At 46.3% G+C, this 72,089-nt stretch overlaps 1 protein-coding gene across 1 annotated transcript; it reads right to left on the reverse strand.

The window, feature by feature from the left end:
- Positions 1–9,536: 9,536 nt before the first annotated feature.
- LOC109872880 (fibroblast growth factor receptor 4) lies at positions 9,537–27,671 on the reverse strand. The gene is made up of 16 exons (XM_020464295.2): positions 26,928–27,671; positions 24,644–24,843; positions 21,559–21,894; positions 21,295–21,348; positions 20,505–20,768; positions 20,079–20,335; positions 19,608–19,731; positions 17,987–18,316; positions 17,437–17,776; positions 17,163–17,284; positions 16,944–17,054; positions 16,564–16,754; positions 15,512–15,634; positions 14,850–15,058; positions 12,403–12,508; positions 9,537–12,069 (listed from the first exon to the last, which is right to left on the reverse strand). Exons 2-16 carry the CDS (start codon positions 24,735–24,737, stop codon positions 11,893–11,895), a joined length of 2,838 nt encoding a protein of 945 aa, XP_020319884.1. The 5' UTR covers positions 24,738–24,843; positions 26,928–27,671; the 3' UTR covers positions 9,537–11,892.
- Positions 27,672–72,089: the final 44,418 nt, after the last annotated feature.

Consider the following 72,089-nt stretch of genomic DNA (forward strand, 5'->3'; position numbering starts at 1 on the left):
ACAAAAGTTTCATTAAGAAAATGCCTGACTTCTTAAAGAAATGTTTAGCTTTCATAAAAACTTTTTTTCCCACCCTAAAGAGATCTGGCTTGATTGTGGGAAGTCTATTCTTTCTTTCTTTCTCTCTCTCTCTCGCTCAATTAAATTAAATTTTAATTCAGTAGACTTTGAATGACTTACATTGTCAAAGTATACATATAACAACAATAAGGCATCAATAATAATAGTAGTAGTGGAAATAGGATTAACATTAACAGCAACAGCAACAACAATATTAATGAGAATAACAATACATTAAAGCAATAGTATTAGACCAGTCTCAACATGACTGAGAAGCCTCATTATGTGGTATGAAAGCCAATGATCACCTGATCCCCATCTTTCTCTGTCTCTGTTTCTCTCTCTCTCTCTCGCCCTCTCTTTCTCTCTCTGGGATCTGTTCCAGAACTGTTTCCCCTAAACGGAGGCAGCCATTTCCTTGAGGTTTGGGTTGAATTGCATTATTGGCACTTTTTAAAATCTTTTGGCCCCTGATTCACACACAGAACACGACACGTTCTGAGCACAAGGCCAATGGTATCATGGCGTCTTGGCGTTTGACAGTTTTACAAATGTTTACGTGACCTCCATTGTACCCTGACGGTGGAGCGACAGGAGTCGCTCTCACGGGTTGTCAGTGTTTCAGTTTGGCTCTCTGGTGCCATCACACTGCCTGATAGAGCGAGGCCGCAGAGCCAGGATTACCGCAGGCTGTGTGTGAATAGGTGGCAGCCGGGCCAGATCCCCGCTCAGATTGCAGCAGGCCCTCCCGAAACATTTCTCTCTCACACACACACACACACACACACACACACACACACACACACACACACACACACACACACACACACACACACACACACACACACACACACACACACACACACACACACACACACACACACATTCATTCTCAAATAGTTTCAACCACACACACACTTAGACGCACACACACACACACACACACACTTCACTTCCCCTCTCCATATCTCCCCCCAGGACCATGCGTGAAATCCAAGCCAAATCAATTACTATCTCCCCTGGCACCTTCTCGAAATTACAAAGCAATAAATAAGTCTGGTTCTGGAGAAACTGTGAAGGAGATATGGGGCCTCCTGTCTATGGTCAACTGAAGATGGTGACCTCCACCCCAACCCCTCCCTATCTCCTCCCCCAACCCCTCTCTACCTCCACCCCAACCCCTCTCTCTCCCATTCCTTCCCCTCTCCTCTCTCTCACTGCCTCTCTCTCACTCCCCTCTTCATGCCCTCTCCTTCTCTGTTACATCTCCCTCTATCATTCTCTCCTTCCCTCTTTCTCATGGTAACCATAGCTGAGGGTCCCCTGATCCCCCAGTCGTGCGTTGGAGCTCCTGTTTCTGTGGGCTGTGTTGTCTGTGACCTTCGGCCCCGCTTCAGGTTATGTGATCCAGTGTGTAGCAGGCTCCCTTCCTCTCCCATGGCACACTCAGGGAACCAGGCCTTTATCCATCTTCCCACAGTGACATCACTCACGACACCCTCTTCGTGCTATCATTGTCTGGGCTGGTCTACCTGCCTGTTTGGGAGAACAGTGGTGGTAGAATTATTAGTATCTTTTTCCTTCGTCATTGGGAGCCTTATTCGTCTCTCTGTCCCTCTCTTCCCCTCAAATGTTTTCCATAATTCATATGATCAATTATGTAGCTCCCAGACTTCAATAATGGAATTTGGGTTTGCATTTGTCTTAATTGGTGGTTTTGGCATCTGCTAATGTGTTGAAACTCAGCTAAAATTATTATGCCTTTTGGTCAACTTTTTCCCTAGCTTATGTATTTAACCACTCATCCAGCTGTGCCACAGCCAACCCATGAAATTTACCACACTTTCAAACACTGTCACATTTTCTCCATTCTCCCAGGCCATAAAGTCTTAAAAACCAAGCTCTCTACTTTGAGAGCAATATGATGTCATCTTCAATTACCTGATGCCTCCAAGGAGTGTGTGTGTGAGCAAAGTGAGGGAATGTAAGTGTGAGGTAGAATCTCCAGTTGATTTGAATATGCGTGGCCATCCACTACTTAACAGATAGTGCTGTGTTATTTTAGTGTTGACCCCACTTCCTGTGTCCACACACACTCAGGCCTTATCAGTCCGGCCTCTGTGTGTAGACAAGTATAAACACATACTGTCCCAGTATTTCCTGATAGCTTCCCGGGGATACAGAGATTGTGGGACAGGAGATAATGGGACACTAACCTCATTTCCAGACACTAGTGGACCAACGTGGCAAACTTGGTCTGCGTTAGCCAATACAGATATCACGGCTCAGGCTAAGACCCAGATGCAGACACAGGAGGCGGATAGTAAGAGTCTCAGATTTTATTAAGGTACAAGGGGCCGGCAATCGGCAGGTCAAGGCAAGCAAAGAGTCGTAATCCAAATCAGTGTCAGGCAGGATCAGTTGTCAGGAAAGGCAGAAAGGTTAGAACTGGGAAGACTGAAAACAGGAGACAAAGGGCTGTGAGACAGGGTTTTAATTCTAGATACATGGAAAGTGTGATATATATGGCGGGTGCGGGGCAACAGAAGGAGAACAGCAGAGGGGCTAAGGACCTTAGAGATGGGAAAAGGGCCGATACAACGGGGGGAAAGTTTGCGGGACTCCACCCGGAGGGGCAGATCCCGAGTGGAAAGCCACACCGTCTGCTCAAGACGGTAGTGGGAGCAGGGGTCTGGTGGCGGTCCGTCTGTCGTCGATACCTGGAGGTGGTCCGGACTCTCTTCCAGGTACGGCGACAGCAACTGACAAACATCTGGGCAGAAGATATTCTGACCTCTTCCTCTTGCTTCGGGAAGAGCGGGGGCTGATATCCCAGGGAACACTCAAAAGGCGAGAGACCAGTAGTAGAACAGGGAAGGGTGTTGCAGGCATATTCCACCCACATGAGTTGCTGGTTCCAGGTGGTGAGACTGGTGGAGACGAGGCAATGAAGAGTCGTCTCCAGGCCCTGATTGGCTCGCTCCAACTGGCCGTTAGACTGGCAATGAAAAGCAGAGGACAGGCTGGCTGACGACCCAATGAGGGTGCAGAACGCCTTCCAGAACCAGGATGAGAGCTGGGGACCTTGTCGACCGGAAGTCCATGGATCCGGAAGACGTGCTGCAACATGAGCTGGGCCATCTCCTTAGCTGAGGACAACTTAGGAACGGGGATAAAATGGGTGGCTTTGGAAAACCTATCCACCACCGTAAGGATGGTGGTGTTGCCATCTGATGGAGGGAGACCCGTCCAAGGATATATAGGACAGGGGCGGTGAGGAACAGGGAGTGGTTGAAGGAGGCCAGCCGGAGTATGCCAAGGAGTCTTGTTCTGCGCACACACAGTGCAGGTGGCAACGAACGCGGAGACGTCAGGAACCATGGTGGGCCACCAAAAACATTTTTGGACAAAAGCCAAGGTCCGATAGGAGCCAGGATGACAGGTGAGTCTCGAGAAATTTGCCCATTCCAGGACCGGAGTACGTGCAGAGTCCGGGACAAACATCTGGTTAGCTGGGCCCTCCCTGGGGAGAGTGCATAAGGCTTCACATTCTTGGACTCCGGACAGTAGGAGATAGTGAAATGGAAAGAGTGAATAACAGGGCCCATCTCACCTGCCTGGAGTTGAGGCGTTTGGCGGTGCGGTGATTTTCCAGGTTCTTAGGGTCTGTCCACACCAAGAATGGATGTTCAGCCCCTAACCAGTTACTCCACTCATCCAACGCCATCTTAACTGCAAGTAATTCTCAATTTCTCATAGTTCCTTTCAGCGGGGTTAAGACGATGGGAAAGGAAGGTGCAGGGATGCAGCTTCTGGTCCTTGGCAGAATGCCACTCTGACGTCCGAGGCGTCGACCTCCATCACGAACTGACAGGACGGGTCCGGATAGATTAAGATGGGAGCTGTAGTGAATTGCTGCTTGAGGTCTGAGAACGCCCGGTCAGCTGCTGGAGACCATATGAATGGAACCTTGGGAGAGGTGAGTGCAGAGAGGGGGGAAGCAAGGGTGCTGTAACCTCAGATGAAACGACAGTAGAAATGAGCAATCCCCAGGAATCTTTGTAGCTGCACTCTGGATGTGGGTTGAGGCCAATCCACCACCACTCTCACCAGGGTCCATCTGAATATTCCCTGCAGCGATGACGTATCCTAGGAAGGAGATGGTGGAGCGGTGGAACTCACATTTCTCTGACTTCACGAAAAGCTGGTTCTCCAGGAGATGCTGGAGGACCTGTCGGACATGGAGGATGTGCTCTTGAGCTGACTGGGAATAAATGAGGATGTTGTTGAGGTTGACAAACACAAATCGGTTCAACATGTCATGGAGCACATCATTGACCAGGGCCTGGAACACTGCAGGAGCGTTGGTCAGTCCGAACGGCATCACCAGGTACTCATAGTGCCCGCTGGCCGTGTAAAACGCTGTCTTCCACTTGTTTCTTTCCCGTATCCAAACCAGATGGTAGGCGTTCTAAAGGTCCAACTTGGAGAAGATGACAGTCTCCTGGAGAGGCTCGAAAGCCGAGGAAATGAGTGGTAGCGGGTAATGTTTAACCGTAAAGTCAGTAAGACCCCTGTAGTCGATACATGGACACAGCGGGGGAGGCAGATGGATGCATAATCCCTGCAGCGAGAAAGTCCTCAATGTACACTTTCATTGCTTTGGTCTGGATTTGAACTGGTCTCCCCACAACAAGGTAACATAGAGGGGGTAACGAGTAGTGAGAGATTGGAAACTCCCCGTACAGCTCCCCAGTGTATTCGTACCAACTGATGAGCCTGGTCTTTTAATGGGCAGGTAGATAAGAAATGTCCCGTAGCTCCACAATACAGACAGCCATTAGTGTTCAGTCTGCGTAAGCGCTCAGCAGGAGACAATCTAGCCCTGCCCAGATGCATGGGCTCTGGAGGAGACGAGGCGACAGCTCTTGTGATTTCTGAGGGAACTCGGGTGACACTGGATTCTCTGGGAAATGTAGACCAGGGATTTCTGGGATTCCTCGGAGGTGAGGGGGAATTTGAGGACGAGCGAGGGTGACAGGGAAAATTCCCCCTCTCCCTCCTACATTCCCGTAGCTGCCCATTGATCTGGATGGTCAAGTCTATGATGGAGTTGAGGTCCTTGAGCAGCTCCAGGGCTGCGAGCTCGTCTTTAATCACGTCCGATATTCAGTGAAGGAACATGTCGAACAGAGCTTCCAGGTTTCAGGCACTCTCAGCTGCCAATATGCAGAAATCCACATTACGGAAGTCTTGACGTAGTTGGAGCAGCTTACGAGCAGCCTCTCTCCCAGACAACGGAGAACCAAACCCTTTTCATTCCTCTGCCACAAACACTTCCAGACTGAGGCAAATGGTGGACTGTTGCTCCCGCACCGCCGGAGCCCCGGCGAGGGCCCTCCCGGACATCAGCGTTATCAAGTACGCTATCTTCGAGCGGTCCAAGGGGAACGAAGAAGGCTGCAGCTCGAAGATGAGGGAGCACTGGGAGAGAAACGCCCAGCCGGTTCCAGAATCTCCAGCGTCGCTTGTGGCACGGTTGCTAAGAGTCTGGGGGATTACTGCTGGGGCTTGCTGCCTAGTTGGGAATCAGTGGAATTGCTCTAGCAGTGTATTGAACGCATGGTCATGGCGTTCTGCCAGCCTCCATAAGGCTGCAGTAACTCCTTGTGTCTTCCAATGGTGGCTTTTTGGGAGGAGACAGCGTTGCGGAGCTGGTCCGAGTCTGCTGGGTCAGTCATGGCCAGTTCGTACTATCACGACTCAGGTTAAGACCTAGATGCAGACACAGGAGGCAGATAGTACAAGTCTGATAGTTTATTACCGTACAAGAGGCTGGCAATCGTTAGGTCAAGGCAGGCAAGAGTCGTGATTCCAAATCAGAGTCAGGCAGGTACAGGACAGCAGGCAGGATCAAGGTCAGGAAAGGCAGAAAGGTCAGAACTGGGAAGACTAGAAAAAGTACAAATTAGAGGACAGGAAACACGGGAACACACTGGTAGGACTTGAGGGGACAAGACGAACTGGCAACAGATGAACAGAAAACGCAAGTATAAATACAGATGAGGTAATGGGAGACACCTGGTGTGGTTGGAGACAATCACAAGACAGGTGAAACATGTGCCGGGAGAAACTCCCATTGGCTTAATCGAACTAATCTACCAACCAATCATCTCCCACAACACCTTCCCTTTAACCCACCCCGTACTCTACCACACCACAAGCACAGAGCTACACCTCGCAGTAGTGTGACTCCATAAAACGTTCCACAGAGTGGGTTAGATAAAATGGGTCTTGATGTCCACTATCACATTCTACACTAGTTCCTCTTCTGCAGCCTAATGGTGTTAGATTGGCGGCAGCCAGTGTCTGGCAGGATTCAGAGGTGCATAGGATTGATTAACAACACTGTTATTCTTTCTACTAAAACTGTGGCGCATCACCTATGCACAAAACCCCATAGTATAGGTCTATGACAGCACATAAGTCTGTGGGTCACTGATGTCATCAAATATTCAAAGTGCCTTATATTGCCAATAAGTTTTACTATCCCTTTAGTTCTGAAGTATCCTAAAGACATCATTAAGGGCCCAGATTTGTTGCACTTGAAGTTGAAGCTGATTCTTATCCTCCCTATGTGTTTCACTACGGGATGTTTGTTTTCTGCCTCCTACGGAATTCCTCTGAAAATGTATCGTTTGGAGTAACGTGAAACTCAGGGCTGCTGACACAGCCAGAGCTACACCTTCCCACAGCAGAAAGCCATACAGCCAGGGAGCCAGCCAGCCATGAAGTAGCCAACCAGCCAGCCAGCCACGGAGCAGCCAGCCACGGAACAGCCAGCGAGCTACAGAGCAGCCGACCAGCCAGCCACAGAGCAGGCTACCAGTCAGCCGGCCACAGAGTAGCCGACCAGCCAGCCATGGAGCAGCCATCCAGCCCCAGAGTATCAGACCAGCCAGTCAGCCACGGAGCAGCCAGTCAACCAGTCAGCCACAGAGCAGCCGACCAGCCAGCTACGGAGCAGCCAGCCACAGAGCAGTCTAGCCCAGTGTTGCCCTCTGCTCCGACCGACACGTCTCCCCACCTCCCCCGTGATTGACATATCTCATTAACGTAGTTATTTAACAGCCAAACACTAAGAGCTGGACACATGATCCAGCCCATCCTGCCCACCTTAAGCTGTGACTCAGGCCACTAAGTTCATAAACAATGGGGCTAGGACCCACACTGACACACACACACACACACACACACACACACACACATACACAAATCACACTCACCTCTGTTTCCTCTTAGAGTCAGATGACAGGTAGCCTAGCTACCCTGAAGGGTTTTAGAGCTGAACTGACGTGTAGCCTATTTTGAGATATTGGATGGTATATAAAACATTTGGTGTAATGAACCCTAGATAATTTAGGCCAGGAGGACCCATTATCATTGCCAGCATTGCTAAACTAATCTAGATGGAGGCAGACATTTTTAACACTACTCTTTATTTTAGAGAGTAAAGCATTTAGCATCACCAATAACATTAAATATTTTGCAATATTCTGCTAGGACAGCAGAGTCCCTGCCTATCTTCCGAAAACATCTGAAACCCTACCTCTTCAAACAGTATCTTAAATAATCGTCCTCCTCACCTCGACCCAAAAAATAAATAAAAATAAATAACCTGAACCAGAACTTGTACTTCACCCTGTAAACGTGAACAACAACACTGCCCACTCATCTGAAACTCTCTATGCCCTGTCCTCTTCCATGTCCATATCTTTCCAGGGCTCTGTGTAAGCTGTTCATTATAGCTATTAGCCATACAGCCACAACCTGAACAACAACACTGCCCACTCATCTGAAACTCTCTATGCCCTGTCCTCTTCCATGTCCATATCTTTCCAGGGCTCTGTGTAAGCTGTTCATTATAGCTATTAGCCATACAGCCACAACCTGAACAACAACACTGCCCACTCATCTGAAACTCTCTATGCCCTGTCCTCTTCCATGTCCATATCTTTCCAGGGCTCTGTGTAAGCTGTTCATTATAGCTATTAGCCATACAGCCACAACCTGAACAACAACACTGCCCACTCATCTGAAACTCTCTATGCCCTGTCCTCTTCCATGTCCATATCTTTCCAGGGCTCTGTGTAAGCTGTTCATTATAGCTATTAGCCATACAGCCACAACCTGAACAACAACACTCCCCACTCATCTGTCTCTGTGTGATGATTCAGGTGGGGAGATTGTGTGAGATGTAGCCCCACAAGGATGGCTGCTTTCCCCACAATGATGGCTGAGTAATCATGGCCTCAGCAGCCACACGGGAACCAGGAACACAGTCAGCCGATATAAACCACTGAGTCAACACCTGGCTTGGCGCTCAACACTCCCCCCTACCCCCAGCCCCTGCTCTGTCCATCCGGTCCTCTCTCAGCATGTCCCTGTCCGGCCATTGTCCCTCTTCTCCCACTGCCCCCTGCTCTGTCCAGTCTGTTCTGACCAAAGCCACAGTGGTGAGCTCCATGGAGCCCACATACAATAGGAAAATATGAATGGCCTCAAAACCACTACCAGACCGGGGAAAACACATATACGTGTGACAAGGGAGTGTCCTCAAACGCTCACCAAACTGACTCAAACTCATACATACAAGCACGCGCACACACACACACTCTCTTATCTGAACAGTACAGTCTGTCCAATGAGCTGTGGTTGCTCAACATCTCCAGATAAGATGTGTATGTGAATGAATGGGAATTCACTGGGGGGTTTTAGCACTCTTTTTACTCAGTCCTGCTTTATAAGCGAAGTTTCAAGTGCACTCTCTGGGAGACACACAAAACTCTTAACAAACCCACTAAGCTGTAGAATTTCAAAGGGATAGGTACTGTGTCTTGAGAATGTCAGGTATCACGTCCAGAGTTAAGCGTCTTGGGTTTTATGAATTTATGTTCCCATATCACACACCGCCCCTCATCCAGGCATCCTGAGCATGTAGAGATGTGAGGAGGTGAGATAGATCAGCTCCAGACTGATATCTGGCCTTCTGGCCTTATCTCCCTGTCCCCAGCTGGATCAGATGGCCTCTAACCCCAGACACAGGCTGCTATCAGGCCCAGCAGAGAGAACCGTGCCCTGGGTAGGACAAAGCCGGATGGCTCCCTGCCTGGTCCTCCTCTGACTGACTGGTCATGATTTGTTACACATGAGAGATAAGCCAGCCGTGTGCTGGGGTTAAGCGTGCCACTTAAAAGGCACTGGTTCTCTGTGATCACGAGTGGACTCTCCCGCTACCCCTTAACCCCTAACCCTCATCTCTCTTTCTCTTGTCTGTCTCACACTCTCATTTTCTTTCTTTTCCTTTCCCTGTATTCAGCTGCTGTCGTTCTTTCTCTTTCTGTGCCTCCTGTCTCTTCCTCTCTCCTTCTTTCTAAAAGAATGACACATGGCCACAGAAAGAGACAAAGTTGATATTTTAAATTATACTTTATTTCATATAAAAACAAAACAATAAAACAAATAAATTAGATATTTCAAAAAATAATATTCTTGAGGATTTTTTTTAAAGAACATTGTGATTGTTACAATTGTATTGGGCGTACATAAATGGAATGTCATGCAGTTGATCCTGACGTTGTGTAGTACGGGAATCAAAACAACAACACTGAGGATCTTTGTGATAAACCTCTCGATGTCGAAGGGCAAAGTTCAATTCAAAGAGGCTGTTCTGAAGCTCATGGTTTGGTTTTCAGTTGGAGGTCATGCATTGGTATAGCTGCCTTACAGGAGAAAAAAATACATTTTTGAGCTAATTTGCTGAATGTTTTGTTTTATAAAAATGATGACACACCAAATAAATCTCACAACTCAACAGTAAGGATATCAATATACACAAGAAGGTAGCCATCCCCACTGCCCTGCTACCTGAATAGCTTTTGATATTTCTTCATTTTTACTGTATGAGCATTATGCTTTGCTTTCAACTGACAACATCACCATTTTTATTCTAAAAATGCTTTTGAGTCATCTGTATGAAAAACAACCCAGGGCAGTTAGATTGTGACGCGTTGTTGAAACAGCAACATGCAAGGCTTATCTATATGATTTGAGGTGAACCCTTTGCATTCCCTGGGGGACATTTCTAGAGTTCTTCCCAATGGTAACAGAGCATCAGAATTAGCATTTGTATATTGAAGATGGTAGCAGGATAAAGATGGCTATCAGTGGGAGCCATGCATTAACATAATAAGGGACTCTTCATTTGCACACAGGCCCAGGCTGAGGGGCTGAGGCTACCCCTGGATCACCCTACCCTCCCTGTCCCCACAGTGTCCCCACAGTCACACCCATCAGGATTGCCAAAGAGCCTATTGTCCAGGTCCGGCCTCAGCCTGTACCCCTGCAAACACACTGGGCCTGGTTAAAGGGTTATAGGGGAAACAAAAGAGGAGGATTCTCCCATTAGAAATCAATCACACTGGGCCTTTCACATTCAGACATGCAGGTCCAGTCCTTTTCTTTTCATACAGCACTGACAGTAGAAGCTGGGCTGCTCCCCCTGTATTCCCACAGTGTCCTGTGTTGAATTGTATTCTTCTCTTTCAGGGCCCAGACCATACTGTTCTTACAGTTAGTTTATGTATGCAACAATTGAAAGCATAAGGGATTGGGGGTCCTGAGGGCTTTGACTGACTGGCCACAATGCCATGTAAAGCCAGAGCAGAGTACAAACGGGGCTGAGGTTGTTTTGATGAAATGGAATGAGAATCGCGAGGACTTTTTGTCCGTTAAAACACTTGAATACATTATTTCTTTCTTCACCTCAGTTGAACACCTTCATTTTCGTATCATTTGGAATAATTTATAAAAGGTAATTGTCTTTTTTGTGATATGTACATAAAATATTTGTCTATTTTAATATGTTCACAGGAAATCAAAAATTCAGGCACTTTGCTGCCCCTACAGCAACTTTTTAATACAAGAGATCCTGAGATTTAAGACAATTTTAAATAGCAAAATGTAAAATAATCTTATATACAGAGAGATTTATATTTAACAATCAACTTCTCTGTTTTTTTTATATCAAAATAAATATTTTTGGTAACACCTTATTTTAAGGTTCTGCAATAAATAATTTATAAGGCATTTATAAACCATTTACTAATTATTAGTAAAGTATTTTTGCAGTCCGTAATCTAAAGTGTGCACTATTTATACTTTATAAACACTTTCTGAAGGTTTTGAGTGACCCGTGTCATTTCTCACAAAAAGATGGTAGACATTCCAGCAGTACCTGGGAAAAGAACAAGCATTCATCACAGGATGTTTAAGGAAATATATATACATGTGTGAATAACTTGCTTACTAACATTTACAAATGTAGGAATAATTAGTAATAAAATGTGAGAAAACTATTTGTAAATGCCTCATAATGCCTTATGAATGGTTTATTATGGACACTTAAAATGAAGTGTTAACATATTTTTTGTTAAAACATATTTTTCTGGTTTAAAAGCCCAGTTTGGATACCGTTCAGAGACAAGCTCGGATGAGTTTTGAGTACAAGAAGCCCATTGTCGATCCTCTCTGTAGAGACCCAAACAAAAGAGAGTCCTTTTACTATAACACCCCAAACCTGATAAGAAGAAGAAGAGGCAGCCATTTTAGATGACCAGGGTCCTGTAGTGCCAAGGTTTGAGATACTGTTCTTAGGCACAGTCCCAGAGCAGACAGTCCAAGTTACACTTTTCATGCAACATGGTTGTTTTCTAACGCAAACTTCTCCAGGTAATGCCCTTTGAGCCAGAGGACTCCCGTTGGAGCCACAGTCTACCGCAGTGCCGTTTTCATGTCTACCCGAGAATGCACGTCGTGGTAACCCAGCAGACAGGGGTCGGTGGACAGGGCATCGTGGGTAAAGACAGAGTCATTGTCCGAGGAGCAAGAACTGGAGGTGTCCTCGCACGACGGGGAGTACTGTTCAAAAGGTGTCGACAGGTCCAAGTACTAAGAAAAAGAAGTAGGAGAGAAACAGTTAAGTTTGGTAACACTTTGCATTTGTGTTGTTGTGTATTTTATTGTATTTTTAAGCTTGACGTTTGTGTTGTGTGATGTATAGTAGGTTTGACATTTTATCTGACACTGTGCTGTGTACAAACCCAGAGAGATTTGGTTTCTAATCTTGAACTACAGGGTGTCTTACAGTAATAAACTAAACTATAGCTGGAACAGTCTGTTGCAACAGGACATCTGGCGAGCAGATTGTGTGTGTGTGTTTGTGTATGTGTGTGTGTTTGTGTATGTGTGTGTGTGTGTGTGAACGGGGATCCAGACACCCACCTCGTCAGAGATAGACAGCAGCACTCTGTCTAGCTCCTCCACCAGCTGTTTGAAGGTGGGTCGTTGTGTGGGCACAGCATGCCAGCACTCCCTCATCTTCATGTAGCTGCACACATACACATAGACAGACAGGGCTAGTTAGTATCAGGGTATATACACATAGACAGACAGGGCTAGTTAGTATCAAGGTATATACACATAGACAGACAGGGCTAGTTAGTATCAGGGTATATACACATAGACAGACAGGGCTAGTTAGTATCAGGGTATATACACATAGACAGACAGGGCTAGTTAGTATCAAGGTATATACACATAGACAGACAGGGCTAGTTAGTATCAGGGTATATACACGTAGACAGACAGGGCTAGTTAGTATCAGGGTATATACACGTAGACAGACAGGGCTAGTTAGTATCAGGGTATATACACATAGACAGACAGGGCTAGTTAGTATCAGGGTATATACACATAGACAGACAGGGCTAGTTAGTATCAGGGTATATACACATAGACAGACAGGGCTAGTTAGTATCAGGGTATATACACATAGACAGACAGGGCTAGTTAGTATCAAGGTATATACACATAGACAGACAGGGCTAGTTAGTATCAGGGTATATACACATAGACAGACAGGGCTAGTTAGTATCAGGGTATATACACATAGACAGACAGGGCTAGTTAGTATCGGGGTATATACACATAGACAGACAGGGCTAGTTAGTATCAGGGTATATACACATAGACAGACAGGGCTAGTTAGTATCGGGGTATATACACGTAGACAGACAGGGCTAGTTAGTATCAGGGTATATACACATAGACAGACAGGGCTAGTTAGTATCGGGGTATATACACGTAGACAGACAGGGCTAGTTAGTATCAAGGTATATACACGTGGACAGACAGGGCTAGTTAGTATCAGGGTATATACACGTAGACAGACAGGGCTAGTTAGTATCGGGGTATATACACGTAGACAGACAGGGCTAGTTAGTATCAGGGTATATACACGTAGACAGACAGGGCTAGTTAGTATCAAGGTATATACACATAGACAGACAGGGCTAGTTAGTATCAGGGTATATACACGTAGACAGACAGGGCTAGTTAGTATCAAGGTATATACACGTGGACAGACAGGGCTAGTTAGTATCAGGGTATATACACGTAGACAGACAGGGCTAGTTAGTATCGGGGTATATACACGTAGACAGACAGGGCTAGTTAGTATCAGGGTATATACACGTAGACAGACAGGGCTAGTTAGTATCGGGGTATATACACGTAGACAGACAGGGCTAGTTAGTATCAAGGTATATACACATAGACAGACAGGGCTAGTTAGTATCAGGGTATATACACATAGACAGACAGGGCTAGTTAGTATCAAGGTATATACACATAGACAGACAGGGCTAGTTAGTATCAGGGTATATACACGTAGACAGACAGGGCTAGTTAGTATCAAGGTATATACACGTGGACAGACAGGGCTAGTTAGTATCAGGGTATATACACGTAGACAGACAGGGCTAGTTAGTATCGGGGTATATACACGTAGACAGACAGGGCTAGTTAGTATCAGGGTATATACACGTAGACAGACAGGGCAAGTTAGTATCGGAGTATATACACGTAGACAGACAGGGCTAGTTAGTATCAAGATATATACACGTAGACAGACATGGCTAGTTAGTATCGGGGTATATACACGTAGACAGACAGGGCTAGTTAGTATCAAGGTATATACACGTAGACAGACAGGGCTAGTTAGTATCAGGGTATATACACGTAGACAGACAGGGCTAGTTAGTATCAGGGTATATACACGTAGACAGACAGGGCTAGTTAGTATCAGGGTATATACACGTAGACAGACAGGGCAAGTTAGTATCGGGGTATATACACGTAGACAGACAGGGCTAGTTAGTATCAAGGTATATACACGTAGACAGACAGGGCTAGTTAGTATCAGGGTATATACACGTAGACAGACAGGGCTAGTTAGTATCAGGGTATATACACGTAGACAGACAGGGCTAGTTAGTATCGGGGTATATACACGTAGACAGACAGGGCTAGTTAGTATCAGGGTATATACACGTAGACAGACAGGGCTAGTTAGTATCGGGGTATATACACGTAGACAGACAGGGCTAGTTAGTATCGGGGTATATACACGTAGACAGACAGGGCTAGTTAGTATCAAGGTATATAACCCATCCACAGCATTTTCACATTTACACACATACAAATATAGCACAGGAGAAAGGACCCAAAATATATATTCTAAAGGAAGGCAAACGTCCACTTACTGTTTCTTTCTTTCACAACACAGTAATAAATATCAATTTACAACTTCAAGTTGAAGGGTTAGGTGAGGAGAATGCTGTGGTGAGTGTTTGGTAAGTTTTGGTATGCACTTATGTGTGTCTACTCACAGTTCGTGTGTGCAGTTGGAGGGTTTGTCCATGCGGTGGCCTTCCTTCAGCAGCTTGAAGAGCTCTTCCACGGGGATACCGGGGTACGGTGAGCCCCCCAGGGTGAAGATCTCCCACATCAGCACGCCAAACGACCACACGTCACTCTGGTGTGTGTAGACTCGGTCGAACAAGGCCTCTGGTGCCATCCACTTCACTGGCAGACGTCCCTGCAAAACAGAACAACCACGGTTAGTGAGCGGTGGACAGGCAGTAAGTCAGTCGGTTGCCACAACGCCAGAGCCGAAGCACCATTGCAGTTCTAGCCTTTCATTCAGTCTTCTCCACTCCCCCCACTCCTCCCGTTCTTTCGCCCACTTCCCTTCCTTGTCCCCTTTTTCTAATTATCTTCCATTAAGCTGGCTGCCAATCAGTGGGCACACATCAAACATCTGTCTTTAAGAGCATTAAAGCTGCAAACAGGCACAAGCCGACTGGGTGACACTAGACAGAGAGCAGACAGTGTGCTGTGTCTACACATTCCAGCAGGGGCTGTTCTAAAAGCTGGCCAGCCAGACTACGCACAGCAGCACAGCCCTGGCACAGGCACTTATATCTGGGTTTAGGAGAGGGACAAGGTGCCACAGAGCCAGTCAGGGGGATAGCAGGATAGGATAACTCACGTTGGTGGTTTTCTTGTAGTAGTCGATCTGGTGTACTCCTCTTGCAAGGCCGAAGTCTGCGATTTTCATGACGTTGTCTTCTGTGACGAGGACGTTTCTGGCAGCAAGGTCTCTGTGGATGCACTATAGAGAGGAGAAACCAGAGTAAAGTCATTGAACATGAAGATAGATATATGTTGTTTTGAGTTTAATGTTAAGTGCTTGTGAAATGATACCCTACAATTAAAGTATTGCAATGACGTGAAGAGGTCTACATTGCGGTTGTCTGTTTCTGCAGGCATCTGGTAAAACCAGATAGGATTGACAAAGAAATTATTCGCTGTAAGTTTCTAAAATGAAAAGACCCGGTCTTAAGTCAACACGCAGCGTCCAATTTTAACCAGACGCACCAAATTAAGTCGACTTTATATAGATCTGGAGGTTTCGTCGAAAAACAATCCCTGTCTGCCAGATTTGAATGGATGTCATTAAGTTTATTTTGGTTTTCATTTGAAATTGACGTGGCATTTGGGGATTGGTGGAAATGAGAAAGCCCTGGTTTTGCGGGGGCTCCGTAATGGTGGGGTGGTTTCAGACTGCTGCATTCTTAGCAGGCCACAGAGACAGAAACCCGATGCCGGGGCACAGACACAGCTCTGCGCCTGTTTGCTAACAGATTTATGGCAGTGCTAAAAAGGACAAAGCCCACTGCGGGAGGCAGGACGGAGGGATGGATGAACGGAGGGGCAAACAGGGCTCAACCACCACTTCACTGTGGAATGACAGGATGGTGTGTTGATAAGAGAGAAGAGGATAGTGAATGAGGAAGGGAGTGTTGGGGGTAGGAGGGAAGGAAGGAGGGAGGGGTTTGCAACTTGCTCTTGCTTGTTGGCTAAACCCCTTCAGGCCAAAGGCATTCTATAGAAGGCCAGGTACACATTTGAAACCTGATAGAATACATATGGAGATAACTAAACCCCTTGGGCCAAAGTCATCCATTTGAAAGTCAAAGGATAGAGGTAGGGTATACAAGCTCAATTGCTGGCCAAACCCCATTAGTACATAGTACTCACCCTTTTGGAGGCCAGGTACTCCATGCCACGCGCCACCTGGTAGGCACACGACAGCAGGTCTTTGAAGGTGAGCTGCTCCTCGGGCACTTTGGTCACATCAAAGGTATAGTCCATGCCGGGGGGGCGGCGGGCCCGCAGGTACTCCCTGAGGCTGCCTTTAGACGCATACTCTACCAGCACGTACAGAGGACCTGATGGGGGAGAGGAGAACGTTTGTGACTGAGTCCACCCTCACTGAGGATGCCTGGAGGTATGGGGCCACCATTAATGGCAACTTCAGTGAGCAGGGCTAGAATCAAATGAGTGAGGAGCAAAAGTGAGATAGTAGCTTTTGACTTTTGGTTGTCATTATCTGTTGTGAACTTTTGTCCTGAACTAACCTTCTTGTGTGCACACCCCCAGGAGGTTAATGATGTTCTTGTGCTTGTCCATCACCTTCATCAGTTCCATTTCAGATATGAGATCTGACAGGTCTTTGTCTGTGGCATCATCTGGGGAACGAGAAGGACACACATTATGAACATATCTGGAAATAGAGTTAATAGTAAATACTAGTCATTGTCCAGTCTCCTCCTAAGAAGATGGTACCTAGCTCATACCTTTCAGCATCTTGACGGCCACAGTGGAGATGTTCTCCTGATGGTCCTTGTTGATCCCATAGGCCTCAGCTCTGACCACCTGACCGAAGCAGCCCTCACCCAGTGGCTTCCCTAAAGTCAGACTGGAAAGAGGAAGGACAATGATGGTCAGTACATTGTAGATACATGGAACTCAACAGAAACCAAAACACACATTCAAGATGGAGGAATTCAATGACCATTAAGCAACTTCAACAAAACCCCTAACAAATGAGTAAGTCAAAGCAGGACTTACTTCTCCCTGTGAAACTCCCAGTCAGGGTCGTAGGGCAGTTCAAACTCCATGACTCCGGCCAGCATGGGGGAGCAGCTGGAAGACAGGCGGGCCACTCTCATCAGAGACGCACTGGACTTCCCTGACGAGTTGGAATCCACAGAGTACTGTCTGCGGAGGGGGAACTTGGAGAGTTTCTGGACGGGGAGGACATCGAAGGGTTCTCTGCTTGGGTTGACCTGCATGCGACACAGCACCACAATCACGATGGCCATGACCAGAGCCAGGAAGCCAGACGCGTAGATGATGATGTCAGTGTACTTGGTCTCCATTAAGTCCACCTCGTCAGCTACGTCCTCTTCTGTGAGAAGACAATGAGAAGGAAATAAGAGGATTGGATAGAGACTAACTGTCTCAAGCTCAAGTGACAATTCCTTCTGAACTCCTTTGACGATACAAAAAGACCTGTAGTATGTTGACCCAAAAGACAAGGGACCATTGCTTCTAAACTCTTCTAGATTCCTTACTTTGGCCATATGTTGCCATACTATTGTTTGAGTAAGAAACGTACCTGAGAGGACAGTGAGCCAGGCAGACTGGTAGGAGTAGCCGATGGAGTTTCCAGCCAGACAGGTGTACTCTCCAGCATCCTCCATGGTCACATTAGTCAGGTAGAGAACTTCCACCTCCGACATGTTTAGGCTGCCTGTCTTCAGTATCTGAACGTAAGGAGTCCCGTCTGGACCGTAGCGGTTGCCGTTTCTCTCAATGTGTTTCAGCCACTGGATGTGAGGCTGGGCATCGCTGTAGACCTTACAGAAGAACTGGACATCAGTGCCCACCACCGCTGTAGTGTTGGCTGGCAGACCAGCTTGCAGGATAGGCCTGTGTGGGGAGCGCTCTGAAAACAGAGAGCGAGGTAGGGGGAGGGAGGGAGGGTGAAATACAGAGAGAAAGTGTTAGACTTCAGAGGGCATTGAGGATTCCCCTTGACTGGGGGAAGAGTTCAAAGTTCGGCCAGGGAGACAGCGAGCGGGAAATTCCTCTGTCTGAAATACCCTAGCCATTGAAGTAAATACTAATCTAAAATTACAGTATTTTAGTTTTCTAACATGTGGCGTTTCAGAGGCATGGAGAGAAAGGCCAGTGGTAATGACCAGTGTTAATCTGACTGATCGCAGTGCAGCACAGCATCGCCAAAGGGGAAGGGACCGATAAGCAGGCAGCGTCTCTCACAACCAATGCCAGCCATACTCAGGCAGTCTCACTAATTGGTTTCATTAGCAGCTTTCTTTTCTAGCCAGGCCAGCCTTGAAGTCTCTCTATCTCTCTCTCTATCTCTCTCTCTATCTCTCTCTCTGTGTGCATGCTCTTTTCCCCCTCACATGCTTTTGGAGACAGTAGTTGACCCCACGCCAGACTGCCAAGCCGGCAAAACAAACTGGCCAGTCACAGGTCAGGGGGAAAACTGGTTGGGACGCTCTCTCTCCCCTGCCGCGGCTGACGCCAGCCCCCCTGCCCCTCCGCCCCCCATCTTTATCCCCGACAGGCCTGATATTTACTGCCTCTGTGTGTCTCTCTATCATGAAACATCCTGGTGGACTTCTAAAGCCCCGGGGCGGGTGCTGGTTGAATCGTGGCACCCCCGTGGGCCCAGCCGCTCTGGCGGCTCCCTGCTTGTCTCTATCCTCCCTCTGTCTGAGGTGGGCTTTAGAACCTCTGTGTTTCTCTGTGTCTAGTGAGATGCCGCTGGGGCAGAGCGGGGAGAGAGCTGGGACGTGACAGTAATTAAGTCTGACATGTGCTAAGTATCATGGGTCGGCAGTGGCTCCGCGGGGAGACGGGCCTGTGTCTAGATGTCTAGAGTGGGGTGGTGATGGGTGTAGGAGGGTGGTGACAATACCGTATAGTACTGCACACACCATGGAGCTTTGACTAGCTGTGCAGACTTTATAATGAGTTTATGCCAACTTTACTTTCAGTCATTATGGAGAGGAGGCGGAAAGTGCTTGTGTTAAGTTTGACAGAATTTGGTTGAATTAGAGGATGGTGGAGGGAATTACTTTTGCTAATTTCCCATACTATCACTCCCAGCTTTGGGAGTTGAATGTCAGATGAGCAAACAGCAGACTATTGTTGGGTAGGTGAAGAGAGGTTTTTGTTATGAAGTGGGTGAGTGTGTGTGTTCTTACCCAGCACGTCCAGAAGGTAGCTGTGTGTAATGGAGCCGTATTTGTTCTCCACCAGACAGGTGTAGTTCCCACGGTCTGAAGGCACCACACTCTCCATCACCAGGCTCCAGTGCTGGTGTCTCAACTATAAATGTACAAAACGGACACGTTAGAAATGGGTGGTCTATACGTTGTGTGTTGGACCGTTCCTATGGATACAAGTTATATGGGCTTGTCCTTTGGAAGTGCTTGTCTGTCTCTATGGTAACTTGTTGTTGATGGATCCAGTTTAAATAGATTCACAATGTGTTACTTCCCTATTGAGACTAAATGTCAGGTACCAGGGTTGAGGCCAAAGTATGTGGAGGATATACACTAATAAAGAAAACCGCGATCCACCATCTTTCTCCCCCTCCCTCCTTGACCCTCCTTCTCTTCCCCACCTTAGCCACTCTCTTTCTGTCTTTGCTTCCAGGTTGGTCACTGTCTCACCTTGATGCCTCCAATGCGGTGCTCTCCCCTGAACTCGTGTCCGTTCTTCAGCCAGCGGATGAAGGGCAGAGGGCTGCCCATTGCCGGGCAGCGGAACTTGACCGTGTTCCCTGCCGGCACTGCGTACAGCTTCTTCTCCATGCGCTGGGTGTGGGTCCAGTAGGGACCTCTTGTGAAGTAGACCTGGTCATTATCTATCTCAGCTGACGTGTCTTCTAGACCATTGTCCTCATCATCATCACCTGAGCCCAGTGAGTCTGAGAGAGTAGCATAAAGACATGAAAAGAGTTAATAACTTTATCATAACTGATCATTTAGAAAGGGTGAATTTAGAACATAGAAATGTATCAATAGAACCTAAAACTAGATTGGATCCTACATGTATCTCTAAGGCTCAGATCTTATTTTTCTAGATCCAGACCTCACCTGCTACAGTGATGGTGAAGTTCCTCAGGGGCTCCTTGGTTCCCCGGAGGACACACACATACACCCCAGAATCCTCGTACGTCACGTCTGTGATCTCTATAACGCCCCCGCGTATTTGGATGCGGGCGGTGTGCAGCACCCGGGTCCACTCTTTGTACCAGTACACGCCCCCTGGTCGGTTGGTGTCACAGCGCAGCTTGAGGACATCACCCGGTTCCAGAAGCAGGTGCTCATTGGTGTCCTCACCAAGGTCATCCAGGACAACTGCAGGGACAATGGGGAGACAAAACAAACACGTGAGTATTGACACATGCTGAAAGACACGTACACACACAGTACAATCAGTGGGCACATCTCGTTTTAAAAAGAGTGGCCATTCCCTCAATTATGACCTTTCAATTCTCGCCCACATTATCCCCCTGACCCACCCGACACATACAAAAAAAAATTCCCGTGGCGACCGGAGGCCTCTCCACCTCTCTTTGCTCCTTGTTTTGTTCAGCATAGATCAGTGTGGGAGTGAGAGCAAGCTAGCTACCCGAAAAAATAAAAGAGAAAGGAAAGATAAAAAGGATGAAGCTAATGAACGTGACAGCGGATGGGCCTTCACAAATAAATCGATGGGGTGGCAATGGTTCAGTGGAGGTCTAAGAGACAGGCTCGGAGAGAAAGCACCGTTTCAGCCCACCAAACAGCCTCTCAGTCACACAGATGACCCCTGTCATCCTCATTCATACTCCTCTCTGTTCTCTCTACTCCACTGGGATAGAGGCAGTTCAATGGCCATTACCTGCTGGGACTTCAATGGCCGTACTTTGGTCCAGGGAACGAGAGATCAGGGTCTCTAACAGGAAAGACAAGGTATGAGATTAATATACATTGACTTCCAACTACTTATTGTTGTTAGTCATCAATTACTATCAGGATATAATTGACTATAAAACACAAGGCTACACTGAATGGAAAGCCCTAGAGATCCTATTAAATTATGTATTCTAATTCCTAATTCTATGTGAGAAGCATCCCATAGCCTGATTAATAAACTCTGTTTTACCTGGTAGAACCTGTAGCCAGGCAGACTGCATGGACTGAAGCTGGTGTCCAGCTTGTGTGGTGGTCTCAGCCATACAGATGTACTCCCCAGTGTCCCCCAGAGAAACGTTGCTCAGAGACAGAGAGTTCACTTTGGAGATGTTGCTCTGGAGTGCCGTCAGAACTCTAAGATGTGGCTGGCCCTCGGCTCCCAGGCGATCTCCGTCTCTCTTCAGCCACTGAACCTTGGTGAAGGCTGGCCGGTGGACCTTACACAGCAGCTTAACCTGTCCCCCTACAACCGCTGTAGCATTCTCCGGGTAATGAGGCAAGATGAGTGGCCGAGGCACTCTCAGATCTGTATAGAGAGAACGAGAGAGGAGAGGAATTGTGAGAATAATTTTTAAAAAAGAGAAAAACTCCCTAGGTTTCAGTTTACATCTAAACGCTTCCATAGAAGTATGTGTTTCTTGCATTTCTCAGCATGCTTGTGTTTGAATGTGGGCTGGTTGGTTGGTGGGTGATGGAGTGCACTGATAAACTGGGGGCTAATGTGTCACGATAAGTGCTCCCCTGGCCTCTGCTCGTTCAGCCATATACGATGTACCCGCTCAGTCAAAACGCTGAAAAGTGCAAATTCCAGGCCAATTTTCTGTGTGATTACTTCCTGCAGCCCCCTCAGTCAGTCAAAAGGCAATCTGTTCCCCCTGCTTGAGGAGCTGCTCTCCCTAACTGCTCTACGAGCCATGCAGAGGTAGAGGAGGAATACACAGGGGAGAGCTAGGCCACCAAGTTAATGGTGAGAGAACAACACGACCCTGTTCACTCTGTAATGCTCCATTTGTAGAGCCAATTCATAATACCATGATTATGCTTTAAGAGGTATCACATATTAAAACCTCAAGACTTGAGCTTTGGATAAAAACATTTTTTTAAGTGTTCTTGAATTGCCACGATTATCCTCATCATTTGTATGGTTGGTTGAATTCAACTCAAATTAGCAACAACAAAAAATACAGGTCTATTACACTGTAATAAGTACCTTATATGTTCGTTGTCCATTAAAAAACTCCCATTCACTTGACTATGAGATTGACCCATCTAGCCATTCGTTTACCATCCCATCACACACTGTGAATTTACTTTGCAGCATAGTATAAAAAGCTGTGGCAACTTGAAAAGTGCCGCTTTCTATTATTCCTGGAAAGGCGACGTTTCCCACCAAGTACACAGAGCCATGCTAATGAACTTGTGAGGACTTGGAGAGGCCTGTGGCCTTCATTTGAACTCACAGCTGAGTGTGAATAGTCACCAAGTGTCGAGGGGACAAACACAACACCACACAAAACATTTCACTGGTGTGACTCGACTGGATGGGGGAACTACGCTGGGTTTGACCATTTGGCCATCAGATGCACTCGCCTCTTTCATGACTCGAGTTCCTTTAGAGGTGAATCCATGGTATGCTATGGTTTGTTTATTTCCTGGGTGGCACATTTGGCAATGTAAGTCTTCTACATTAGTGTCCTTTCACCACAAAGGAAATGCTGAGAACCAACTGCCATAACGCAATATTATCAGTAATATACTGACTCTGTCTCAATAGTGAGCGATAATATTGTACCCACGTTGCTTACAACACATTAGGACAGACCAGTGATTAACCAGTTAAAATTCAAAGTATCCTACATGCCAATGAATTTTGATCTATGTCATATCTGCAGGGGATATATTCCTCAGTAAATCACAGTCAAAGCCTGAGTGTGAGCAGCACTGTTCTACGTTAGCACACTGATGCCTGTGCTCCGGAACTATGTGTGTGGCACACATTTCACTCCTCCTCCGCGAGAAAAATATCACAAAGTTCATCCTGCAGCCACACTTAAAAGAGTTCACGGCTACCTCTGTTCTCTCTCTCATTCTCTCTTTTTTTCTGGTTGGTAAACAGGAACTTTCCTGGATGGTGTTGCAGTGCTGAAGTATTACCGTTGTCCAATGAATCAAATGTTTTCTGGCAGAGATTTAGTGCTGCATTCTCCACGGCAGGAGTGAGCTTTTCCACGGAGTCTTAACAAACAGGCCCATTGAAAAACGACCAGGGTTCACCTTACACAGCCCCCTCTCCCTGTCTTACCACTCTCACTGCTGTGGTAGCCGAGGGGTTTATCATCAGTGAATTGTATTTAAATCTTTTGGAAGTTATTTACTGTGCTTGGACTCTAAACAGCTGTGAATAATGCAAATAAGTTGATCAAAGTTTTTGAAATAAACCCTAGACTAGAGTAGGGCTTCCTCCATTCCTGATAGTGATCAGTATAGGGGCTTAAAAAAGACCCCAGCTCCTGTGAGCCTGGAGGGCTGCAATTTACCGAGCCTGTAGCCAATCTGCACACATCATAACAATACTTAGAGCAAAATGGATGGCTGTGGCAGGTAATAAATGAAGACAGGCGTGTGTTTGTAAAGCATCAATGGAAGGCCCCCCCACCATCCTCTCCTTCCTACCCTCCAACCCCGGCCAGACAAATTTACACTTCCGAGCCCCGGGGTCTTGGAGGGATCAGGTAGCATGGTTTACGGCACCAAAAACATTTTTTTTTCTTCATCTTTACCCCCCCCCCCCACCCTGAAAAAAAATGATTACAACCTTTCTCCTTCCTGTCACCTTGAATTCGACTGGATCACACCTTCCCTATGGCTCGCTGCTCTCCTATAAATAGACCAACCTAACGAATCAAAGGCTTACTGTACTGTACAGCTACGGGCACTTTATTACTTCCCCAGTGAGATCTTTCAGTGAATAAAATGGAAATGTGAGGGGGAAGTGTTCATTTAATGGCCTTTCTATTATTTTTTAAAGCTTTTGTTGGTGGTTTATTTTATTACTTGTCTGAGCAGAACTGAGCAACCTCACTTGAAACATTAAGCTGGGAAGTATAGACTTGAGAGATGTATTTTAAGAAACTGCATAGTTGAGAAACCACCCTCTGGGAGAATTCAACCAGTGGTCCATCAGCAAATCATTCTCAAGAGGGCTTCGGACCATTCATCAGTATAGGAGAAATAAAATATAAGAACAACAGTCTTGGCAATGTTTAGAAACCTACCTTTTGTTTTTACGTCTTCTGGCCCGATGGCTTTGGTCAGGAGTCCAACAGTCAGACAGAGTATGACGATGCAAACCGTATAGACATTCACCATCTTGCAGGTGTGTGTGATAGCAAAACAATGAAGGGGGGCTAACCCTGGCCTCACACACCGATTCCGGGCATTGGCAAACTCAACACACACACACCAAAAACCGGACCTGGAAGGACAACACAAAGTGAGACAGTCAGTCAGTCATTAATTAAAATTGTAGCATGTGATTTCAGTAAGTAGCACTGAAATTGTTTGTGGGATATAGCCTTGTGAATAGGTAGTGATAGAAATAGACTCTTTTAGACTGGCCTTGTATTCTTATTAAACTGGTGTCCTGACTGTCTAGTCATTAAAGTACATTGTCCACTGTCCCCTGCATCATGAATAACTAAAGGGTGTGAATGTGCGGCCCGGAAGAAAGGTGCACAGCCTGTCTGGATAATGGGCTGTTACTATGAAAACACTTGAGACTTGCCAGGAAGCTATCGGGGAGCAACAATAGCAAATTCACAGGCACACTCAACACAACAGACAGGCCAGAACAGAGAAGAAAAATAAGCCTACACATGTCATTTTTTCCCCGAGCACCCTATAATCAGCCTGCCTCAAAGACTAGGCATAACATTTATATAACATAGTAAAAGTAAACATGTGACACTCAAATGAGTATGTTACTTAGAAACCATAACTAAAGGAGGGAGGTGGGTCTAGCAACCCAAAGGTTGAGTGTTTGAATCACATCATGGATAACTTTAGCATTTTAGCTACTTAGCATGTTAGCTAACCCTTTCCCTAACCCCTAGCCTAGATAATGTTAGCCACCTAGCTAACGTTAGCCACAACAAATTGTAATTCGTAACATATCATATATTCATATCATACGAAATGGATGCTGGACATCGACAAATTACTAGCCTACACACCATACAAGATGTAACATACTGTATCATACTAAATGGAGGGAGACAGATCTACATTTACTATGTTACGTCTGCCACTGAGTCCAGGTTGAAATAATCTAGTGAGGATTTATTCAACATTAAACTATTTTTTAGAGCAGACTGTTCTTATGATGACAAAAAAACATTTTGATTTGATGGAAATATGTTTATTTTTTATAATCGCGTGACAGGGGACCAAAGTTGGCAACAGGAACAACAGGAACAAGACTGAGCGGCGTGATTATTTTTGTCCAGGTGCCATGACGCCAACCGAACCGAGCCGGGCCAACTGTGCACAGGCGCCAGTCCTGGAGTGTTCCATTCATACCATGTGCGTGCCGCCATGGCGCACACAGTTTAATAACTATGCCCGTGAATGAACTATAGCCTATTCTTTCTCCATTTAGAACTGTGTGTGGGGGGGGGGGGGGGGGGGGGGGGGGGTATATGTGGTCTTATTTAAGGTGAGTTCATCTCGATGTGGTCCCATGAAGACCATGAAATAAACTAGTAAAAGTTGCCCAGTGATTTGTCTGTGTTTATGACAAAAGCACCAAGTGGAATATAAACATGCCTTCAATGTCGTGGAGGATCCACACAACCGGTTAATTTGTTTGCGATCATTGATTCGCTTTAGCCGTTACAATGTTGTCATAAATCAAACGATGTCTTCTGCTCCTTTACCTTCCAACAACTCTTTCTGTAACATTTGAACTAGATGATCATCGTGAGAAATTCGCTATAACTTAAATCAGTTTCTCAAGGCGCGTTACAATTATTGCCTATAAGCCTATCTTTGTAGCCTAACTGATATAACCAATCCAAAGTGTCCAGTTGGTTTATCGCATCAACTATTGGGAGAGAAAACACAACAACACCATGTCATGTTTGTGCGCGTCTGTTTCACACGCTCCCAAAGTCAATCAAATCGATATGACAGTGAAAACAATGTTGTAACTCTTTACTGCACAGATACTGCCACATTCAGCAATCTCTCATTCACTTGTGAGCAAATTCTGAAATTGAAGGGGATTTTGCAATGTCAAAAATACATTATAAGAACAGAAGTATGGCTGTATTATCATGCATTTCATTAAAACTCTTACATTAGACTAACCGAATCACACTGTCTAATATAGGCCTAATGTTAAAAAAGCTTTAAAAAAAAAACATAACCAACCATGGAACTCTTTGCAAGAAAGGTTATTCATGGACTAGTACAATGTGTGGAGTTCAAATCAATTTGGCAATGAAACATACAGCCAGGAAATAATTATGCAACCTCCCGGGTCCAAGGAAATCGTATTACCTTTTTTGTCGGTCTTTGCTCTTAATGATCAATCCTTGATAAAGTCTATTAGGCACCAGAATATCCCAGTTCCATTCGATCGATGTGAATATTGGGCTTCTGTTTCTTGGTGATTGCCTTTAATGTGGGTCCCGGTGAAAACATCGGAGATACACTTATACATCCATCAAAACAACCATAACATGAAGGACAGCTGCCGGTGTGGAGCAGGCAGGGAAGGAGTTAGCGCTGATCCTTGGAACTGGGGCGCAAAGTCCACTTCACCCGGACCCAATTGTGTTCTCACAGCAGAATGAGGCTTGCGCGCCTGGCTCCTTATTTCGGGTTCATGCTGCTGAAAGTGCTACATCCATAAGGAGAGACTTCGGGCAACTTGCTGCTCAATTCACATTTCCCCTCTTGCGATAGGAAGGAACAAGATCCGTGTTGGTTGCAGCAAATAGAAACAGATAAATCTCCGATGTTCTCGGTGTAGTCCCTTATATCGATCCTTTCTCAGTCAATGTGGATACATTATTCGAGAACAGCGCTTCAATAATAGAGCAGATGTTGGTCAATCTTTGCGCACCGTGGTTTGCGCCTCAATAGCTCAGAGTCCGTGCATAAATGAGTTGGTCCCAACAGAACGCAGTACATTTAAAAGTGAGCTAAATCTCAATTAGGCTAGCTAGCCACTCTGGTAATGGTGCGGGTTAGCTTTCTGCTGCGTCTCGCTGCCGATCCGACTCCACTGCACTGTGAGCGCAAGAGTCACAACAATGGACTAAAACGAGCGAGAAGAGGGAGGAGGGGGTAAGATTCTGTAACCCCCACCCCCAAAACAAATCCCCTCAGAGGCTGCCCCCTCGGTGACAAATATAAACCAAGATCTCTGCCGCCTCCACTCCATTTACCCCAAATCCAATATCTTAATTGACAGTTTCTCTAGATTGATGCTCAATTACGTTTAATGTCTCATTTGAGGCAGATTTAATACTTGACTATACATTATTATTTTTAAACGTAGGCTATTAGACTTTTGGTTTTAAAAAACAAATTAATTAAATATATTCTTCTTGAGAAATAAGTCAAAACCATAACCTGAATAAAAGTTTAACTTATATTCCTATTTGTTATTTACCCATTTATTTCCCATATTTGGCAAATCACTGTAAAGGTAGGACAATTGTCCTTCTCATATGCAAATTAAGTTGTTTTTGTGAGATAGCTTTATATTGTTCCTTCATTTATTACATGTTAAATTGGTGTGTAAACAAATAGGACATAAAAGGTTCTTTGAAACACATGCAATTATAAGGTACTTGTTTTTGTAGGCCTATTTAATAGCTGCAAATTGACCCGCTTAATTGCATCATTATGGTATAAAGCAATCCAAGGTAGGCCTAATCCCTTTAATTGCAGTTAGAGCCAGAACACAAGGCTTAATTCATGTATACATTTAACAAATCACACTGTCAGCTGCTAAACTGTAGTTTAGTTCCTTTAAACCTTTACATACTCATGAGAAGATTTGTTTTAGTCAAGTACTTTCTTTTATTGAAATGCAATCTTTTTTATTCTTAAATTATTCTTATTTTATTTTTGCATTTTGCAGGTACAGGATGAAGAGAGAGAGCGTAGCACACTGCCCATGCGCCAGCCCCGGTTGGGCTACTCTCGTGGGCAAGAGCTCTAACATTCTGCCAACAAATTTCAGCTTGAGAGGGGAACACGAACTCCTTTCATGTCAGACACAATGGTGTTAGAATGTGGGCCCCATCCAATGCACGCACGTAGACCTTCACACACACACACACACACACACACACGCACACGCACACGCACACGCACACGCACACGCACACGCACACGCACACGCACACACACACACACACACACACACACACACACACACACACACACACACACACACACACCTCAAGTTCATGCCATGCCAATGGTCTGCTTAAGACAGAAACTAGCCTAATATTTCTATCCTGTTTAATCAACGGCTGATTTTCACTCCTCTGTGCTCTACTGCCACGCTACTGACTGAGGACTGGATGATACTGTCCCCATACCAGAGCCCCTCAATGTGGCACAGTGAGCGTTCCCTGCTCGCTATTGGCCTTCCTGTCTGTTGCCTGACATCATGCTATAAAGCAACGCTGCAGGATAGATACCTGTGGCCACAAGAAAAGGGCAACCAGTGAAGAACAAACACCATTGTAAATTCAACCCATATTTATGTTTATTTATTTTCCCCTTTGTACTTTAACTATTTGCACATCCTTACAACACTGTATATAGCCATAATATGATATTTGAAATGTCTCTATTCCTTTGGAACTTTTGTGAGTGTAATGTTAACTGTTCATCTTTTATTGTCTATGTCGCTTTTGTTTATTATCTGCTTCACTTGTTTTGTCAAGGTTAAGATATGTTTCCCATGCCAATAAAGCCCTTTGCATTGAATTGAGAGAGAGAGAGGGGTGCTTGGGCACTGGGGCCCAGAAGGTCCATAAATAAAGCAAACCTCTCTCCACATTTCACCTCTGTCCCTCCGCTTTCTCTCTCTTCTCATCCCCCTCTCTGCATCTCTTTCTCTGTCTTCCTTTCTTTGCTCTGTCTGAGTGTTTCTGTCACCCCCAAACCCACTTCTCTCTCTCCTCTCCCTCATGCTCTCTCTTTACCCTTCTCTCTCCTTGTCCTCTCTGGCCTCCTTTAAAACTGCTGACATTCCACTCAACAATGATTCTTTCCCCACAATCAGTCAGAGCTGGGTTCTCCCGGCCGGCACTAAAGCACACCAGGCTAACAATCAGCCCAGCTCCCAAATCGCAATGCCGCTCCTTTGTGCCCGCCAGCTGAATGTGAATGCCCCATTAAAGCCTATTTTCTGCAGCTCCTCTGTTTCCCTGCAGATCCCCTCCTAACCACCCCTCTCAAAAAAGACTGATCTCTCTCTCCCTCTGTGTGTCTCTTTCTCCCGCTCACTTTATTTCTTCCGGCCCTCTCTGACTCTCTCCCTGGTTTTCGTTTTCTTCCTCTCCTCTCTCTCTGTCCTTCTCTTGACCTAGCATCCAGGTCTAATCATATATATGATTAGACCTGATTAGACCTGCACTCTATATATATAGAGTGCAGTTTTCGAGCACAAAACAAGTGCTGCACTTGTTTTGTGCTCAAAAACTGCACTCTAACCACTAGGTAGCCTAGTGGTTAGAGCGTTGGACTAGTAACCGAAAGGTTGCAAGTTCAAATCCCCGAGCTGACAAGGTACAAATCTGTCATTTTACCCCACTGTTCCTAGGCCGTCATTGAAAATAAGAATTGGTTCTTAACTGACTTGCCTAGTTAAATAAAGGTAAAAAAATAAATAAAAATACACTATTAGTATCCTTTCATGTACACCCTTCAGATCAAAGCTATGCCAAGAAAAATCCCTGCATAATGTTAAACTAACCTCAGGTTATGACAAGCAGTCTGAATGGTATCAACAACTATCTGCAGATCACATCATCATCATCTGCACAATTACACTTTTGAACCACACAGTCAATATAATTTACATAAATATTAAACATCCCAGTAACCTTGGTGAACCCCTTTGGTGACATCAATGTTATTAGACAGAAAATAGATGTTTTGTGTTAGATCTTTCTCATATCTGTCTTATTCTTTAAAATGACATTTTCAGGTTAGATGTGTGGGCTTTCACCATGCATGTGTAATGATGTGCGCTGAGAGTCGGGAAGCAAGTTTCGGGAGTGAGTGTTTTAATAAAATAAACGGACTATAATACAAAACAAGAAGCACGAACAGCACACAGACATGAAACTGAAACAGAAACAATGATGCCTGGGGAAGGAACCAAAGGGAGTGAAATATATGCATTGGAGCGGCAGGGTAGCCTAGTGGTTAGAGCGTTGGACTAATAACCGGAAGGTTGTGAGTTCAAACCCCCGAGCTGACAAGGTACAAATCTGTCGTTCTGCCCCTGAACAGGCAGTTAACCCACTGTTCCCAGGCCGTCATTGAAAATAAGAATGTGTTCTTAACTGACTTGCCTGGTTAAATAAAGGTAAAAATATATATATATAGTGCAGGTAATCAGGGAAGTGATGGAGTCCAGGTGAGTCTGATGATGTGCAGGTGTGCATAACGATGGTGACAGGTGTGTGCCATAATGAGTAGCCTGGTGACCTACAGGCCAGAGAGGGAGCACATGTGACAGCATGTAACTCATCTCCCACTCTGTTAGATTGGCTCACCTTTCTGTTTCCTGAGATCTGGTTTTTATACGGGTCAGATTTTACAACATCTTTAGCGAAAGTCCAAAGTACACAAATAAAGGAGGCAAAATGGAATTCATAAAGAATATAACACCGATGGTAATGCCTGCACTATGTGGGGGTTCCCTGGTCTAACACCAAGGGGCAGACACCCCAATAATTTGACATCACCCTAAGCTATGGCAGGAATCTGTGGTCAATGAACAAGGACTTTAACTAGCATAGATCGAGTTTCCCTCCCTAATGAAAACGTAGGCAGCACCCAGTGTTTCTCTGGCACCAGGGAAGCAGTAAGGAGGCTGTGTTGATGTTGATGCAACAATTGTACCTGGTTGTTGTGTTAAATAGATGCAGGTGGGGTCAGAGTCAAACACACAGATCTTCTCTTGTAATGCTTGGGCAACGGGGAAGGCTAAGCACAAGCGTGTGTTTGTGTGATGGGAGGAGGTCTTGGATTACAGTATTGCATTCACAAACCTTAGGAGAGGCTTAACTTTTTAAGACGTTTCTAATTACACCACCTCCAAATAGCTGGGAGTGAGACCTATGCCTAGAGAACCTTTGTGTCTGCTGTAAGAGGTGTACATAGTAGCACAAGATTAAAACACCAGCTAATGAAAAATGTAAGCTCAAATTAATTTTCTCCTATTGAGTTTATTCTTTCCAGGTGTTGAAAGCCTAAGTAGGCCTATGCGTGGGGGAAAGTTAAGGTGTACTTTACTTTTCTTAGTTGTGAGGATTTTTGAAGATGTAAATGTTGCATAATATTTCATGATTAAGTATAGGCTTGTGTAATGGTGTAGATTCTTATTTTATCAAGATCAGTAGAAATTAAAGACAAACAAGCTCTACATTTAGTTTTGAGAGGCTGCCTTTCTAAAGAAAACAAACTATTGTTTTTAACGATACAGTAGTATGCCTAATATTTGTCTTGGTCATTTTGGCAGGATTGAACTTTAAACTATTGCTCCCCTTCACTAAGCCAACACAGACAACAGCAGATATTGATGAAGACACATTCCAGCGCATCAGATCAATCTAATCTACATGCAATTCTCATTTCTTTCTCTTTCTTTCAAATTAGAGTTTGTGATTATTTCACCAGGTGGTTCCCACACAACCCCATTAAAACCCATTAATCTGCCCCGTGGCCTGTCCCCCTAGCTCTCTTTATCTGATAACATTAGTGATATGTTGGATGCCTCCCACACCTTCACCAGCCCTCAGAGCTCCGGGGCCCTTTAAAGTGTCTGATAGTATTGATAGTATGCCTACTTATGCTAATGAGATTATCCTAGCTGATGTCCGTGAACTGATAGCAGATAGTGGTATGGAGGGCCGATGTTGGAGCAAATGATAATCACCAGGGTTAGTGAATGGACTGTGTGGGGGGTGAGGTGGGAAGGAGGTGAGGTAGGGGCTGGGTGTGAATGCAAGGTGGGGCTGGTCGCTCATTAACTCCATGTTTGTTGGTGCTGGGTTATTGTTCTGTCTTTGTGTTAATCATTACCTGCTCTGGCGCGCCGACAATGGAGTGACTGAGAGTCCCCTACTGTAATTCAAGGAGGCTACTGAAGCCACAACATGACCTGAAAGAAAGGGTGAGAGAGACAGAGAGGGAAAGAGTCCCCATGGCCTCTCCCACACCCATCTGTTTTCAGAAAGATGGATTTCATGACAGCCACTGTTTTTCTTCGTTTCTTCTCCCTTTCTTATTTGATATTCTTTCTTTCCGCTCTCTCTTTCCATCAGGCAGGGGAGTCCTCCTGTCCCCCGCTAGCAGCAGGCTGAACCTTCCCTGAACTCTTCCCTTTTAATTAATCTCACTTTGTTAATTATTTGTTTGTCTGTGTCCATCTTTTTGAAGTCACATAAGCGCCTGAAATATGTGGGCTGGCACTTATCTCCAGTTACTGTTGTGATACAGACTTAAATCATCCAGTTATACTACTTTCTCTTTACCCCCTCCTAAACATAATAGTTCATGCCCCCCCCCCCCCCCCCCCCCCACACACAAAGACCAATTTTAGGACGTATATTTGACAAGGTTGAAAGTTTTACGAGGGTATCTCATCTCTTGTCTGAACCTCCCTTTTTTGAGTGTGTGTGTGTTTTGTCGGGGGAGCGTGTGTCACGCCCTGATCTTTTTCACCTGTCCTTGTGATTGTCTCCACCCTCTCCAGGTGTCACTTATTTTCCCCAGTGTATTTCTCCCTGTGTTTCCTGTCTCTCTGTGCCAGTTCGTCTTGTATGTTTCCAAGTCAACCAGCAGTTTTCCCATTCTCCTGCATTTTGCGTTCTCCTTTTTCTAGTCCTCCTGGTTTTGACCCTTGCCTGTTTCTGGACTTTGTACCCACCTGTCTGACCAGCCTGACTGCCTTGACACGAGCCTGTCTGCCACTGTACCTCCTGGACTCTGATCTGATTTGAACCTTTTTGCCTGTCCATGACCATTCTCTTGTCTACCCCTTTGGATCAATACACAATGTAAGACTCCAACCATCTACCTCCTGTGTCTGCATTTGGGTCTCGCCTTGTGCCGTGATAGCATGGGGAGTTCTCAGCATCACCACCCTGGATGGTTCCGACCTTGAATATGTGGACATCTATAAGTACCTAGGTGTCTGGCTAGACTGTAAACTCTCCTTCCAGACTCATATCAAACATCTCCAATCTAAAATCAAATCTAGAGTCGGCTTTCTATTCCGCAACAAAGCCTCCTTCACTCACGCCGCCAAACTTACCCTAGTAAAACTGACTATCCTACCGATCCTCGACTTTGGCGATGTCTACAAAATAGCTTCCAATACTCTACTCAGCAAACTGGATGCAGTTTATCACAGTGCCATCCGTTTAGTTACTAAAGCACCTTATACCACCCACCACTGCGACCTGTATGCTCTAGTCGGCTGGCCCTCGCTACATATTCGTCGCCAGACCCACTGGCTCCAGGTCATCTACAAGTCCATGCTAGGTAAAGCTCCGCCTTATCTCAGTTCACTGGTCACGATGGCAACACCCACCCGTAGCACGTGCTCCAGCAGGTGTATCTCACTGATCATCCCTAAAGCCAACACCTCATTTGGCCGCCTTTCGTTCCAGTTCTCTGCTGCCTGTGACTGGAACGAATTGCAAAAATCGCTGAAGTTGGAGACTTTTATCTCCCTCACCAACTTCAAACATCTGCTATCTGAGCAGCTAACCGATCGCTGCAGCTGTACATAGTCTATCGGTAAATAGCCCACCCAATTTACCTACCTCATCCCCATACTGTTTATATTTATTTACTTTTCTGCTCTTTTGCACACCAGTATCTCTACCTGTACATGACCATCTGATCATTTATCTCTCCAGTGTTAATCTGCAAAATTGTAATTATTCGCCTACCTCCTCATGCCTTTTGCACACAATGTATATAGACTCTCTTTTTTTTCTTTTTTTTATACTGTGTTATTGACTTTGGTGTTTTGTTTACTCCATTGTTTACTCCATGTGTAACTCTGTGTTGTCTGTTCACACTGCTATGCTTTATCTCGGCCAGGTCGCAGTTGTAAATGAGAACTTGTTCTCAACTAGCCTACCTGGTTAAATAAAGGTGAAATACAAATAAAAAATGATTCAGTGAGGTTTCAGCACCTTTGGAGTGAATTAGGTGAATGAAACATCTCATTAAGACAGCACCCTATTGTCCTGGTGTTAGCGCTGTCGTTATGTGCTGTTTTTCACCCACCGTAACAGCTCGCATATGGTTAGGCTGGTGGATGAAAGGGGATCTAAAGCATCTCTGGTGTGTGTGTGCTTGTCTGTGCATGCGTGTGACTAAGTGTACGTGTGTGTGTGTGTGTATGTTTACACAGATATGTGGCAGGCAACAGAGGGGATTATGAATCTCTAAACACACTAGCTGGTATTCTCAGGATGTAGGAAGGCAAATATTTTGGTTAACCTCAGCACTAGGGGTTGAGCAAGTAGAGACTTGTGCCAGAATATTTTGGAGGAAATTTGGTAACTTTTGGGTATTACTATGATTGCAGTTCAATAAACACAGTAGGGTATGGTTGCGGTCTGCCTTTTCCTCTTGACCTTGAGCGCTTGTAATCTGTCCTCTTCTCCCTTGGATATCAGGTCAAATTGTTGCAGAGATCTCCATGGAAACCGCATGATACTTGCGGGTTGTTGAAAAACGGCAATGTGTAAGCAATGACCTCAAATTCATCCTGGAGGATCAAGCCTTAAGAAATGGAGGGTAACTTTATCTGGTGTAATTGTGCTAGTGGAGAAATCAGTGAAAGGATGGATCATCAGAGGGATTTCATCGTATCCATATCCTGCTGTTCAAGAGTTTTGTTTGGGATCGGGCTCTATATCTGCTCATCAATGAATGTTCTTCCAATGTTTGATTCATCAGTTCAAATATCAAATCAAATCACATTTTATTGGTCACATACACATGGTTAGCAGATGTTAATGCGAGTTCCGACCATGCAGATATATCTAACAAATAATCTAACAATTTCACAACAACTACCTTATACACACAAGTGTAAAGGAATGAATAAGAATATGTACATATAAATATATGGATGAGAGATGGCCAAACGGCATAGGCAAGATGCAGTAGATGGTATAGAGTACAGTATATACATATGAGATTGTAACGGCGTTCTTCGTTTGTCGAAAGAGAGTCGGACCGAAATGCAGCGTGGTGGTTAATCATGATCTTTAATGAAAAAAGTGACGATACATGAAATAACAATACAAATACGAAAACAACAAACGGAACGTGAAACCTAATTACAGCCTATCTGGTGACACTACACAGAGACAGGAACAATCACCCACGAAATACAAAGCGAACTCAGGCTACCTAAATACGGTTCCCAATCAGAGGCAACGAGAAGCACCTGACTGCTGATTGAGAACCGCCTCAGGCAGCCAAGCCTACACTCGACACACCCCTAATCAACCACAATCCCAATGCCTACAAAAAAAAACTATACGACAACACAATAACCCATGTCACACCCTGGCCTGAACAAATAATTAAAGAAAACACAAAATACTAAGACCAAGGCGTGACAGAACCCCCCCCCCCCCCCAAGGTGCGGACCCCCGGACGCACCTCAAAACCATAGGGAGGGTCCGGGTGGGCGTCTGTCCATGGTGGCGGCTCCGGCTCAGGACGTGGACCCCACTCCATAAATGTCATAGTTCCTCCCCTTCGCGTCCTGGGATAATCCACCCTGCCGCCGACCATGGCCTAATAGTCCTCACCCAGAACCCCACAGAACTGAGGAGCAGCTCATGACTGAGGGGCATCTCGGGACTGAGGGACAGCTCGGGACTGAGGGGCAGCTCAGGACTGAGGGGCAGCTCGGGACTGAGGGGCAGCTCGGGACTGAGGCAGCTCGGGACTGAGGTGCAGCTCGGGACTGAGGGGCAGCTCGGGACTGAGGGGCAGCCCGGAACTGAGGGGCAGCCCGGAACTGAGGGGCAGCCCGGAACTGAGGGGCAGCCCGGAACTGAGGGGCAGCCCGGAACTGAGGGGAAGCCCAGTACTGAGAGGAAGCCCAGTACTGAGAGGAAGCCCAGTACTGAGATGAAGCTCAGGTAGGTAGTAGGCTCCGGTAGATCCTGGCTGGCTGGCGGATCTGGAAGATTCAGGTTGACTAGCAGATCTGGAAGATTCTGGTTGACTAGCAGATCTGGAAGATTCTGACTGGCGGATCTAGCTGCTCTATGCAGACTGACAGCTCTGACTGCTCCATGCAGGCTGACAGCTCCTTGCAGACTGGCAGCTCTTTGCAGACTGACAGCTCTGACTGCTCCATGCAGGCTGACAGCTCCTTGCAGACTGACAGCTCCTTGTAGACTGACCGCTCCTTGCAGACTGACAGCTCCCTGCAGACTGGCAGCTCCTTGCAGACTGACAGCTCTGACTGCTCCATGCAGGCTGACAGCTCCTTGCAGACTGGAAGCTCCTTGCATACTGGCAGCTCCTTGCAGACTGGCAGCTCCTTGCAGACTGACAGCTCCTTGCAGACTGACATCTCTGGCTGCTTCATGCAGACTGACAGCTCTGACTGCTCCATGCAGGCTGACAGCTCCTTGCAGACTGGCAGCTCCTTGCAGACTGACATCTCGTTTCAGACTGACAGCTCCCTGCAGACTGGCAGCTCCTTGCAGACTGACAGCTCTGACTGCTCCATGCAGGCTGACAGCTCCTTGCAGACTGACAGCTCCTTGCAGACTGGCAGCTCCTTGCAGACTGGCAGCTCCTTGCAGACTGGCAGCTCTGGCTGCTTCATGCAGACTGACAGCTCTGACTGCTCCATGCAGGCTGACAGCTCCTTGCAGACTGGCAGCTCCTTGCAGACTGACAGCTCCTTGCAGACTGACAGCTCCCTGCAGACTGGCAGCTCCTTGCAGACTGACAGCTCTGGCTGCTCCATGCATGCTGACAGCACCCTGCAGACTGGCAGCTCAGGCTGCTTCAAACAGGCAGGAGGCTCCGGCAGCGCTGTAGAGAAGAAAGGCTCTGATAGTGCTGAACAGGCGGGAGACTCCGACAGCGCAGGAGAGGAGGAAAACGCTGGCTGCGCTGAACAGACAGGAGACTCCGACAGCGCAGGAGAGGAGGAAAACGCTGGCTGCGCTGAACAGGCGGGAGACTCCGACAGCGCAGGAGGGAAGGAAGGCTCTGGCTGTGCTGAACAGGCGGGAGACTCCGACAGAGCAGGAGAGGCGAGGCGCACTGTAGGCCTGATGCGTGGTGCGGGCACTGGTGATACTGGAGCGAGGACACGCACAGGAAGCCTGGTGCGGGGAGCTGCTACCGGAGGACTGGTGTGTGGAGGTGGCTCTGGATAGACCGGACCGTGCAGGCGCACTGGAGCTCTTGAGCACCGAGCCTGCCCAAGCTTACCTGGCTCGATGCCCACTCTAGCCCGGCCAATACGAAGGGCTGGTATGAACCGTACCGGGCTATGCTCCCGCACTGGAGACACCGTGCGCTCACTAGCATAACACGGTGCCTGCCCGGTCTCTTTAGCCCCCCGGTAAGCACAGGGAGTTTGCGCAGGTCTCCTACCTGGCATAGCCATACTCCCTGTAAGCCCCCCCTCAATACATTTTTGGGGCCGACTCTCAGGCTTCCATCCGCGTCGCCGTGCTGCCTCCTCATACCAGCGCCTCTCTGCTTTAGTCGCCTCTAGTTCTTCCTTGGGACGGCGATATTCTCCAGGCTGAGCCCAGGGTCCTTTTCCGTCCAGTTCCTCCTCCCATGTCCAATACTCCAAGTGATGCAGCCTCTCCCACTGCAACTGCTCTTCACAATTAGCAGAGAGAGTTGGCTCAGGTCTGACACCCGACTCAGCCACTCTCCCTCTGAGCCCCCCCCCCCAATACATTTTTGGGGGTGCTTTTCGGGTTTCCTTGCCAACCGTGTTCCCTCGTATCGTCGACTCTTATCTCCGGCTGCCTCTGCTCTCCTCAGTGCTTCCACCTGTTCCCATGGGAGGCGATCTCTTCCAGCCAGTATCTCCTCCCAAGTGTAACAACCTTTGCCATCCAATACGTCTTCCCATGTCCATTCCTCCTTTCGCTTTTCCTGCGGTCGCTGCCTGTTTCCACGCTGCTCGGTCCGTGTGTGGTGGGTGATTCTGTAACGGCGTTCTTCGTTTGTCGAAAGAGAGTCGGACCGAAATGCAGCGTGGTGGTTAATCATGATCTTTAATGAAAAAAGTGACGATACATAAAATAACAATACAAATACGAAAACAACAAACGGAACGTGAAACCTAATTACACCCTATCTGGTGACACTACACAGAGACAGGAACAATCACCCACGAAATACAAAGCGAACTCAGGCTACCTAAATACGGTTCCCAATCAGAGGCAACGAGAAGCACCTGACTACTGATTGAGAACCGCCTCAGGCAGCCAAGCCTACACTCGACACACCCCTAATCAACCACAATCCCAATGCCTACAAAAAAAAACAATACGACAACACAATAACCCATGTCACACCCTGGCCTGAACAAATAATTAAAGAAAACACAAAATACTAAGACCAAGGCGTGACAGAGATGAGTAATGTAGGGTATATAAACATTATATAAAGTGGCATTGTTTAAAGTGACTAGTGATACATTTATTACATCCAATTTTTTATTATTAAAGTGGCTAGAGATTTGAGTCAGTATGTTGGCAGCAGCCACTCAATGTTAGTGATGGCTATTTAACAGTCTGATGGCCTTGAGATAGAAGCTGTTTTTCAGTCTCTCAGTCCCAGCTTTGATGCACGTGTACTGACCTTGCCATCTAGATTATAGCGGGGTGATAGGCAGTGGCTCGGGTGGTTTTTGTTCTAAATTATCTTTTTGTCCTTCCTGTGACAATCAGGTGGTGTAGGTGTCTTGGAGGGCAGGTAGTTTGCCCCCGGTGACGCAGACCTCACTACCCTCTGGAGAGCCTTGCAGTTGTGGGTGGAGCAGTTGCCGTACCAGGCGGTAATACAGCCCGACAGGATGCTCTCAATTGTGCATCTGTAAAAGTTTGTGAGTGGTTTTGGTGACAAGCCAAATTTCTTCAGCCTCCTGAGGTTGAAGAGGCGCTGTTGCGCCTTCTTCACCACGCTGTCTGTGTGGGTGGACCATTTCAGTTTGTCCGTGATGTGTACGCCAAGGAACTTAAATCTTTCCACCTTCTCCACTACTGTCCCGTCGATGTGGATAGGGGGGGTGCTCCCTCTGCTGTTTCTTGAAGTCCACGATCATCTCCTTTGTTTTGTTGACGTTGAGTGTGAGGCTATTTTCCTGACACCACACACCGAGAGCCCTCACCTCCTCCCTGTAAGCCGTCTCGTCGTTGTTGGTTATCAAGCCTACCACTGTAGTATCGTCTGCAAACTTGATTATTGAGTTGGAGGTGTGCATGGCCACACAGTCATGGGTGAACAGGGAGTACAGGAGAGGGCTGAGAACGCACCCTTGTGGGGCCCCAGTGTTGAGGATCAGCGGGGTGGAGATATTGTTTCCTACCCTCACCACCTGGGGGCGGCCCATCAGAAAGTCCAGGACCCAGTTCCACAGGGCGGGCTCGAGACCCAGGGTCGCTGGACGTTGGCGAGTAGTATACTTGGGAGCGGTGGGCGATGTGCCTGTCTACAGAGCCTGACCAGAAGACCGCCCCTTCTGCGGCGCAATTGTTTTGGGTCGCCTGATGGGATCCGATCCATTGTCCTGGGTGGTGGACCAGCCAGCAGCCATCTCTGTCGGCCTGTTATCTCTGATAACATAATTGCGTAAAATCATTTTTTTTTTGTATCCTGATGGAATTGACCCCAACCAAGTGATTGGGTGACCTGTTTTTGACGCATTGGTCAGAGTTTGAAGAGTTAGTTAATATCGTTTCATCATTAGTCTCTAATTATATGACAGTACCTGACTATGCTTCCACCATCTCCTCACCATTCTAGCCCACCAGGCCCTCCCGTCCTATGAAGACATCAAAGTCCTGGGTTTAGAACGTCACAGTAGCCTCTGTTAATGGAACAACCCCCTCCATCTAACCACTTCTGAAGTTGGGGAAGGGGCATGAAAATAAGCCTGATGCCCCCTGTTTAAAATCACTGGACCCTGCCTCCCCCCGTTAGCGCCCAACCCTTCCCTCTTATCCTCCCCCTGGCCTCCCAACCAGGGTGGATCTCTGGCAGTAATTCCCCAGATCAGGCCCAAGTCCCTCTGCTTATTAGATCAGACCCCTGTGAAAGAGTAGAAATCCTGGGCCACATTGTTTGGCCCCTGATTAAGAGCTTCTCACAGGGAGTATCAGGGCTTTAGGGAGAGAAGAAGAGATGGAGCTGAGCCTATAGGTTTCTCGTTTCTTTCTTTCTTTCTTTTCTTCTTTCTTTTCTTCTTTTTCAGGGGGTCTTATCGGTTACATTGTTGCATGACATTGAGGAGGCTTCTGTTAAAGGTGGTTGAGGTGTAAACAATAGGATGTGGTCAGATTAGGGTTAATCCTGAGCCTTTCTTCTCCCTTCTGAAATAATGTCTGTTTTTTAGAGAGATTCCCCTCCAGAGGGTTTGAATCCCAACTGTCACAAAAGAGAATTAAGAAACATCTCAATATACCCCAAATGAGTTTGAATCAAAACTCCTTGGCAAGCAGAACTTCACTGACAACAGTTAAAATGGTGTTAAAAAAGACAGGCCTGATAGTCCAGGCACTTTCATACTGATGGGGTAATGCGTCAGTGCAGTTAAAACAGAAATTCCCAATGACTATCAGAATATGGAATGCAAGTGGCTTGGAAAAGGACCCAATCTCGGAGGAACAATCTTTTTCCAAGAGAAAGACATTGAACTGAATTGACAGTTAGAGCATTCCGGAGGATTCCGGAGATTGTGGGAAAAGCCAACAGTCCAGTTAATCCGAGCGTGGTTATTCCCATTCCTTCATGTCTCATCCATCACCTGGGGGGATAATCCTAATCCTAGTCTTTCTATTACTAAACTAATTCCCTTCTGTCATCTCTATCTCTGCCACACTCTCAGCACTCTTTAGTGTATTTTCATGTCACGATGAATAGAATTGCTTAATTAAGTTGTTCATGCTGAAATGATTGGAGGTATTTCAAGATGAGGTCTTGTATTTGGGTATGCAAAGCATTTTAAGATTTCAATCGGGGTTCAGTTCAAAAGGGAGTCATTTTGTATACACACTGACTTGGTGTCTGTCAAATGAACCGTGATGCCTGTGTGCATGTGTGTGTGTGTGTGTGTTTGTGTGCGTGTGTGTGTGTGTTTGTGTGCATGCATGTGTGTGCGTGTGTGTGTGTGTTTGTGTGCATGCATGTGTGTGTGTGTTTGGGCTCCCAATCGGTGCAGCAGTCTAAGGCACTGCATCTCAGTGCAAGAGGCGGCACTGCAGTCCCTGGTTCAGATCCAGGCTAGATCACATCTGGCCATGATTGGGAGTCACACAGGGCGGCACGCAATTTGGATCAGCGTCGTCCGGGTTTGGCCGGAGTAGGCCAACATTGTAAATAGGAATTTGTTCTTAACTGACTTGCCTAGTTAAATAAAGCTTAAATAAAATAAAACATTGTGTGTGTGTTTGGGAAGGGTAAGTTAGTGTTGTTATGGCCCTGTCAGCAGGTGTGCAAGGTGTCTGACAGCATGGATCAGAGACCTTCAATCGCACAATTTATTAAAGCACCTCACTCTGGCTAACCACCTGGCCCAGAGTGGGACGTGGGAGACAAGGTGAGGCAGGGGAAGGGTGAGGATAGGATCTCCTCTGTCAGGAGGTGTTGAACCTGTCCAGAGTCCCATACCTCACTTCCATCACCATGTCGCAACCGCAGCATTGTGACACACACGCACGCTCGTGAAATTGTGCTACACCGTTGGTCTCTGTTCATTGGGACTGGGCCTTTTCACCTTGCACAGCCAGCGCTCAAGGTCCTAAACGATATAATAACCGCCATTGATAAGAGACAGTACTGTGCAGCCGTATTCATTGACCTGGCCAAGGCTTTCGACTCTGTCAATCAGCACATTCTTATCGGCAGACTCAACAGCCTTAGTTTCTCAAATGATTGCCTCGCCTGGTTCAACAACTACTTATCTGATAGAGTTCAGTGTGTCAAATCGGAGGGCCTGTTGTCCGGACCTCTGGCAGTCTCTATGGGGGTGCCACAGGGTTAAATACTCGGGCCGACCCTATTCAACGATGTCACTCTTGCTGCTGGTGATTCTCTGATCCACATCTACGCAGACGACGCCATTCTGTAAACCTCTGGCCCTTCTGTGGACACTGTGTTCACTAACCTCCAGACGGGCTTCAATGCCATACAACTCTCCTTCCGTGGCCTCCAACTGCTCTTTAATGCAAGTAAAACTAAATGTATGCTCTTCAACTACAAATACCTAGGTGTCTGGTTAGACTGTAAACTCTCCTTCCAGACTCACATTAAGCATCTCCAATCCAAAATAAAATATAGAATCGGCTTCCTATTTCGCAACAAAGCATCCTTCACTCATGCTGCCAAACATACCCTCGTAAAACTGACCATCCTACCGATCCTCGACATCGGCGATGTCATTTACAAAATATCCTCCAACACTACTTAACGAATTGGATGCAGTCTATCACAGTGCCAACATTTTTTGTCACCAAAGCCCCATATACTACCCACCACTGCGACCTGTACGCTCTCGTTGGCTGGCCCTCGCTTCATACTCGCTGTCAAACCTACTGGCTCCAGGTCTCTGCTAGGTAAAGCCCCGCCTTATCTGAGTTTACTGGTAACCATAGCAGCACCCACCCGTAGCACACGCTCCAGCAGGGATATCTCACTGGTCACCCCCAAAGCCAATTCTTCCTTTGGCAGCCTTTCCTTCCAGTTCTCTGCTGCCAATGACTGGAACGAACAGCAAAAATCACTAAAACCGGAGACTCCTATCTCCCTCTCTTGCTTTAAGCACCAGCTGTTAGAGCAACTCACAGATCACTGCACCTGTACATAGCCCATCTGTAAATAGCCCATCCAACTACCGCATCCCCATACTGTATTTATTTATTTACCTTGCTCCTTTGCATCCCAGTATCTCTACTTGTACATTCATCTTCTGCACATCTACCATTCCAGTGTTTAATTGCTATATTGTAATTACTTCGCCACCATGGCCTATTTATTGCCTTACCTCCCTTATCCTACCTCATTTGCACATGCTATATATAGACTTTAAATACTGTATTATTGACTGTATGTTTGTTTATTCCATGTGTAACTCTGTGTTGTTGTTTGTGTTGAACTGCTTTGCTTTATCTTGGCCAGGTCGCAGTTGCAACTGAGAACTTGTTCTCAACTAGCCTACCTGGTTAAATAAAGGTTTTTTAAGAATTATTCCAAAACTCAGTCCTGGGGACCCCAAAGGGTGCAAATGTAGTTTTTTGTTCTAGTACTAAGCTACACAGTGGATTAAAAATAATCAATGCTTAATATTGAGTTGATTATTAGATATTATTATTATTATTTGAATCAGCTGTGTTGTGCTAGGGAAAAACCAAAATGTGCAGCCTTTGTGTTGACCTGGCACTATGCTTGCTACCTTAGAATATAGTTATAAAGAAGGTTATACTTGCAATGATCATGAAAGGGGGTTGCACTTATTGTAAGTTGCTCTCCATAAGCATCAGCTAAATTATTAAAATGTAAATAACCAAACCTCATATTCCCTGCCGGGAAAACACCAGTCTTCCATAAAAAAAGTAATTTATTCCATTCTCATGCTAATATAATCACTTTATTAGAATACCCACAGTGTTGACAGGCAGAGGCTTGATCCAATTTCCAGATATCTATATTTTGATAGGAATCCCGTCAAAAACAATTACAACGGCTCCCTAAGGATTACTCAATAAGCGTCCACCTCAACCCTACTCCGGGATGATTTTACGGAGTTGGGGTGTCCACATTTGTGCCTGATTAACAAAACAACGGAGCTCAGGGCCTCCTGCATTAAAGGAAAATTCCACCCAAAAACTATTTTACTAGACGCTTTTATCCAAAGCGACTTACAGGAGCAGTAAGAGTTAAGTGTCTTGCTCAAGGGTGTCATGTAAAAGTTGTCCCAGTGTGAAATAGTTCCCGATCGTTCTGATCGTTCTGATTGTGTTCTGATTGTGACGTCATGCAGTAACATTTCTCCCAGAGTGGAAATGTTCCCAGTTTTAATAATTGCACGTGCATCTCTTTATGTGGATGGCTGAGCTTGTGCAGATGCCTCCCTCTCACACCCTTGAAAAACTATTCTGTGGGTGCGCGCATATGCTTCACACATCTGCCACTCAAAGATGGCCAGGAGTATTGACACTGACCAATCAGAAGCTTGTTGAGGCATGAGGTCAGCATATAAATACCCGGACATCAATGTGCCGAGTGTAGATTTTTTTGCAATTGCAAAGACTTGGGTGCTACTTTTTTGATTGACAGTGCATGTATTAGTTAGCTAACTAAATCAAGGGTTTGAGTGAAACATTTGCACGAGCTCAACCATCCACATTAATAAGAGAGGCACATTCAATTATTGAACTGGGAGTATATTCACACTGTGAGAAATTTTACATCATGATGTAACAATCACAGTGATTGGGAATGATTTCACACTGGGAAGATGTTTACAATACAAAGGGCATATAGACATATTTTTCACCTAGTCTTCACAGGGATTTGAACCAGAGTCCTTTCGTTTACTGGCCCAACACGCTTAACCTCTAGGCTACCTGCCGCCTTATCTATTGGTATTTGTTTCATTAGTCTACTGTTGATACAGTCCCAAAATGTTTTGCATGTCAGCAAACAACTTTTCAACATATAGAACTTTGAAAATAGAAAAAGTGTCACAGAATGATGCATCACCGGACCCAGGCAAAAACAAAGCCGCCCCACAAGACCCCCGCAGTTTGTTCACTCGCATGTCAGCTCTGACTCTCAGTTTAAAAAACTCTCCTGGCTATAGGCTTTCCCATCTGTTACACCATTTACCCATTTCATTTAGGCCTATACCTGTAGCTCCTATAATTCTTGGTAAACTAAGGATGGAGCTATGCTGGATAGTGCAGTTCTTTGTCGGGGTAGGACCACGATGACAGGACCTTTGTGGAGTGTGTGGACTCAGTTGGACAGCGATGAACAAACACAGAGGACATTTCTGTTTGGCGGGTATGGGCTAACAGAGCAGGAAGCATCACAGGGGAGCTGTCTATCTAAACTAAACTGCCTGTCTCTTTTTTACTTGAGTTCAAGACTACAGACCTGAGCAGAATGAAGTCTACAGCCCCCTCTTATCTATCATGAAGTACACAACAAGATGCATTTATTTTTAAAGGGAGCAAAACTGTGTTTTTTTCCCGTCAACTGACACTTTGGTGAAAGTCTAAGTTGAAGGTAAATGTCACTATTATCAAGACTGAAATTTCAACCAGAAATTCATTTCTACAATTTTGTAACCATTAGATTCCACTCAAGAAAGCTATTGTGGAGGAAACTCAACATTTAAAAAATAAACTCCAGCACACAACTATTCTTGAATTCTCCACAATGTATATTATTTGACTAAGATAGCTACCAACATACTACAAACCAGTGGAGGCTTCTGAGGGGAGGATGGCTCATAATAATGGCTGGAATGAAGCAAATGGAATTGCAAACCCATTTAAACCATGTGTATTTCATACCATTCCACCAATTCCGCTCCAGCCATTACCACAAGCCCGTCCTCCCCAGTTAAGGTGCCACCAACCTCCTGTGCTACAAACTTGAAAGAGTACTTCTAGCCTGACATCCCTGGTCCAGCACAATAGTAGAGTGGTGCCTGTTCCTCATCAGAGAAAGGTGCCAAAGTTTACCTAGTGCAGACGGCTAATTCGTCACCCTAATCTAAATGGTTAATTAATTCAAATGTTGAGTCTTTATTGGTCTCCTTAGCTATATGAGCATATACTTCTCCTCCCCCTGCCTTGTAAAATGAAAACGGTGTCAAATGGGCTACGGTCTGTCTCCTGTGTGGTCCTCTCTCTCACTGGGGAAGGGGGGACATTTTATGAGCTCCTGTAATCGCTAGGCGTTAAACTCAACAATTAGGCACTGCTATATTGTCGCTGGTTTATGGCAGCAGCTCCACTGGCTGGCTCTGACACACACACTACACCTTCATTTAGAGCCCCCCCCAACCCCACCGCTTGGCCCTGGCTTTGACAAACACACACATAAACTCTCACAACCACACACACACACACACACACACACACACACACACACACACACACACACACACACACACACACACACACACACACACACACACACACACACACACACACACACACACACACACACACACACACACACACTGCTGGCACACACACACACACGTGCGCGCGCACACACACGAACACGCACACACACACACACACAAACAAACACAAACACTACGCAGCCAGAGCCAGACCCAGCGACAGTGACAAAGAAAGGGATAGTAAATGTGTGTGTAATGACAAGTGTATGTTGAGGCCACAATGGAGGTAATGCAATGTAATTACACATTTTGTTGCCAAGGGAGACGAGGTCATGTAACGGCTCATTAAGACAAGATCTGACCTCTGTAATCATCGGGGACCCCTCTCTACCTGCCCTCACAGCTCACTCACCTGTCAGACAGGCCAGAGTCCGGGGAGCAGGACAGATGTATGCATATGTAATTGTGTGTGTGTGTTTTTGTGCATTGCGTTTGTCTCTTCGTGCCTCTATGTGTGTCTCTGTGAGTTTGTGTGGGTTTTCTCAGAGTGCTGTGGACAGTCCGTATCTAGGGGCAGGTGGTCAGATGTCCAGGTGAGCTGTCCTGGGAGACAGGTCAAGGGTCAGGAATTAGAGTGGGCGGGGCCAGGGGGGGTCATTCCGCTTTCAGTGTATACAAGTGTGTTTACCAGCCTGCTCCGTGTGGCCTGACTGACTGACAGAGGGTGAGAGTGTGTGTGATGTGCGTGTGACGTGCTGTTGACAGGCCGGACAGGCCCATAGCTGCAGGCTGGACAACAGGCCCTCTGGGAGTGTGCAGGGTGCCGGATGCAGGACCTTTCACTCATGTCAAAAAGGATGACCCCGACCCTCCTCCTACCCCCACCTCAATCATGCACTCTCTCTCTCTCTCTCACACACACACACACACACACACACACACACACACACACACACACACACACACACACACACACACACACACACACACACACACACACACACACACACACACACACACACACACACACACACACACACACACACACACACACACACACACTCCTCTGTCTAAACTACCTATGTTTTGAGGACTCTGACGCACAGGCAGTACTGTTATCTACGCACATCAATGTTAAACTTCAATAATTAATTAAAGGAATAGTGTTAATGGTCCCCTTTATCTTTTTAATTGTGGGCTCAGAAATTGCCTTGAGTAGCACATTTTATGGAAGTAGTTTGCGATCTTGCCTGAGCTACGAACCATGTAGTTCTGGGTGCCACACGTCTTTCTGTGTTGGTTTACGGATGCACATATGCGCGCATGGACACACACACACACACACACACACACACACACACACACACACACACACACACACACACACACACACACACACACACACACACACACACACACACACACACACACACACACACACACACACACACACACACACACCAGCACAGACTCCCTGACTCCCCCTGTCGCCACGACATAAGTGATTCCAGGCTTCTCTCTGTGCTGTGACGCAAATCCAGTCAGTCGCAGCAACCCCGAGACAGGGGGAGTCAGGGAGTCTGTGCTGGTGTGCTTGCCTGTGTGTGTGTGTGTCCATGCGCGCATATGCATATGTGTATGACTCTGACCCCACCTGCATCTAAATAACACAACAACCCAGTACAATAATGTTGTATAAACATCAACACAGCCTCCTTACTGCTTCCCTGGTGTCAGAGAAGCAATTGGTGCTGCCTACATTTTCATTAGGTGTGTGTGTGTGTTTGTGTGTGTGTATGTGGGCCTGTGCGTGTGTCCCCATATGGCTGTTTGTGTTTATGCCCAATGAACCCCCTTTTCCTCCAATTAAGAGTCATTATGTACATTAATTATCTGTGAAATGACTGCTGGTACTGGTTGAGAAAAGGCGAAGCGAGGCTAATGTGTTGAGGCAGCCAGCAGTGTGTTTGGTTTGGAGCCACTCACTTACCCAGGGAAAGCTGCACATGTGTCCAGGAGGAAACCTGTCCGGGGCTCGTGGTTGGGGTGATGGCAGAGGAGAGGCCTCCCTGTTTTAAATGGCAAGTCAGATTGTTCCAGTCGATCCACCCGGATCACATGACAGGGGGTGGGTGAAAGATCTGAAACACATGAAGTGGGGTGAGAGGAGTGAGAGAAAGGACATGGGCTGAGAGTTGGAGAGGAGAGACTAGGGAAGAGGTGAGAGAGTGGAGGGAGACTGGGGGTTAGTGAGACGAGTTGCCAGCTTGGTTTGGGGTGGTAATGGATGTGAAATGATATTTATTTGTAGTTCTATGCTTAGCCTGAGTGAAATATTGACGGAAAGGTGTGAATGAATTTGGTGAAATGTGTTTGAGTGTATGTGGGCCAGGGGGGTATGGGGATGAAGGGGTGTGAGTAAATGGGGTTGGAATGTTCCAGTGTTTGGGAGTCTATGTGGGTGAATGTGTGGGTTGTGGTTTTAAGGGCAGGGGTGGGCATAAGTGATGCTGATGGTGAGTGGTAAAACAGGGAGAGTGAAGGGCCTATGGGGGTTGGGGAGTGTGAGGGACTGGTATTGGTATTTATTAGCATCCCCATTAGCCGCTGCAAAAGCATCAGCTGCTCTTCCTGGGATCAATATGAAACAGAGCTCCGAGACAGGACTGTGTCGAGGCACAGATCTGGGAAAGGGTACAAAAACATTTCTGCAGCATTGAAGGTCCCCAAGAACACAGTGGCCTCCATCTTTCTTAAATAGAATAAGTTTGGAACCACCAAGACTCTTCTTAGAGCTGGCTGCCCGGCCGAACTGAGCAATCGGGGTACAAGGGCCTTGGTCAGGGAGGGGACCAAGAGCCCGATGGTCACTCTGACAGAGCTCCAGAGTTCCTCTGTGGAGATTCGAGAACCTTCCAGAAGGTCAACCATCTCTGCAGCACTCCACAAATCAGGCCTTTATGGTAGAGTGGCCAGACGGAAGCCACTCCTCAGTAAAAGGCACATGACAGCCCACTGGAGTTTGCCAAAGGGCAACTAAAAGATTCTCTGGTCTGATGAAACCACGATTGAAGTCTTTGTCCTGAATGCCAAGCGTCACGTCTGGAGGAAACCTGGCACCATCCCTATGGTGAGGCATGGTGGTGGCAGCATCATGCTGTGGGGATGTTTTTCAGTGGTATGGACTGGGAGACTAGTCAGGATCAAGGGAAAGATGAACGGAGTACAGAGAGATCTTTGATGAAAACCTGCTCAAGAGCACTTAGGACCTCAGACTGGGGCGAAGTTTCACCTTCCAACAGGACAACGACTCTAAGCACACAGCCAAGGTAACGCAGGAGTGGCTTCGGGACAAGTCTCTGAATGTCCTTGAGTGACCCAGCCAGAGCCCAGACTTGAACCTAATCTAACATCTCTGGAGAGACCTTAAAATAGCTGCGCAGCGACGCTCCCCATCCAACCTGACAGAGCTTGAGAGGATCTGCAGAGAAGAATGAGAAAAACTCCCTATATACAGGTGTACTAAGCTTGTAGTGTCACACCCAAGAAGACTCAAGACTGTAATCGCTGCCAAAGGTTCTTCAACAAAGTACTGAGTAAAGAGTCTGAATAATTATGTAAATGTGATATTTCAGTTTTTTATTTTTAACAAATTTGAAAAAATATACATGTTTTTACTTTGTCATTACGGGATATTGTGTGTATTCTATTCCGGCGCCGACAGAGATGGCCGCCTCGCTTCGCGTTCCTAGGAAACTATGCAGTTTTTTGTTTTTTTACGTGTTATTTCTTACATTGGTACCCCAGATCATCTTAGATTTCATTACATACAGTCGAGAAGAACTACTGAACATAAGAGCAGCGTCAACTCACCATCAGTACGACAAAGAATATGACTTTCACGAAGCGGACCCCGTGTTCTGCCTTTCACCCAGGACAACGGAATGGATCCCAGCCGGCAACCCCAAAAAACAACTTCGAAAAAGGGGAAAACGAAGCGGTCTTCTGGTCAGACTCCGGAGACGGGCACATCGTGCACCACTCCCTAGCATTCTCCTCGCCAATGTCCAGTCTCTTGACAACAAGGTTGATGAAATCCGAGCAAGGGTAGCATTCCAGAGGGACATCAGAGACTGTAACGTTCTTTGCTTCACGGAAACATGGCTCACTGGAGAGACGCTATCGGAGAAGGTGCAGCCAGCTGGTTTCTCCACGCATCGCGCCGACAGAAACAAACATCTTTCTGGTAAGAAGAGGGGCGGGGGCGTATGCTTTATGGTTAACGGGACGTGGTGTGGCCAAAACAACATACAGGAACTCAAGTCCTTCTGTTCACCTGATTTAGAATTCCTCACAATCAAATGTAGACCGCATTATCTACCAAGGGAATTCTCTTCGATTATAATCACAGCCGTATATATTCCCCCCCAAGCAGACACATCGATGGCTCTGAACGAACTTTATTTGACTCTTTGCAAACTGGAATCCATATATCTGGAGGCTGCATTCATTGTAGCTGGGGATTTTAACAAGGCTAATCTGAAAACAAGACTCCCTAAATTTTATCAGCATATCGATTGCGCAACCAGGGCGGGAAAAACCTTGGATCATTGCTATTCCAACTTCCGCGACGCACATAAGGCCCTGCCCTGCCCTCCTTTTGGAAAAACTGACCACGACTCCATTTTGTTGATCCCTGCCTACAGACAGAAACTAAAACAAGAAGCTCCCGCGCTGAGGTCTGTTCAACGCTGGTCCGACCAATCTGATTCCACACTCCAAGACTGCTTCCATCACGTGGACTGGGATATGTTCCGTATTGCGTCAGACGGCAACATTGACGAATACGCTGATTCGGTGTGCGAGTTCATTAGAACGTGCGTTGAAGATGTCGTTCCCATAGCAACGATTAAAACATTCCCAAACCAGAAACCGTGGATCGATGGCAGCATTCGCGTGAAACTGAAAGCGCGAACCACTGCTTTTAATCAGGGCAAGGTGACTGGAAACATGACCGAATACAAACAGTGTAACTATTCCCTCCGCAAGGCAATCAAACAAGCTAAGCGTCAGTATAGAGACAAAGTAGAATCTCAATTCAACGGCTCAGACACAAGAGGTATGTGGCAGGGTCTACAGTCAATCACGGATTACAAAAAGAAAACCAGCACTGTCAAGGACCAGGATGTCTTGCTCCCAGGCAGACTAAATAACTTTTTTGCCCGCTTTGAAGACAATACAGTGCCACTGACACTGCCCGCAACTAAAACATGCGGACTCTCCTTCACTGCAGCCGACGTGAGCAAAACATTTAAACGTGTCAACCCTCGCAAGGCTGCAGGCCCAGACGGCATCCCCAGCCGCACCCTCAGAGCATGCGCAGACCAGCTGGCTGGTGTGTTTACGGACATATTCAATCAATCCCTATCCCAGTCTGTTGTTCCCACATGCTTCAAGAGGGCCACCATTGTTACTGTTCCCAAGAAAGCTAAGGTAACTGAGCTAAACGACTACCGCCCCGTAGCACTCACTTCCGTCATCATGAAGTGCTTTGAGAGACTAGTCAAGGACCATATCACCTCCACCCTACCTGACACCCTAGACCCATTCCAATTTGCTTACCGCCCAAATAGGTCCACAGACGATGCAATCTCAACCACACTGCACACTGCCCTAATCCATCTGGACAAGAGGAATACCTATGTGAGAAAGCTGTTCATCGACTACAGCTCGGCATTTAACACCATAGTGCCCTCCAAGCTCGTCATCAAGCTCGAGACCCTGGGCCTCGACCCCGCCCTGTGCAACTGGGTACTGGACTTCCTGACGGGCCGCCCCCAGGTGGTGAGGGTAGGCAACAACATCTCCACCCCGCTGATCCTCAACACTGGGGCCCCACAAGGGTGCGTTCTGAGCCCTCTCCTGTACTCCCTGTTCACCCACGACTGCGTGGCCACGCACGCCTCCAACTCAATCATCAAGTTTGCGGACGACACAACAGTGGTAGGCTTGATTACCAACAACGACGAGACGGCCTACAGGGAGGAGGTGAGGGCCCTCGGAGTGTGGTGTCAGGAAAATAACCTCACACTCAACGTCAACAAAACTAAGGAGATGATTGTGGACTTCAGGAAACAGCAGAGGGAACACCCCCCTATCCACATCAATGGAACAGTAGTGGAGAGGGTAGTAAGTTTTAAGTTCCTTGGCGTACACATCACAGACAAACTGAATTGGTCCACCCACACAGACAGCATCGTGAAGAAGGCGCAGCAGCGCCTCTTCAACCTCAGGAGGCTGAAGAAATTCGGCTTGTCACCAAAAGCACTCACAAACTTCTACAGATGCACAATCGAGAGCATCCTGTCGGGCTGTATCACCGCCTGGTACGGCAACTGCTCCGCCCACAACCGTAAGGCTCTCCAGAGAGTAGTGAGGTCTGCACAACGCTTCACCGGGGGCAAACTACCTGCCCTCCAGGACACCTACACCACCCGATGTCACAGGAAGGCCATAAAGCTCATCAAGGACAGCAACCACCCGAGCCACTGCCTGTTCACCCCGCTATCATCCAGAAGGCGAGGTCAGTACAGGTGCATCAAAGCTGGGACCGAGAGACTGAAAAACAGCTTCTATCTCAAGGCCATCAGACTGTTAAACAGCCACCACTAACATTGAGTGGCTGCTGCCAACACACTGACTCAACTCCAGCCACTTTAATAATGGGAATTGATGGGAATTGATGTAAAATATATCACTAGCCACTTTAAACAATGCTACCTAATATAATGTTTACATACCCTACATTATTCATCGCATATGTATACGTATATACTGTACTCTATATCATCTACTGCATCCTTATGGAATACATGTATCACTAGCCACTTTAACTATGCCACTTTGTTTTCATACTCATCTCATATGTATATACTGCACTCAATACCATCTACTGTATCTTGCCTATGCCGCTCTGTACCGTCACTCATTCATATATCTTTATGTACATATTCTTTATCCCCTTACACTTGTGCCTATAAGGTAGTAGTTTTGGAATTGTTAGCTAGATTACTTGTTGGTTATTACTGCATTGTCGGAACTCAATAGCCACATTATTCAATAATAGATCTGAAGGAGGTTTAGCGTTAAGCGAGTGATTTCTCCCAAAAATGATGCTTTTAGTTTTTGAAATATTTAGCCAGCCTATTGCTAGTTACCCATTCTAAAACTGACTGGCACTCTATGTTAAGTGTCTCAGTTATTTATTTTCCTGTTGCAGCTGATGTGTATACTGTTGAGTCGTCGGTGTACACTGTTGAGTTGTCAGCATACATAGATAGACACATGGGCTTATTCAAGGTCAGTGAAGGTCATTTGTAAAAACAGAAAACAGTAATGGCTGCCCTGGCTGCCCTGCGGTACACAACACTAAATTGAATTCGCATGAGAGAGGCTTCCATTAATGAAAACCCTTTGTGTTCTAATAGATAGGTAACTCAATCCATAATAAGGCAGGGGATGCAAATCCATAACACCTACGTTTTTTCAGCAATAGGCTATGATCAATGACATCAAAGCTGCACTGAAGTATAACAAAACAACTCCTACAATTTTCTTACTATCATTTTTCTTTCAGCCAGTCATCGGCCATTTGTGTCAGTGCATGTTGAGTGACCTTCCCTTTAAGCATGCTGAAAGTCTGTTAATTTGTTTTCTGTAAAATAACTTTATATTTGATTAAACCATTTTTTCCCCAAGGGTTTGCTAAGGACTTGTAACAGGCTGATTGGTTGGTTGTTTGAACCATTAATATGATGCTTTGCTATTCTTGGGTAGCAGAATGACCTGTAGTTCCATCCATGTCTGAGGGCACACACCATATTCTAGGCTTAAATTCAAGATGTAGCAAATTGGAATCACAATGTATTTCGCTACCAACAACCAGCAATTTACCATCCAGGATGTCGGTACAAGGTGGCTTGTCCTTATTTATAGATAGTAATAATGTTTTCAGCTCTTCCCCACCCACTTTGTGGGTCTCAAAACAACAGTGCTTGTCTTTCATTATTTGGTACATTATGCATTAATATGAAGGCTCAGCATTTGTTTGTATTTCATACCTAAGTTTGCTAATCTTGTCAACAAAAATGCTATTAAAGCAGTTGGCAAATATCAAAGGGTTTTGTTATGAACAAGCCCTCTGCCCCAATGAAAGATGCAGCCGAGTTTGCTTTCTTGCCTAGAATTTAATTTTAAGTACTCCAGAGCTTTTTTACTTTCATTCTTTATATCATTTATCTTTTTTCCAATGTATAGTTTCTTCTACTTTTTGTTTAGTTACATGATTTATCAATTTACTGTAAAGTATGTTTGCCAATATGCTGTGTTGCCAGACTTATTTGCCATTCCCTTAGCCTCATCCCTCTCAGCCATTACATTTTTCAATTATCTATCCATGGGAATTTGGCTGTTTTAACAGTCAGTTTCTTTATGGGCGCATGCCTGTCAGTAACCGGAAGAAGACATTTCATAAATGTAGTGCAGCGTCAAGATGTTCCTCATTACACACATCAGACCAACAAATATTTTTATATTTTTTATCTTCGACATAGTAATCATGGCTAAACCTTGTGTGAACTTTTACACACAATTTTAGGTCCATTCTTTGGAACTTGGATTTTTCTAGGTATGGCTATTATATTATGATCACTATATCCGATGGGTGTGGACTCTGCTCTAGAGCAGATTTCTGCAACATTAGTAAATATGTGATCAATACACATGGATGATTTAGTTCCTGTTATATTTGTAAATACCCTGGTAGGTTGACTGATGACTTGAACCAGATTGAAGGCACTGTTTACAGCTTGGAGCTCCTTTTGAGTGGGCAGCAACTTCCTACGAGTATAGGCTTTAGGTGATGCAGATGAATCTGTAGTCATATTACTTCCACATCATCTGACATAAGATCCTCTCTCAGCCTAACAGGAAAATGACTCTAGACATTCATGGAAACACATCCTCCATTTGATTTTCCCGGATAAAGCACTAAATAAACTTCAGTTGGTGCTAAATACGGCTGCTAGAATCCTGACTAGAACCCAAAATTTTTATCATATTACTCCAGTGCTAGCCTCTCTACACTGGCTTCCTCTCAAAGCAAGGGCTGATTTCAAGGTTTTACTGCTAACCTACAAAGCCTTACATGGGCTTGCTCCTACCTATCTATCTGATTTGGTCCTGCCGTACATACCTACACGTACGCTACGGTCACAAGACGCAGGCCTCCTAATTGTCCCTAGAATTTCTAAGCAAACAGCTGGAGGCAGGGCTTTCTCCTATAGAGCTCCATATTTATGGAACGGTCTGCCTACCCATGTCAGAGACGCAAACTCGGTCTCAACTTTTAAGTCTTTACTGAAGACTCATCTCTTCAGTGGGTCATATGATTGAGTGTAGTCTGGCCCAGGAGTGGGAAGGTGAACGGAAAGGCTCTGGAACAACGAACTGCCCTTGCTGTCTCTGCCTGGCTGGTTCCCCTCTTTCCACTGGGATTCTCTGCCTCTAACCCTATTACAGGGGCTGAGTCACTGGCTTACTGGGGCTCTCTCATGCCGTCCCTGGAAGGGGTGCGTCACCTGAGTGGGTTGATTCACTGATGTGGTCATCCTGTCTGGGTTGGCGCCCCCCCTTGGGTTGTGCCATGGCGGAGATCTTTGTGGGCTATACTCGGCCCTGTCTCAGGATGGTAAGTTGGTGGTTGAATATATCCCTCTAGTGGTGTGGGGGCTGTGCTTTGGCAAAGTGGCTGGGGTTATATCCTTCCTGTTTGGCCCTGTCCGGGGGTGTCCTCGGATGGGTCCACAGTGTCTCCTGACCCCTCCTGTCTCAGCCTCCAGTATTTATGCTGCAGTAGTTTATGTGTCGGGGGGCTAGGGTCAGTTTGTTATATCTGGAGTACTTCTCCTGTCCTATTCGGTGTCCTTTGTGAATCTAAGTGTGTGTTCTCTAATTCTCTCCTTCTCTCTTTCTTTCTCTCTCTCGGAGGACCTGAGCCCTAGGACCATGCCCCAGGATTACCTGACATGATGACTCCTTGCTGTCCCCAGTCCACCTGGCCATGCTGCTGCTCCAGTTTCAACTGTTCTGCCTTCTTATTATTCGAACATGCTGGTCATTTATGAACATTTGTACTTCTTGGCCATGTTCTGTTATAATCTCCACCCGGCACAGCCAGAAGAGGACTGGCCACCCCACATATGCTCTCTCTAATTCTCTCTTTTTTTCTCTCTCTCTGAGGACCTGAGCCCTAGGACCATGCCCCAGGACTACCTGACATGATGACTCCTTGCTGTCCCCAGTCCATCTGACCGTGCTACTGCTCCAGTTTCAACTGTTCTGCCTTATTATTATACGACCATGCTGGTCATTTATGAACATTTGAACATCTTGGCCATGTTCTGTTATAATCTCCACCCGGCACAGCCAGAAGAGGACTGGCCACCCCACATAGCATGGTTCCTCTCTAGGTTTTCTTCCTAGGTTTTGGCCTTTCTAGGGAGTTTTTCCTAGCCACCGTGCTTCTACACCTGCATTGCTTGCTGTTTGGGGTTTTAGGCTGGGTTTCTGTACAGCACTTTGAGATATCAGCTGATGTACGAAGGGCTATATAAATAAATTTGATTTAATTTGATTTGATTTTCTATATTTCCTATATATTCTATAACAATGTGAAGCTACTTCTGCATCATCAAATGAATGATCAAATTGTGTTTCAGAGATGGTATCAGGAATCATGTAAGACCCAGATGAAGACCGTTCCAAAGATACAATGGTTAGTATTATGTGGATCCAGCTTGGAGAACACAGTGACCCCCTGGAGCAGCTTGAAGGCAGAGAAAATGAGTGGTAGTGGATAATGGTTCTTTACAGTGATGTTGGTGAGACCCCGGTAGTCAATGCACAGGCACATGGTCTTGTCCTTCATCTCCATGAAGAAGAACCCTGCACCAGTGGGAGAGGAAGAGGGGTGGATAAATCCAGTAGCAAGGGAGTCTCCAATGTAGTCCTCCATAGCCTTGGTTTCGGGTCCCGACAGCGGATACAGATGCCCCCGGGGCAGCGTGGTGCTGGGGGGAAGGTTAATCCCACAGTCATAGGGGCGGTGTGGAAGAATTGAAGTGGCCTGGTACCTGCTGAACACCTCCCGGAGATCCTGGTACTCCGCGGGGATGGCGGAGAGATCCGGAACCACTTCCGAGGACCCAGGAAGATGCCCCTGGGCAGGTGGCGGCAACTTCAGACAATGGGTGTGGCAGAACGGACTCCAGCCCATGATGGCATCAGTAGACCACTTGATGAGTGGGTTGTGTTGCTGGAGCCAGGAGAATCCCAAAACCACGGGGATCTGCAGGTAATTGATGAGCAGGAACTGAATGTCTCGCTATGATTCCCTGACACATGTAGGTTGATGGGAGTGGTGTAATGGGTGACCCGACCTATAGAGCGCCCATCCAGTGCTCTAATATCCATGTGAATGGAGAGGGGCTGAGTGGGGATGTTCAGCTCGGAAGCCAGTATGGTGTCCAAAAAGGTATCATCGGCCCCAGAGTCAATGAGGACCCGGAGAGATTTGGACTGGTTCCCCCACAGCAGAATGACATGAAAAGGGGTGCGAGTCAGGGAGCAGAAACATTCTCCATAATACCCACCAGAGTACTCACTCCCTGACGAGCATGGTCCTTTACCGGGAACGAGGACACAAAATTACCAAAAGTCCTGCAATACAGACAGCCCCTTGTGCTGATCCTGTGTTGCCGTTCCACTAGTGACATCCCAGCTCTGCTTAGTTGCATTGGCTTGGGAAAGTGAATCGGCCCTCTTCGGTGACCCTTGAGGAAGATCGGGAAACCTTAGGTGCTCTCGGCCATGGGACGGCCATGGGACCGTTGGGGACTTCCGGGGTGGCTCAGAGGCGATGTGGAATCCCTGGACGTGCGAGTGACATCGGACTCCCTCTCCATCCGTCATTCCCGGAATCGCCCATTGATGCAGATGGTCAAAGCGATGAGGGAGTCCATGGGTAACGCCCGAGCCGCAAGCTCGTCCTTAACCTCCTGCGAGATGCCGTGCAGGGACATGTCGAACAATGCTTCCGGGTTCCACGCACTCTCTGCTGTCAATGTGTGGAAATCCACCATATAGACGCCACAGTGCGGGCTTCCTGCCGGAGCTGGATTAGCTTCCGTCAGCTTCTCTCCCGGAGAACGGGGCATCAAAAACCTTCCTCTCCTCTCCCACAAACCCCTCCAGGCTCACGCATATGGACGGCTGCTGTTCCCATATGGAGGTAGCCCAAGTGATAGCCCTACCAGACATCAGCGTGATAATCGAGATGAAGGAGGACGGCTGAAGCTCGAAAATGAGGGCACACAGATAAAAATGCCCGAAAGGTGCTCGGCTCTCCATTAAAGCATTCTGGAGGAGACAAACGGGGCTCCCGGGAATGTGGAGTGGCCGGTGGGGCGGCACTGCTAACCGGCAAGTTACTGGGGGGCGGTGGGATCCCAACCGTGGCAGGCTAATCCCCAGACAACCCGCGGAATTGCTCCTGCAGTATGTCCAGTGCCTGGTCATGGCGCTCAGCCAACGTTTGGACCCCCTCCATCAGCCCACAAAGCTATTCCACGTGCCTATCAATGGAGGTTCCTTGCAAGGAGATGGTGTTGCGGAGCTGGTCTAGGTCTGCTGGGTTCGCACTATCAGGAATCAGGTAAGAACCAGATGCAGACCGTGTCAAATCAAATCAAATCAAATTTATTTATATAGCCCTTCGTACATCAGCTGATATCTCAAAGTGCTGTACAGAAACCCAGCCTAAAACCCCAAACAGCAAGCAATGCAGGTGTAGAAGCACGGTGGCTAGGAAAAACTCCCTAGAAAGGCCAATACCTAGGAAGAAACCTAGAGAGGAACCAGGCTATGTGGGGTGGCCAGTCCTCTTCTGGCTGTGCCGGGTGGAGATTATAACAGAACATGGCCAAGATGTTCAAATGTTCATAAATGACCAGCATGGTCGAATAATAATAAGGCAGAACAGTTGAAACTAGAGCAGCAGCACAGTCAGGTGGAAGTTGAAACTGGAGCAGCAGCATGGCCAGGTGGACTGGGGACAGCAAGGAGTCATCATGTCAGGTAGTCCTGGGGCATGGTCCTAGGGCTCAGGTCCTCCGAGAGAGAGAAAGAAAGAGAGAAGGAGAGAATTAGAGAACGCACACTTAGATTCACACAGGACACCGAATAGGACAGGAGAAGTACTCCAGATATAACAAACTGACCCCAGCCCCCCGACACATAAACTACTGCAGCATAAATACTGGAGGCTGAGACAGGAGGGGTCGAAGATACAATGTTTATTAGAGCAACAGGGGCAAAAGTACAGGACGGCAGGCAGGCTCAAGGTCAGGTCAGGCAGAGGTAGGTAATCCAGGGGTGGGGTAAAGGTACAGGATGGCAGGCAGGCTCAGGGTCAGGCAGAGTGTTTAGGCGGGCGGGCTCAGCGTCAGGCCAGGCAGGGGTCAGAACCAGGAGTTTGAGAAAATAGAGACTGGGGAAAAGCAGGCGCTGATACAAACAACGCTGGTAGACTTCAACAAACAAGATGAACTGGCAACAGACAAACAGAGAACACAGGTATAAATACACATGGGATAATGGGGAAGATGGGCAACACCTGGAGGGGGGTGGAGACAATCACAAAGACAGGTGAAACAGATCAGAGTGTGACAGATGGCTAGAATATGAATGTTTTCTGATGTTAATAATAAGTTGTCAATTCCATGAACTTTGTTTCTCAGGATACGTATGTTAATATGGGCTATTTTTGTCCTTGTTGCTTGAATGGTTTTAGTGCTATTCTGACAGGCTGATCTAGGTAGACATGTCAGTCACTTTAACATTTGAGTCAATAGTACTGAGTGGGCTGCCCACAGTGGGCTTCTTCCTAAGGCAAACAGTTTGGGTGCAAACAGTGGAATTCAACCCTATGTGCATATGATTATTGAAGATAATACCGTCGGATCTAACAGTTAAAGGAACATAGATTAGGTTACTTACATTTACTGCATTTCTATTTCTCTGGGATATAATACGATTTCCAAGTCCTTTGTTGCTTATTATGACAGGGAGGACTGGAGCGCTGCAAAACACAGTCAGTCTCTTAAGCAGTTCGCTGTGTTGATGGAGATAATCCTGGAACCTCTGTGGTTATGTTGAATCCCATCTCTTTTAAAGAGAGTTGGTTGCTCCCACAGCAAGTCAAAATTGTCTCAAAAGAAGACTTTGTAAATTAGAGGACTGAGATTTGAATGAAAAGGGGTAAGTGAGGAGGCTGTATAGATAGGACAGATAAAAACGTATCGGGCTGCAGGTTTGAATGAATGAATGGATCTGTGTGAGTGTATAGAAGTGATGTATAAACAGGGATTGGTCTTGGATGAATGAGACGGCGGGGGTTGTTTTGGGGATAGTGAACACAAGGCCTTTGCAAGTTTGCGTCTGAGTGAGTCTGGCCCAGTCTTTCCCAGCATGCTCTCTGTGTGTAAGAATGCATCTTCTGCTAGGAGAAAGGACCAGGTGGAGGCTCCGTTCATCCCAAACTGACCTTGAAGGCACTTGATTTAATTCCACTTCCTCTTGGTGCTTCCATCCCAGCGGCAGGGACAGTAGGAGATATCTGTCTCTCCCTCTGCTCCCATCAATGTGCTTTTTGTTCCCCTTCTCCTTGTCGCTTTATGCTCTCCACACGGAAAATAGAGGCACAGAGACTGGTGATAATAACACTTCACTGCTGCCTCACGCTCTGACCAGCACTGAGTCCAGAGGATGACCTTGTTACAGTGCCTTCAGAAAATATTCATATCCCTTGACTTATTCCACATTTCGTTGTGTTACAGCTTGAATTCAAAATGGATTAAATACATGTTTTTCCATCATCCATCTACACACTTAATGACAAAGTGAAAACATGTTTTTAGACATTTTCACAAATGTACGGAAAATGAAATACAGAAATCTGTCATTTACATACGTATTCACACCCTTGAGTCAATACATGCTAGAATCACCTTTGGCAGCGATTACAGCTGTGGGTCCTTCTTGGAAAGTTTCTAAGAGCTTTGTACACCTGGATTGTACAATATTTGAACATTATTCTTTTAAAAGCTCTGTCAAGTTAGTTGTTGATCCTTGCTAGACAGCCATTTTCAAGTCTTGCCATAGATTTTCAAGCCAATTTAAGTCAACACTTTAACTTGGCCACTCAGGAGTATAGCAATTCCATTCTAGATTTTGCCTTGTGTTTTAGGTTATTGTCCTGCTGAAAGGTGAATTTGTCTCCCATTGTCTGTTGGAAAGCAGACTAAACCAGGTTTTCCTCTAGGATTTTGCCTGTGTTTAGCTCTATTCCATTAATTTTTTATCAACAAACAAAAAACTCCTTAGTCCTCCCTGATGACAAGCATATCAATAACATGATGCAGCCAACACCATACTTGGAAATATGAAGAGTGGTACTCAGTGATGTTTCGCGTTGGATTTGCCCCAAGCATAATGCTTTGTAATCAGGACTTAAAGTTAATTTCTTTGCCACATTTTTTGCAGTTTTACTTTAGCGCCTTGTTGTAAACAGAATGTGTGTTTTTTAGTATTTTTATTCTGTAAAGGCTTCCTTTTTTTCACTCTGTCACTTAGGTTAGTATTGTGGAGTAACTACAATGTTGTTGATCCATACGCAGTTTTTTCCTATCGCAGCCATTAAACTCTAACTGTTTTAAAGTCACCATTGGCCTCATGGTGAAATCCCTGAGCGTTTTCCTTCCTCTCCGGCAACTGAGTTAGGAAGGACACCTGTATCGTTGTAGTGATTGGGTATATTGATACACCATCCAAAGTGTAATTAATAGCTTCACCATGCTCAAATGGATATTCAATGTCTGCTTTTTTATGTTTACCCATCTACCAATAGGTGCCCTTCTTTGCGAGGCATTGGAAAACCTCATGGGTCTTTGTGGTTGAGTCTGTTTTTGAAATTCGCTGCTCGACTGATAATTGTATGTGTGGGTACAGAGATGATTCAAAAATCATATTATTGCACATAGAGTGAGTCCATGCAACTTATAATGTGATTTGTTTAGGCAAGTCAGCTAAGAACAAATTTACAAATACGGCCTACCAAAAGGCAAAAGGCCTCCTGCGGGAACGGAGGCTTGGATTAAAAATAAAAATATAGGACAAACACAGATCACGACAAGAGAGACAACACAACACTACATAAAGAGAGACCTAAGACAGCATGGCAGCAACACAACATGGTAGCAGCACAAAACATGGTAGAAACATTATTGGGCACTGACAACAGCACAAAAGGCAAGAAGGTAGAGACAACAATACATCACAAAAAGCAGCCACAAGTGTCAGCAAGCGTGTCTTTGAATGAAGAGATGGAGACAGAACTGTCCAGTTTGAGTTTTTTTAGCTGCTCGTTCCAGTCGCTAACTACAGCAACTGAAAAGAGGAGCGACCCAGGGATGTGTGTGCTTTGGGAACCTTTAGCAGAATGTAACTGACAGAACAGGTGTTGTATGTGGAGGATGAGGGCTGCAGTAGGTATCTCAGATAGGGGGGAGTGAGGCCTAAGAAGATTTAAAAAATAAGCATCAACCAGTGCGTCTTGTGACGGGTGTACAGAGGGGACCAGTTTACAGAAGAGTATAGAGTAAATTGATGTGTCCTATAAGGAGCATTGGTGGCAAATCTGATGGCCGAATAGTAAAGAACATCTAGCCGCTCGAGAGAATCCTTACCTGCCGATCTATAAATTACATCTCCGTAATCTAGCGTGGGAAGGATGGTCATCTGAATCAGGGTTAGTTTGGCAGCTGGGGTGAAATAGGAGCGATTACGATACAGGAAACCAAGGATAGAAGGATAGTCTAGCCATACTCCCAAGCACAGTTTTACACCTAAACTCATTTAAGCTTGCCATAACAATGGGTTGAATACATTTCAGCTTTAAATTTGTTATTCATTTGTAAACATTTCTAAAAACATAATTCTACTTTGACATTATGGGGTAGTGTAGGCCAGTGACACAAAATTGTAATTTAATCTACTTTCAATTCAGGCTGTAACACAACAAAATGTGGGGAAAGTCAAGGGGTTCATCTGTGAATGAAGACATATTTTTCCAGAGTGATTGTTAGTGTTCCACAGATGTATCTGTCTGAAATGAAGCCATATTGGCAAACTGGAATACGGAAGAAGAATTATAATAGAAGTATAACAGCATAATTGGAGATAACTACTGCTATGCCATTTTGGGATCTCTGCCAAATCATTTTGTTAGTAGATTGTGCATTGTCAGTACTTACAAATGTCAACAAAAAGTCATGGTTGGGCAAGCATTAACCCTGCATGACAAGCATAGAGGACACCTTAGACCTAGATGCTCTTTCCCCCTTTCCCCACAGACAGTCACTTGTTGTTGTTGTGTGACAGACATACTGAAGATGAGCGGTAGCTTCCTGTGTCTGTTTGTTTTATCTCCCCTCCCAGCCCCATTCCCAATAACATGGTTATGGTCTGAGCAGTAAAGGAAAGTGGTCTTGGCCGCCATAGTTGGGTAGTGGATAGCGCAGACTGAGAGGCACCACAGTGTCCACTTAGATTTATAGGGCACACTTAAAGTCACAGACTTTGGGGTCACTGGGAGCCTCGGCTGGCTGGCTGGCAGGCAGGCTGGTCTTGGGCCCAGTCGGTTGGTCTGATGGCCGGTGGGTCCATCAGCGCCATACGAGCCAGAGGTGCTTCTCCTAACAGTCCCTGAGAGAGGGAGCCAAGGGTGGAGGGTGGCTCTATAGTTGGCTGATTGATTCATTTTATTTATCAGTTAAGAAAAATACATATGTACACAGTTCACAGATTTTTTAAATGTGACCGAAATTGCAAAATATCAGGGACTAATTTCCATTGCGGTCCCTATTTTCTACATAAATACATATACAGTTACATAGATACAGACATATTACAGAGATACAGAAATGAAAAATGGTTCTACTTTTCAATCATTAGCCAGCTTAAGGTTATAGAGTTAGGGTTGGGTAGTGGTAGTGGTGTGAGGGCTAGAGGGTAGGGAGTTGTAGGGAGAGGGCTGGAGAGGTGGACAGTTATAGTGGTGAGGATGTAGAGAGAGGGGAGAGGTTGAGAGAGGCTGGAGAGGTGAACAGTTATAGTGGTGAGGATGTAGAGAGAGAGGAGAGGTTGAGAGAGGGCTGGAGAGGTGGACAGTTATAGTGGTGAGGATGTAGAGAGAGGGGAGAGGTTGAGAGAGGGCTGGAGAGGTGGACAGTAATAGTGGTGAGGATGTAGAGAGAGGGGAGAGGTTGAGAGAGGGCTGGAGAGGTGGACAGTAATAGTGGTGAGGATGTAGAGAGAGGGGAGAGGTTGAGAGAGAGCTGGAGAGGTGGACAGTTATAGTGGTGAGCATTTAGAGAGAGGGTGTGTGGCAACAGGGTTTAGAGGGAGACAGAAGAGTTAGAGTGGGGTAGATGGAGGCAGAGCACAGAGCTATGGGGGTGTGAGTAGCGAGCGGTGGAATAGTGATTGTGAGAGGGGCGTCCCCAGCGATGGTTTCCTGTCGTATTGTCCTATGCTGCCCATCTGATCAGAAAGGAGAGACGAGAAAAGAACAGAAGGAAGAACAGACAGGAAAGTAAAACAAAAGAAGGTATAGGAAAGGAGAAAGGGCAATTGAAAGAGGAGAGAGGGGAGAGGAAAGAAAGAGAAAATCATGAAGCTATTTGATCATTTGCACTTCAACTGCTTTCCAACACATCATGAAGCATGAGGCAACCTAACTCTCCATCCAGCGGCCCGCTGGTGTTTCCCAGAGAGAGAGGGCGACCAAGGGGAAACGGATACACAGCCAGACTGACAGAGGTATGACCATGATGGAGTGACTGGCTGCTTCTCCTCCAAACATTGGCCTCAGTCCCTTCCCTGTACAGCATGTTCTGCTTATAAAACAGTACGATAACAGTACATCATGAAATGGCAGTCCTGTTCCACTAAGCAAGTGTAAAGACTATCAGTGCTTTAGTGTTATTACTCTGGAGTTACTTCAGTCCAATGTTTGGAAGTGTCCTTGATGAGGTACAGTGGAGTCAATTACAGTTAATTACGGTGGTCAACCCAGAGGCAGGCTATTGTGTTGTCCCAGCATTGAGTTTGCTTTCCCAGGAGGTATGTGTGGCGAACAAAATGGCATAAACAATCTGTACTCTTCATCCCAGTGGTGGCCCATTGAGTTTTGCAATGGGTTGTCTCACTCTGTGGGTGTGGGTGTGGGTGTGGTGGTTGTGGCGGTGATGTGTTTCTACAGAGTCATTTCACCATCAGAGTCAAATGAGGCAAGGCTCAAGGATTCGAGGTATCTGGATGTGTGGCGAGAAGAGGGCTAGAACACATTCTGGGGAGCCTGAGAAAACAAACACAACCACGGAAGGGAAAGGGGATAATTGTAAACTCATAATTACATACTCATAATTACATATTCCAAGGATGGCTGAGGGATGGAGGGATGAAGGATGGGGGATCATATTGTTCTTTCTTTCTTTCTTTCCATGTGCTCAGCAGAGCCCAGTTTGTGGCAACACCCTCCTCGCACTCTCTCTCTCTCTTTAATGCTTGTATTCATGTTGTAAAGTGAACCCATAAAATACATTCATTTATTCACACTGTCATAAAAGCCTGAATCAGTTCTTTCTTTGAATGTGTTATTATTCTTTACTTCAGTGGAACGGAGACAGAAACACACTCTCACGCAACCTAGAAGCTCTCACAATGTGCAGTACAGTCAATTGAAAAGTACTTTTCTAAATGTAAAAGTCGTAATTTAAGACTCTTGATTAGTTTTCCATTCCCCTAAGCTCTTACAGTATGTGGTGGGGAATTCAAATGAGTCTCTATGGCACGATTGTGGTTAAACTTGATGTTGTTCTAGACAAGTGGCACACCAAGTGCCACACCAAGTGCCTTTGTCACACACTTATATGACAAATATGTGGAGACACTACACAGAGGCCCTTGTGCCTATGGCGAACACACACATGAAATAAAATCCAATTTTATTTTGCAAATATTATTGTGGGTTTAGAGAAATGCTTATGTTCCCAGTTCCAACAGTGCAGTACTAGCTAACAATACAACATAATACACGCAAATCCAAAATCATTTACATTTAAAGAAAGGAATTAAGAAATGTGGAAATATCAGAACGAGCAATGTCCGGAATATAAATATATGTGTATATGATGGTGTGTGTAGACATTATGCCTTCGTACATTCAGATCGCTTGACAGAAATACCTTATTTACATAAATATTCAGACCCTTTGTTATGAGGCTCGAAATTGAGCTCAGGTGCATCCTCTTTCCACTTATCATCCTTGAGATGTTTCTACAACTTGATTGGAGTCCACCTGTGGTAAATTCAATTGATTGGACATGATTTGGAAAGGTACACAACGCCCCACAGTTGACAGTGCATGTCAGAGCAAAAACCAAGGAATTGTCCATAGAGCTTCAAGACAGGATTGTGTCGAGGCACAGATCTTGGATAGGGTACCAAAACATTTCTGCAGCATTGAAGGTCCCCAAAAACACAGTGGCCTCAATCATTCTTAAGTGGATGGAAGAAGTTTGGACCCACCAAGACTCTCGAGCTGGCCGCCCGGCCAAACTGAGCAATCGGGGGACAAGGTCCTTGGTCATGGAGGTGCCCAAGAATCCAATGGTCACTCTGACAGAGCTCCAGAGTTCTTCTGTGGAGATGGGAGAACCTTCCAGAAGGGCAACCATCTCTGCAGCACTCCACCAATCAGGCCTTTATGGTAGAGTGGCCAGACGGAAGCCTCTCCTTAGTAAAAGACACATGACAGCCCACTTGGAGTTTGGAGTGCTGCAGAGATGGTCTGGAGCAAACCTGGAGCAAACCTGGCTCCATCCCTATTGTGAAGCATGGTGATTTGGGGATGTTTTTCAGCGGCAGGGACTGGGAGGGAATCGAGGCAAAGATGAAGTCAGGATCGAGGCAGGATCGAAGCAAAGATGAACAGAGCAAAGGTATAGCGAGCCTTGATAAAATAGCGAGCCTTGATAAAAACCTGCTCCAGAGCGCTCAGGACCTCAGACTGGGGCGAAGATTCACCTTCCAACAGGACAACGACCCTAAGCACTCAACCAAGACAACGCAGGAGTGGCTTCGGGACAAGCCTCTGAATGTCCTTGAGTGGCCCAGCCAGAGCCCGTATTGTCTGTAGATTAATGAGGAAAAAATCAATTTAATCAATTTTAGAATAAGGCTGTAATATAACAAAATGTGGATAAAGGGGTCTAAATACTTTCCGAAGGCACTGTAAATAGGATGAGCCTTGACTAGAATACAGTATATACATCTGAAGAGGGTAAAACAGTATGTAAACATTATTAAAGTGACCAGTGTTCAATAATTATGTACATAGGGCAGCAAGGTAGAGTACCGTGTGGTAGCCGGCTAGTAACAGTGACTAACATTCAGGGCAGGGTACTGTGCAGAGGCCAGCTAATGGTGACTATTTAACAGTCTGATGGCCTGGAGATAGAAGCTGATTTTCAGTCTCTCTGTCCCAGCTTTGATGCACCTGTACTGGCTCTGCCTTCTAGATGGTAGAGGGGTGTACAGGCCGTGGCTTGGGTGGCTGAGGTCCTTAATGATCTACAGTACCTGCGTACACCCCCATTTAGGCTCTATTAGGAACTGTTTGTTAATCTGTAGGATGCAGGATGTAGAGTGAAATACAATGACATCCTAGATGATTCTGTGCTTCCAGCTTTGTGGCAGCAATTTGGGGAAGGCCTTTTCTGGTTTCAGCATGACAATGCCCCCGTGCACAAAGCAAGGTCCATACAGAAATGGTTTGTCGAGATCAGTGTGGAAGAACTTGACTGGCCTGCACAGAGCCCTGACCTCAACCCCATTGAATACCTTTGAGATGAATTGGAACACTGACTAATCGCCCAACATCAGTGCCAGACCTCACTAATGCTCTTTTGGCTGAATGGAAGCAAGTCCCTGCAGCAATGTTCCAACATCTAGTGGAAGCCTTCCCCGAATAGTGGAGACTGTTACAGCAGCAAAGGGGGGACCAACTCCATATTAATGCCCATGATTTCGGAACGACATGTTCGACGAGCAGGTGTCCACATACTTTGCTATGTAGTGTATATGTGACCGTAAGCAAGGTTTGAAATAATTATGTCCCAAAAAGGTTTGGAAACAACAATTTTAAGAAACACACATATAGTACATCTACACATATACATATACACACAGCAACAGCACAGCCTCCATATAATTTATTTAATAATAATGTAGATTTCTCTTTACTTCCACACAGTCTTGGGTTCAAGTACTATTCCAAATATCCCAACCACTTTCACGTAAATTCAAAGCAAGTATTCAGATATCTTCCACTTACAAATAATTGAAAATATATCTGAAATTACACCTTGAAGGTATTTGAAATACTCAAATACACTGGCTTGAATGCACTCTCATGCATTTAACCCTGGCATCCGAAAAAGGTATTGAAACAGGCATACAAAAATCCTGCAAATACAACTTGGATCACCACCTGGCTTTTACAGATAACCCTTCAAACAAAATCCCCTGTTTTGGGCTGTATACTTGAAATACTCAAATACACAGAAAAAGTATTTAAAATACCATATATACTCAATACGCATGTATTTGAACCTTGTTCTGCACATAATCTAATTTGGTCACCCCAACCTGACACTAGAGGTCCACCGCCCTTCAGCGTCCCAACACAACACACTCAACTCAGCTTCAGGATCTTAGTGAAACATTCATTACTGGCTTTGTGTGTACGAGGTTTCACACCCTGATCTGTTTCACCTGTCCTTGTGCTTGTCTCCACCCCTCTCCAGGTGTCTTCGTGGTATTGACCCTTGCCTGTCCTGACTCTGAGCCCGCCTGCCTGACCACTCTGCCTGCCTGCCCCTGACCTTGAGCCACCTGCTGCCCTGTGCCATTTTGGACTCTGCCCTGGCTATGAACTCTTGCCTGTCCCCAACCTGCCTTTTGTCTATCCCTTGGACTATAATAATTATGAGAGCTCAAACCATCTGCCTCCAGTATCTACATCTGGGTCTCGCCTTGTGTCGTTATAGTACGAACTGGCCATGACTGACCCAGCAGACTTGGACCGCTCCATCACGCTGTCTCCCTGCAGGGAGCTACCATTAAGAGACAGGAGGAGCTACTTCAGAACCTGATGGAGGGGTTCCGATCTCTGGCGGAACGCCACGACCTGGGGTTCAAGGTGTTAACGGAGCAATTCCGTGAATTAGCTCGCAAGCAGCATACGACATCTGAGATCTCCCAGCCACTCAGTAACTTCCCTACTAGTGGTGGGTTTGTCCAGCCTACCCCGGATCCCCGAGAACCCCACTTACCTCCAGCGATATGCTGGCGATCCTGGAACCTACCTGGGCGTTCCTTTCCCAGTGCTCCATAATTTTTAAACTACAGCCATCCTCGTTCCCTCCGGATCGATCGAAGATAGCATATCTAATTACGGAACGGCACTCTCTTGGGCAACAGCCATTCGGGAGCAATAATCCGCCGTTTGCCATAACCTGGAAGATTTCATGGCAGAGGTGAGGAAGGTATTCGACTCTCTGGTGCCCGGGAGAGAGGCGGCCCGAAAACTACTGAAGGTACATCAGAACTCAAATAGTGTGGCAGACTTTGTTGTATAATTTTCACACATTGGCCGCCGAGAGTGCCTGGAATCCGGAGGCTCTGTTCGAATCCGGAGGCTCTCTCTCTTCCATCACGGACTGTCAGAGGAAATAAAAGACGAGCTTGCAGCGCGGGAGTTACCATTGGACTTCGATGCCTTCACGATTAGGATTGATGGGAGTCTACAAGAACGCTGGAGTGAGAGGAGGTCGGATTTCGGGAACATTCCTTCATCCTCTGCTGCTAGCTCACCTCCAAAGGAATCCGGAAGTCCCCGAAGTGTGCACTTCTGAGGAGAGTCGAAGCCACCCGAGTTCCCTCGAGAATCATCGGCGACGAGTGAGTCGGTTACTCCTGAGCCTACGCAACTGGGCAGTGCTGGACTATTTCCTAGGGAATGTTCCAGTAGGCTGAGCTCCAACTGCTGTCTGTACTGTGGAGTTGCAGGACATTATATAGCCACCTTCCTGGTTAAGAGACCGTTTTTCACAACCCAGTTATTGACAGGACCATCAGTTCAATCCTGGGTTGGAGTCTGTTTTGTCATTTCCATTGTCTCAAAGCGGCGCAGCCTTCCCTGAGACGTCCTCCTCAGGGCTTAAGTAAAGCCTCAGATTTCTCTGCCGTTCCCACAGAGTACTGTGACCCCCTGGAGGTCTTCAGCAAGGCACGGGCTACTTCTCTTCCCCCGCATCGTCCCTATGATTGTGCCATTAACCTTCTCCCAGGCACCACACAGCCTCATGGTTGACTATATTCCCTATCCGGCCTGGATACCAAGGCCATGGACGTGTATATTGAGGACTCTCTGGCTGCTGGAGGCATCCGTCCCTTCTGCATCCCCTGCCGGCGCAGGGTTTTTCTTTGTGGAAAAGAAGGACAAGACTCTGCGTCCGTGCATTGACTACCGGGGTCTTAATGACATAACGATCAAGAATTGTTACCTCCTACCACTCCTCTCCTCGGCTTTCGAACCTCTCCAGGGGTCTACCATCTTCTCCAAGCTGGAACTTTGGAATGCCTACCACCGGGTTCGGATATGCGAAGGAGATGAGTGTTTGTTTACCTTGACGACATCCTGTTTATTTTTCCTGTTCTGCCCAAGAACACATCCTCCATGTTTGACAAGACCTTCAGCGCCTCCTGGAGAATCAGTTATTTGAGAAAGCGGAGAAGTGTGTGTTCCACCATTCTACCCTCTCCTTTCTGGG

The sequence above is a fragment of the Oncorhynchus kisutch genome, linkage group LG28, assembly GCF_002021735.2.
Source record: "Oncorhynchus kisutch isolate 150728-3 linkage group LG28, Okis_V2, whole genome shotgun sequence".
Classification (NCBI taxonomy): domain Eukaryota; kingdom Metazoa; phylum Chordata; class Actinopteri; order Salmoniformes; family Salmonidae; genus Oncorhynchus; species Oncorhynchus kisutch.

Excerpts from the sequence above, each read along its gene's own strand:
- LOC109872880 (XM_020464295.2), bottom strand. The coding sequence starts at position 24,737 with ATGGTGAATGTCTATACGGTTTGCATCGTCATACTCTGTCTGACTGTT. Across the intron at positions 21,349-21,558 it reads CTGGCTACAGGTTCTACCAG|AGACCCTGATCTCTCGTTCC; the intron begins GTAAAACAGAGT and ends CTTTCCTGTTAG. Across the intron at positions 17,055-17,162 it reads GGCCGTCAAGATGCTGAAAG|ATGATGCCACAGACAAAGAC; the intron begins GTATGAGCTAGG and ends CTCGTTCCCCAG.